At 40.1% G+C, this 71,656-nt stretch overlaps 4 protein-coding genes and 1 pseudogene across 7 annotated transcripts in view; 1 reads left to right on the top strand and 4 right to left on the bottom strand.

Moving 5' to 3' along the window:
* Positions 1–12,271, bottom strand: part of LOC115503290 (zinc finger protein 677-like) — a 14,992-nt gene extending 2,721 nt beyond the window's left edge. The window contains exons 1-5 of one of the 4 annotated variants that reach the window (XM_030299423.1): positions 12,126–12,271; positions 10,754–10,846; positions 9,448–9,513; positions 3,500–3,653; positions 2,459–2,513 (exon numbers count right to left, since the gene is read on the bottom strand). In XM_030299423.1, coding sequence (XP_030155283.1) covers positions 2,485–2,513; positions 3,500–3,653; positions 9,448–9,462 — 198 coding nt within the window. In that variant the 5' untranslated portion in view covers positions 9,463–9,513; positions 10,754–10,846; positions 12,126–12,271 and the 3' untranslated portion in view covers positions 2,459–2,484. Of the gene's footprint in view, positions 1–2,458; positions 2,514–3,499; positions 3,654–9,447; positions 9,514–10,753; positions 10,847–12,125 lie in introns of those variants that run through there. The other 3 variants (XM_032591346.1, XM_032591348.1, XM_032591347.1) reach the window with 3 other exon arrangements.
* Positions 12,272–20,598: 8,327 nt separating this feature from the next.
* LOC115502182 lies at positions 20,599–21,649 on the top strand (annotated as a pseudogene).
* An 18,236-nt stretch (positions 21,650–39,885) lies between these two features.
* Positions 39,886–50,702, bottom strand: LOC115503243 (zinc finger protein 677-like). Its single transcript, XM_030299355.1, has 4 exons — positions 50,630–50,702; positions 48,929–48,990; positions 42,873–43,026; positions 39,886–41,344 (listed from the first exon to the last, which is right to left on the bottom strand). Exons 2-4 carry the CDS (start codon positions 48,941–48,943, stop codon positions 39,948–39,950), a joined length of 1,566 nt encoding a protein of 521 aa, XP_030155215.1. The 5' UTR covers positions 48,944–48,990; positions 50,630–50,702; the 3' UTR covers positions 39,886–39,947.
* Positions 50,703–56,977: 6,275 nt separating this feature from the next.
* LOC115503268 (protein FRG2-like-1) lies at positions 56,978–58,642 on the bottom strand. The gene is made up of 4 exons (XM_030299393.1): positions 58,462–58,642; positions 58,112–58,186; positions 57,809–57,889; positions 56,978–57,543 (listed from the first exon to the last, which is right to left on the bottom strand). Exons 1-4 carry the CDS (start codon positions 58,640–58,642, stop codon positions 56,978–56,980), a joined length of 903 nt encoding a protein of 300 aa, XP_030155253.1.
* A 7,763-nt stretch (positions 58,643–66,405) lies between these two features.
* LOC115503263 (vomeronasal type-1 receptor 4-like) lies at positions 66,406–67,605 on the bottom strand. Its single transcript, XM_030299389.1, has one exon. The coding sequence runs from the start codon at positions 67,450–67,452 to the stop codon at positions 66,511–66,513; it is 942 nt and encodes a 313-aa protein (XP_030155249.1). The 5' UTR covers positions 67,453–67,605; the 3' UTR covers positions 66,406–66,510.
* Between the last annotated feature and the right edge of the window lie 4,051 nt (positions 67,606–71,656).

Genomic DNA, 71,656 nt, shown 5'->3' with positions numbered 1-71,656 from the left:
GACATTTGTGACTAAAGCAGTAACTTAAAAAAAAAAAGTACGTTCTAAAGATATCACAAATACTCCGTTTAAAGACTGCCATAGGGGCACCTGAGTGGCTCAGTTGGTTGAGTGTCCGACTTTGACTCAGGTCATGACCGCATGATTTAGAAGTTCAAACCCCACTTCGGGTTTTATGCTGACACCTTGGAGCCTGGAATCTGCTTCAGATTCTGACTCTGACTCTGACTCTCTGACTCTCTCTCTCTCTCTCTCTCCCCCCCCTCCCTCCCTATCCAACTCATGCGCTCTCTGTTTCTCCCTCTCTCTCAAAAATAAACTTTTAAAGAAAGACATAAATTTAATTGAGGAAAATATATGTTACAACAATAAAATATCCCTACACATTTATGAAAATGGCCAAAATTTAGAACACTAATACCAAATACTAGTGAGAATGTGGACCAATAAGAACTCTCATTCATTACTGGTGGGAATGTTGTACACCACTTTAGTAGACAAGTTGCACTTTCTTACAAAACTAAACATACTCTTAAATATGATTTAGCAGTCTCATTCATTGGTATTTACACAAATAAGTTGAAAATTTATATCTATACAAAAACCTACACATGAAATAGAGAAATCCTAAAATTTGTATGGAACCACAAATGACCCCAAATGCCCAAAGCATCTTGAGAAAGATGAATAAAGATGGAGGCATCACACTTCCTGATTTCAAACTCCTTGACTACAAATCTGTGGTAATTAAAACTGTATGGTATTAGCATAAATCTAATAGACACACAGATCAACAGAACAGAATAGAGCCCAGAAATAAACCCACACACATGGTCAATTAATTTACAACAAAGGAGACATGACTATACAATGGGGAAAGCACAATGTCTTTAATGGATGGTTTGGGAAAACTGGACTCCAACACGCGAAAGAATGAAATTGGACCACTGTCTGAAACCATACACAAAAATTAACACAGAATGGATTACAGACTTAAACCTAAGATGTGAAACCATAACATTCCTATAAGATACGGGGTAATGAGCTCCTTGATTCAGGTCTGGGCAATGATTTTTTTTTTTTACTTCGACACCAAAAGAAAAATCAACAAAAGCAAAGGTAAGTGGGACTACATCAAACTAAAAAGTGTCTGCATGGCAAAGGAAACACTTTTTTAACAACATGAAAAGGCATCCTACTGGACAGGAGAAAGTATTAGCAAAATATGTATCTGATAAGGGGCTAATAATCCAAAACATGGCAAAAAGAAGCTCAAATAATCCAATTTAAGAAATAGGCAGAAGATATGAATAGACATTTTCCAAAGATCTAGAGATGGCAAAAGGACCATGAAAAGATGGCCAAAATCATTCATCATCAGGGAAATGCAAATCAAAATCACAATGAGATATCACTTCACACCTATTAGAATGGCAGTTATCAAAGTATGATTTCTCTTATATGTGGAATCTTAAAAAAACAAAATAACCCCTCTTAGATACAGAGAATATATGTGTGGTTGCTAGAGGCAGGTAGTTGAGGGGACGGTGGCAGAAATGGGTGAAGGTAATCAAAATATTAAAAAAAAAAAAAAAAAAAAAAAAGATGCCTGCCTGGCTCAGTCCACAGAGCATGCAACCCTCGACCTTGGGGTTCTGAGTTCAAGCCCCATGTTAGGTGTAGAGATTACTTAAAAACAAAACAAAAATTGCTGCCAACTCTTGAGTTCTTAAAACCAAAAAATAAAAACAAAACAACCAAAAAAATATCAATATAGTGCTTTCCATATACCAAGAATACAACAAACATCTGTGGAATGATACGTTTTTCCTACAGAAAAGCTAACTAGAGATATCAGTAAGTTGTGCTCTATTTAACCTACATCTAGTTTTGATTTTCACTTTTTAGAACTATCTACATCATGCCTTCTTCCTAATTACTGCACAAGCGCCCAACCTCAAGAAGCCAGGACAGCCCAGGAAAGAAAGAGGCCTTAGCTCTACTCTAATAGACAGTTATTACCTTTTGTTTGTCTCCTGAAAAGTTCTGTCAAGGATACAAAATGGAAATGGAAAGTGAATAGTTCCAGGGGTTTGTACTACAGAGACCTCAGCTCTGACCTGTATGTTATGAGAACCATGAGAGATGGAGGGAAAGACTCTCTTAGAGACAGCCATCTCAGTCCCTCTCAAATCACAGCACCAATATGGTCAGAGGGCCCAAATAACAGTGTTGTAGGTCCTAACAGTGGGAGTTTAAACTTGTACGTAATTTGATTTACTCATATGAATAACAGAATGAGAAGTGTGTGTGGGATGGGGTAAGATTTCCTTTGAAAGCTCCTAAGAAATAAACTTTTATTTTCCCACAGATCCTTCCCAAACGATACTTAATGGACCTGCTTACTCTGTGCCCATTTCAGTTTTGACTTATGCTCACATCCCAACACATTCCCACCTGTCTGGATGTTCTCCTATATTCACTTCACTTTCCACAGTCCAGGGATCTTTCCCCTGGAAAGAGATGATAGAGATGATATTCAGTTCAAGAAAAGATTTCTATTTATGAAGAAAAACAAAACATGTTCTGCTTCTCTTCCAGAACACATTCCCAGCTCATTTTTCAGCAAAGAAGAAAGGACATTCAGTATATGTGGGTGTAGAAACATACTTCAAAAATTAGTCAACTCAATGCCTGAATGCTTAAGGATTATTTTAGGTATGCAGAGATCTGCTTCTTTCCAAGAAATACTGAACCAAAAGCACAAGGGTAAGACCACAGAATCAGATATTTTAAAAAATTCACCATAAGGTTTCCTTTTTTCCCCCCAACTTTAAGTAACTTTATTGTCTCTGAGCCTTATCTTTAATGATGTCAGTGAAACTGGACTTTACTAAGACTTTAAGGATTTTTATATCCTATTCCCCAGACTCGCAGATTGTTATTTAAATTCTAGTTAGTTAACATACAGTGTAGTATGGGTTTCAGAATTTAGGGATTCATCACTTACAAATAACACCCAGTACTCATCCTACCAGTCCCCTCCTTTAAGCTTTTCTGACTACTAATGTTCTGCAACCACCTAAACAAGCAGGAATGCAGAACTTCTGAAGGAAAGGGAAGTTAGAGTCCATTTGCCACATTATGATGCCTTTCGATTCTCAATTAAAACAGCTGCAATCATTCCCTTAGAAACAGGGATTTGAAACTCCTATGATCAAGTCAAAAGAAAATGCAGACAGGGGCGCCTGGGTGGCGCAGTCGGTTAAGCGTCCGACTTCAGCCAGGTCACGATCTCGCGGTCCGTGAGTTCGAGCCCCGCGTCAGGCTCTGGGCTAATGGCTCAGAGCCTGCAGCCTGTTTCCGATTCTGTGTCTCCCTCTCTCTCTGCCCCTTCCCCGTTCATGCTCTGTCTCTCTGTCCCACATAAATAAATAAACGTTGGGAAAAAAAAAAATTAAAAAAAAAAAAAAGAAAATGCAGACATAAAAGTAATTACCGACTTCGGGAGGGAAGTTATCCTCACCCAGGGAGACCAGGTTCCTGTAGTTCTCCAGCATCACGTCCCTGTACAAGGCCCTCTGAGCAGGGTCCAGACACTCCCACTCCTCCTGAGAGAATTCTATGGCCACATCCCTGAATGTCAACCACCCCTGAAAGGAAAACACATTTCACCAAGTGGACAGGGAAAGTGTTCTTATTTGACACAAAACGAGAAGCACAGATGTGTAAAGACTGACTTGGCTGGAGTGAGTGCTCTTTGATCCGTGTAATATAATTTTGAGCAAGTTACACTTTACATAAAAACAAGCCATTTTAAAGTACCATTTGGGGGCATTTAGTGCATTCACAATATTGCACAAACATCACCTCTGTCTAGATCCAAAACATTTTTATCATCCCCAGAGAAAATACTTATTAAATACTATTAAAGCAGGTGCTTCCTATTGCCCAGTCCCTGGCAACCACTAATGCTTTGTCTCTATGGATTTACCAATTTTGGATCTTTTCATGTAAGAAGGGATCAAAAATGTGACCTTTTGCATCTGCCTTCTTTCATGTAGAATGTTTGGGGTTTATCCATGATACAGTATGTATCAGTGGTACATTTCCTTTCTTCTGGAAAGGACTAGACTATAGACCTGTCATTGCAGGACTAGTCTATTGCAGACTGTAGGACTAGACATTGCAGGACTAGACTATATTCATTCAACTACTGATGGGCATTTGGTTGTTATCAACTTTGGTTAATATTAGTAATTTGCTACGAACTTTCGAGTACAAGTGTTTGGATATCTGTTTTCAATTCTTTTGTTATATACCTAGGAGAGGAATTACTGGGGCACATGGTTTAATTTTTTTAAGAATCTGCCATGTGCTTTTGCACAGCAGCTACACTTTAACAGCAATGTGTCATGATTCTAATTTCTTCACCTCTTTACCAACACTTTTTTTGTTGTTGTTCTTTTATAGTAGTCATCCTAGTGGGTGTGAAATGATCACTTGTGGTTTTGAGTTTGGAATTTACTAATGACTACTGTCACTGAATATCTCTTCATGTGCTTGTTTCATTTGTGTATCTTCTATGGAGAAATGTCTATTAAAATCCTTTGACCATTTTTTAAGTTGCGTTCTGTGTATTTTGGTTGTTGAGTTGTAGAAGTTCTTCATATATTCTAGGTTCTAGACCCTTCATAGATATGGACTGGCAAATTATTTCCTCCCATTTAGTAGATTGTTTCACTTGTGTGAGAATGTCCTTCATTGCACAGACATGATTAATTCTGATGATGACCAATTTATCTACTTTGTCTTTTTCTCTTTCGATTTGGGATCATGTATAAAAATCCACTGCCAACCCTCAGGTCATGAAGATTTACCCCTATGTTTTCACCTAAGACTTTTATAGTTTTAGCTCTAACATTCAGTCTTTGATTAATTCTGAATTGATTACCTTATATGGTACAAGGTAGTTTCAATTTCATTCTCCCATAGACTCTAGTTGTGCCAGTACCATTTAAGAGAGTATTGTTTTTCCGCTGTTTTTGGCACACTTGTAAAAAAGGAATGGATTATACATGCATGGTTTTATATGTGGAGGCTCAGTACTATCACTTTGATCTATATATCTAGCCTCTGCTGGAATTATAGTTTTGATTACTCAAAATTTGTAGTAAGGTTTTATGTCAGGAATTCTAGGTCCTCCAATTTTGTTCTTTCTCACATTTATTTTGGTTATCTGGCGTCCTTACCAATTCAATAGGAGTTTTAGAATCAGGATTCCCATTTGGGCAAAGATATAGGGATTTTGCTGAGGACTGCATTACTCTTTATATAGCTCTGGAAAGGATTCCCATTTTACAGTCTTGCAATCCACAAACACAGGACATTTTCACATTTATTTAGGTTTTCTTTAATTTTCCTCAGCAGCTTTCTGGTTTTCACTGTGTATAAATCTTCCATTTCCTTCGTTAAATTTATTCCCATTTGTTTTCTTGCTCTTATAAATTGTTTACTTACTTTCCATTTGTTGACTGCTGCTGTACAGAAATGCAACCTGAATTTTGAGTGTTAATACTGTATGCTGTAACTTCAATGAATTCATTCTAAGTCTGAGCTTTCTTTACTTCTAAATAGGAGATCATGTATACTATGAATAGAGAGATAGTTTGATTTCTTTTCCCATTTTGACACATTTTATTTATTTTTCCTCTGTGTTTTCTCTGTCTAGAACTTCCAGTACAGTGTTGATATGTGGTGTCAAAATGGGTCACACTTGTTTTGTTCTTGGTATTAGGAGGACGTTTTCAGTTGTTTACCATTGATGTTAGCCATGGGATTTTAATAATACCCTTTTTCAAACAGCAAGTTCCTGTCTACTCCTAATTTTTGAGTGTTTGTTGCATAAAGTGTCCTGTATATGTCTGCTGAATCTAGCTGGTTTACAGTGTTGCTCACTTCTTTATTATTGATATCTGGTTGTTCTACCCATTATTAAAAAGGGAGTATGAGGTCTCCAACTAGTAGAGAACTGTCTCCTCAATTTTTGCTTCAAAAAATTGGGGGCTTTGTTGTTATGTATTTATTATTTATACTTGGTTTATCTTCCTGATGAATTGGCCCTTTTTTCAATATATAATGTCATTCAACATCTTTGATAATTTTACTTAAAGTCTATTTTGTCTGATATTTGTATACCTACCCAGATAAGTTTCATTATTATCTGCGTGGAATATCTTTTTCCATCCTTCCACTTTCACCATATTTGTGTATCTAAAGTGAGCCTTGGGGCACCTGGGTAGGTCAGTCAGTTAAGCGCCTAACTGGATTTCAGCTCAGGTCATGATTTCACATTTCGTATGTTCGAGCCCTGCACGGGCTCCGTACTATCAGTGTGAAGCCTGCTTGAGATTCTCTCCCTCTCCCTCTCTCTTTCTGCCCCTCCCCCATGCACACTCTCTCAAAATAAATAAATAAAAATTTTAAAAAAATAAAGTAAGCCTTTTGTAGACAGAGTGGAATCATTTTTAAACATTAATTCCTTTGTCTTTTATTGGAGAGTTTATGTACATTTCAAGTTATTACTGGTAAGAATTACTTTTGACATCTGCTGTATGTCTGATATTTTGTTTCATAATTCCTCCCTTCTTTGGGTGTCTGTGCCTCTGTGTACATGCCATTTTGATTGCCTCTGTATTTATTTTTCCATTTTCAAGTTATTTTCTGAGTGGTTATCCTGGGGTTTGCAGTTTACACATTAAACTAATAATATTTGAATTTCAGTTGATACTAACTTAGCTTTAATAGCATACAAACAACTGTTGTTATACAGTCACCCTTCATGTTCTTATTGTCAAAAGTTATTCCTTTGTAAAAGATATGAACAGATGTTTTATACACTCAAGAACAGATTTTTATTATTGTTTCACACATTTGTCTTTTAAGACACATAGGAAAAACTAAGTTAGAAAACAAAAATATAATAATACTGGCTTTTATATTCACTTACGTAGTTTTACTAGTGTTCTTTATTTGTTCCTATGGCTTTCATGCACCGCTAGTTTCCATCCTTTTCAGCCTGAAGAACTCCATTTGATATTTCATGTAAGCTAAGTCTGTAAGTGTGAACTCCCTCAGCTTTTGTTCATCTAGGAGTCTCTTAATTTTACTATCAATTTTGAAGTATAGTTGCCTCGTAAAAAATTCCTGACAGGTTTTTTTTTTTTTTTTTTTTTAGTATTTCAAGCTTTTAATACCACAGGAGACTGCTTCCTGGCCTCCACAGTTTCTGAGGGGAAATAGGCTGTTAAACTTATTGAGAAGCCCTTTACATGATAAGTTGTTTGTCTTGCTACGTTCCGCATTCACTCCTTTGTCTTATAAAAGTTGACTGATTATGTGCTTGCCAGGGATCTCCATGCATCTGTCATACCTGAAGTTCATTGAGTTTTTGGATGTGTAGGTTGTTTTTGATAAATTTGGCAAGTTTTCAGCTCTTATTTCTTCAAATATTCTTTCTCCCCTTTCTTCTTTATCCTTTCCTTCTGGGACTCCTATTACGTGTATATCAGTATTCTTCATAGTGTCCCAAAGGTTTCTTTGTCTCTGTTCATTTTTTTTTTCCCTTTTATTCTGCTTTTGTCCCCTTTCTTCAGCTCACACTTGATAATTTCAGTTAACCGATATTTAGGTTCACTGATTCTTTCTTATTGCCCACCTGCTGATGAACTCTCTAGTGAATTTTGAGTTTTGGTGTCTATACTTGCCTAACTCCAGAATTTCTATTCCATCCCTTTACTATAATTTCTATCTCCTTAGTGACATTTTTTATGTGTTGAAACACTGTTCTCCTACTTCTTAGTTCTCTTCCATGTTTTCCTTTAGCTGAAGATTTTCAAGACAGTTGATTTAAAATCTTTATTTAGTGAGCGCCTGGGTGGCTCGGTCGGTTAAGCGTCTGACTTCGGGTTGGGTCATGATCTTGCAGTTCGTGGCTTCGAGCCCAGGTCGAGCTCTGTGCTGATGGCTCAGAGCCTGGAGCCTGCTTCGGATTCTGTGTCCCTCTCTCGCTCTGCCCCTCCCCTCTCATGCTCTGTCTCTCTCTCTCAGAAATAAATATAAAAAAAAAAAATTTAAATCTTTATTAAGTGGAATGTCTCTGCCTCCTCAGAAAGACCATCATTAACGTGCTTAAGATGTACAATCATAAGATATCCTTAGATATCTGTAGTGAAGTCAGCCTTCTCAGAAGCAGCCACGATGACATTCTTTGTAACAGTAAGAAATTGTAAAAGACCCATGTTTCTTCATTTAGAGAATGTTCCAATAAGGATCTAAAAAAGCAGTTATCTCTACGTTTACTAACATGAGAACAACTTCAAGACATATGGTATGTAAATATTTCAATCTGCAGAGTAAAATATGATGAGAAAATATTTACTGAAGAATATATTCTAAAATCACATTACAATATGTAAATGCATTTTTAGAAGATTTGCACTAAAGAGAATGTAGCTTCTGGGTGAAGACAATCTGTGATGGTGGGAGATGTGACAGGGAAGGGGATATTTTACTTCTTAGTTTCTAAAATGCATCCCTGTGTGAATCTGAACCACAAAAATATACACTAGGGGGGTTTAATACAAAAGAAAAATAATAACATTTAAGAATAATTCGTAAAATGAAAACTGAGCACCAGCCTTTCTGATGACAGAAAGTTCTGCTCCTATGTCTGATTAAACTAGAAACATTTTTATCTAAAAGATGCACAGTGTAAGAGTTCCTAAAAGAACACCATGGTCTTTATGAGATGAATGCACTGTAAATAATTCAAGAACATGTAGTGTTAGAGAAGTAGGTTGATTCTATACTTTAAAACCAATGTTAATAAAACAAAACACTCACTCTATTCTTTATTCCTACTTTGAACTTCCTATCCTATTCCAAAGTATTAATATTGTGGAGTCAGAAGCACAAGGACTCCCTCATTTAACATCAAAAGGCATTTGTAAAATCAGACAAAGCAAATTTCCTCCATCAGTCTTATTTTCCAGGGTTCCTCAGGTACTTGTGCACATTAATACGTTACTTACATATGTAATCTCTTTAATCCTCATTTATTTATATGAGCTGAAAGGGCATCCAGAAGGGGTCTCTGAAGAATCCTTACTGCCTAACCTCAGGGACACCACAATGCCCACTCCCCATCTCCAGTCTTTGCCTACGTAGAAAATCCTTCACAGGATGACTATCGAAAAGGAGCCTCTTCCCAAGTTCCATGTCACTGGGTCAGAGTGAGTTGGACTCTGTATGGAGATGAGAGGAGACTGGAAGAAGGCCCTGGGTGTGAGTAAACATTTAGGCAGGACATCTCGGAGACAGAGAAGATTAACAAGTCCAAAATATGACATTTTAAGAAGAACAATTAATGAAAAATATGACTTTTACCTGGAGAAGAGCCATTCCTCCTTTTTCTCTCTCTTCTTCTAGCCTTCTTTCTCAGGTAAGGTTATACTGTGTGACAAAAGGAATGTTGTTTAATGTTTAGAATCAACATAACCCCTTCCTCTGCCACAATATACATACGGGGAGAAACTTACTATGGGAAAAAGTCCTTTGCTGCCCACTGCAACAGGAGGGATGCGGGGACAATAAAGTCTAAAAGGGAGCCAACAAGTGCATTTTTTCACCCACTTTTCCAGAAAGCCCTCCACTCCTGCTGAAACATACACACTCTATGCAACTGCATTGTCCGCTGTCTCCTTGCACTCAGCAAAAGGGAACTGGCTCTTTCAAGTCCTTGGCTCCTCCCTAGGCAGCCAGCATGCAATGAATGGTTGATGCAGGCCACAGAAGCCCGTCCATGCCATCAATTTGGAACAACTCTTTTTTTTTTTTTTTTTTTTTTTTTTTTTTTGGGACAGAGAGAGACAGAGCATGAACGGGGGAGGGGCAGAGAGAGAGGGAGACACAGAATCGGAAACAGGCTCCAGGCTCCGAGCCATCAGCCCAGAGCCCGACGCGGGGCTCGAACTCACGGACCACGAGATCGTGACCTGGCTGAAGTCGGACGCTTAACCGACTGCGCCACCCAGGCGCCCCTGGAACAACTCTTAAGGGGCACCCGAGCTCCAGAACTCCCTGGTAACTATACTGAGAGTTTACATCTTTGTGCTGATAGTGATGGGAAGCCGTAAGTGGGTTTAATGTCAAAAGATGACACAATCAAGTTTTGAAAATTTAGTTATGATACAGAGAGATGGTGGAGCTGACAGAGGCATATCCCTGTCTCTAAGACTATACAACTGCCTCTTTCTTACTGGTTTTCATTATTTTTGGAACTGGGTCACATTTTAAACTCCAACTGCATACCCTCTCCCAGAAAACTGCCAAAGACAAACACAAACCCAACTTTGAAAATCCTTTCAGGGATCTTATTACCTCAGGTTCAGAATTCTTGGTCTATCAACTCATGTTACAGGTGAGTGCACTGGGGCTCAGAGGGGGAGTTACTTTACCAAGTTACCCTGAAGAAGTCTGAGTAGAATGAACAGAACTGGGTGGAAGTAAATTCTGAAATGGTGGCCTGGACAGGTTTAATGAGAAAGGGTTTTCCAGATTACCTTTCATATTCCTGAACAAGAGAAGCTTCTCTTTCACGGGTTTAATCAAACCCATTTAATTCCTCTTTTCCAGAAAAACTATATGAAATTACAAATAGTTATAGATAGTGGAAAACACAAACAAGGGTCACCTGGGGAGATGAGCTCTGGGCAATCTCTGCACCATAAACGGATGGGCTCTGCTGGAACAAAGTTCCACATCAATCCAGACCATTCTTCAACATCTGTACAGAAAAGACAAAGGGAACTTGAGGGGAACATCTACTTAGTTGCAGACTTCAGCTCAGAACACAGTAATGTAAAAGATCACTTAAGGGAAAGAAGAGAACTGTTGAATATTAAATTAACTGCCTGAACTAGGTTTTGAGTGTTAAAAGATTACCGACATCCTTTATGGATATGTAACGAAATACCATGAAGTTATTTACCAGACATTAAAGAATAATTCCAACTTGTGAAAGAGTAGACAGCATGTAAAACTCATAATCTGAACAATAAAAATTAAGAGGGAAAATAATTTGGAAATTAAAAAGATATCCAATGGATTATATTAAGATAAAGAGGATACATCAAATTTAGAAAAGAATGCGACGAGCCATAAAAAAAGGAGAGAGAAATAGTACTGTTAATAATGGCTATTGTAAAAAGCACCATGTGGTTACAGAAAGTCTTCCCCCATTAAGTGACTGAGCTAAGCCTCTGCCCTCTAGATGAGTAAGGGTTCCAAATGGAATTATCTTCTGATGCAATACTTAGAAAGTGCAGATGCCTCCAACACCTGGTTTCACACCTCTCGTTCTCTTCTGCGTAACTGAAACAATTCCCAAATTTTAATTAACGAGGTCACAGGGCCACAAATCAGCACTTCACAACTTAATATCCCATACCCAATCAATTCAGTACTCACCAGGGTTTGGGTCCTGTGCTTTGTCCCAGACCACTCACTACGTGTTTTGTTCTCTGTGTTAAGTCTCTCTGTGTCCTTATTTCTCTTCAGTCCTTTTGTCCATTTCTGTTTCCCTCCCTCGCTATGACTCCTCCAACAGTCTGACACCACTCTATTACGGCCTCTGTTTCAATCCCCGCCGTTCTTTCTCCCCACACTTTCCGATGACCCTCTAACTCCGCAGATTTCTGCGTCTTTCCCCGCCATCTCTGCCCCCACTCTGCCCTCCCTGCGGCGGGGCGAAGGGCGTGCATCCACCTCCCTAGTGACGACTGTGCTCGACGCGGTTGGGGGTGGGGGGTGGCGACCGGGGGGAGACTCGGGAGTCAGAGAAAGGTTCTGAGCAGGAAAACGACAGGCAAGGCGACTGGGGTCTGTAAGGGCCAAAGCAGAAAGGCTGGGCCCGAACCTGCCTCACAGAGATTTTAACCGGAAACGAACGCTGACGCCCGTGACCCGCACCGACTGACTGGGCTCGAAACGTCTTATGGCCACGCCGCGAGAGGCGACAGGGACGAACTCCCAGCGAGAGGGATGAGTGGTTTCAAAGATTTTACCTTACCAGGCGCCCCCGAAACCTGGGTGGGGAGGCGGGGCCCGAGGAGCCGCTCCAGGGCAAGAACCAGAAAAATGGAGACTCACTCATCCGAGCGCAACCGTTGCTCCGGGAAATCGGCTTCCGGGTCTGCAGGAAAGCGCGCATGCGCATGGGTCTCGTGGATCAGCCGGGGCGCTCTCAGGGCGGAGCCGGGGCGGTTGCGGAAGCGGCGGATGTGGGCGGGACCCCGGCGCGCTGGGTCTCCTGCCTTGCACCACCACACGGGGGCCTGCCGTTTGGTCTTCTGTTTGTCCTTCCTGCCCCGCGGTTTCGGGTTCTGCTTTTGGATTCCTTCCAGTCCCGCTGGTGTCGTTTGGAGCCAGGCTGGGCACAAGGTTAGGGAAGGGTGGGCCGCTTCTGTTGGGAATGGTGGTATTTGACAAGTTGATCACGGTGCCCATGGAAACATTTTTAGCCCATGGAGCGGTGGAGATTGGCCTCCAGCGGGAGAGGCGGAGCAGCGATGCTACCTGGGGCCGGGGGTCCTCCTGGGGCGACTGAGACCCGGACAGTGACAGCTCCTTGTTTAATGAAGTTAAAGCCGGGTGGTCAGTATCGGTGATGGACGCTAGAATGCGACATGCAAAACTCTTCTGTGGGGAATGTGCAGTTTGGTACTAGTTGTAATTTTCACTGAACTGTCACTTCTTCTCCCCATTGGCCCTTCTGCTCTCCTGGGGGTTCCAGGCCAGGCTCTGGGCTGTGGGGGGTGAGGGTTGGCACATTGCTTTAAAGAAGCAAACATTTCTGCCTCTATGGGTTATCAATTTTTCTCTCTTTATTTGATATTGGAATCCACACCTTCGAGATGAATTATAAATCCAAACGCCTTTGAGACCTACCAGATGGCACCTGTATTTTGCTTAACCTTTAATTACTAAATATCATTGCAATTTTAGTTTAAAATTTTTTTCACTTCTTTTGGAAGACTAGTTTTTACTTGAAAATTAGATTTTTAAATATGTATTTATTTTTGTGGGAGAGTACAGGGGCAAGTGTAAGCAAGGGAGGGGCAGAGAGCTAGATCTAGAAACCCAAGCAGGCTCTGAGCAGAGCCCTCTGCCCACCCCCCACTCCCCCCACTTTGGGCTGGATCTCACAAATCCTGAGATCATGACCTGAACCAAAACCAAGAGTCTGAGGCTTAATTAACCAACTGAGCCAGCCAGGTGCCTAGAAAATTAGATTATTTTAACTGATCTCTTCGTTTTCTGTTTCTGAATGCTTCGTGTGAAGTGCAGTTAACGTAGCTTCTAAAATGTGTACTCTTTCAGAGATACTTAACTTTTCCTAGTACTGATGAAATACTGGTTTTGAAATATTTCCAGAGACATGTGGTAAGGATGTCTGTTCTTTACGTGAATAATACAAGCAAATAGTAAAGCTAGTTTTTCACATCTTCAGTAGCATCATATACACTCTTAATAATTTTTAATACGAAATATGCAAGTTAATAGCTCGTCTTCTGTTTCCTGTGGAAGTTCTGAAGGTGGTGCTGGCTGCATTTGCTTTTCACACCCTCTCTGTTATGTGACTGCCCCCTCCAGTGCTTAAATCTCTGCAAGGAGTGAATGAACAAATGACTATACATTGTTTAACAGTTTACAATAATTTATAGGTATCTTGTCATTTTAGAGGGCTGTGTATTCTTTCTGCAGCATGCAGAGATGACCCGGGACACAATGAGGTCAGGACTCCAGAGAACAGAAGGGCAGATTGTTAAAACAAAACAAAACAAAAAACAAACATGGAGTGATTAGATCAGAGGGGTTCATGACCCACCAACTGGGGTTTTCAGAGAGAGCCAAATAAAAAGGTTGAAGAGAGAGCATAAAACGATACAAAGGTGCTTATCAAGACAAGGATGCCTTGGGTAGCCCTCACTTCTGGGGAAATTCTGGAGATGTTGTCCTGTGAATGTGCTGGACCCACTGCTTGTATCTTAAGAGCTTGAAAACTATGGAGTTGCTGGCCCAGATCGTGAATCCCAAATGTCTGACAGTAGAGAACGTTAAAAGTAGGGCAAGTGCTGATTGTGTGATCTTGTTATTCAGCACCCCCAGTCATATTTCTATATAATGTTTCCACTGTTCATTGTCAGTCACAAGAAGATAGTGGTATTTGCCAGCACAGTTAGGATCCAGCCACTGATTGTTAGGCACACAGTGCTTTTATTTTAAGTTCTATCATCTTGGAGTTCCTGGGGCCATCGTGATGTCCTGGAAGACACTCAAGAAGCAGGTGCTGCCAATGGATACACCACTGGCCACTCTGAACATACAAAACAAGTTGCATCAAAACTCAACAAAGATATTTTTCAAGCCAAAAGTGTTGCTGAGCAAGGTCTTTAATGATGATGAGCCAGAGGTTGGCTACAGTCAGGTGCTTGAGAAGCAGGTCTTAGGAAGGTATTTAATAATTTTTAATTATTTTTTACTGTATAGACTTCTCTTTTGTTTGACCTTTATCCCGCTGTAGGATGTGAAGAATAAGAACACTTATTGTCATTTTGGTAGGAATCCCCATTTACCAAATGCCAAGCATTAATAATGTTATACCTACTGTAGTTTTTGCTGGGTATTAACTTTTCTTATGCACTTTGGCATACTTCTGAATTTTTAACTTCACTGATCTAATAGTCTGTTCATAAATAAACATCTCATAAGGATAACCATACTCATTTTGGGTTTTTAAAAGAGTTTTTGTGTGTATTGTTTTTTGTTCAATATTCTATAAGATTTTTGCAGTAACATTGTTAGTTCAAAAACTGGCTGATGGTATGTATGTCAGGATCCAATTAAACTTATAAGTTACTTTAAGAAGAATTGACCTTTTTATAATATTGAGTTTTTGTACCCAGGAACATGATGTAAATTTACTTTCATTTATTTCTACTTTCATGTATTTCAGGAATGTTTTATTTTTTCGCCATATAGGCTTTACATATTTTGTTAGATTCATTCCTAGTTAGTATATTTCATTTTTTAAAGTTACTTGTTTTTTATTTAGAGTGCAAGAGAAAGACAGAGGGTAGGAAGAGGGAAGTGGGGGGGGGGAATTCCAAGCAGTCTCCATGCTCAGCATGGAGGTGGATGTATCACTCCCTGGGATGAAACCAGGAGTTGGCCACTCAACTGACTGAGACACCCATGTGCCCGTATTTCATTTTAGGATACACTATTTTTTGTTTTCTTTTGTTATTTATTTATTTGTTTATTTTTATTTTTTTCATTTACATCTAAATTAGTTAGCATATAGTGCAACAGTGATTTCAGGAATAGATTCCTTTATGCCCCTTACCCATTTAGCCCATCCCCCCTCCCACAACCCCTCCAGTAACGCTCTGTTTCTTCTCCATATTTAAGAGTCTCTTATGTTTTCTCCCCCTGTTTTATATTATTTTTGCTTCCCTTCCCTGTGTTCATCTGTTCTGTGTCCTAAAATCCTCGTATGAGTGAAGTCATGATATTTGTCTTTCTAATTTCACTTAGCATAATACCATCTAGTTCCATCCACGAAGTTGCAAATGGCAAGATTTCATTCTTTTTGATTGCCAGTAATACTCCATTGTGTGTGTGTGTGTGTGTGTGTGTGTGTGTGTGTGTGTATGGCACATCTTCTTTATCCATTCATCTGTTGATGGACATTTGGGCTCTTTCCATACTTTGACTATTGTTGATAGTGCTGCTATAAACATTGGGGTGCATGTGCCCCTTCGAAACAGCATACCTGTATCCCTTGGATAAATACCTAGTAGTACAATTGCTGGGTTGTAGGGTAGTTCTGTTTTTAGTTTTTTGAGGAACCTCCATACTATTTTCCAGAGTGGCTGCACCAGCTTGCATTCCCACCAGTAGTGCACAAGAGATCCTCTTTCTCCACATCCTCGCCAGCATCCATTGTTGTCTGAGTTGTTAATGTTAGCCATTCTGACAGGTGTGAGGTGGTATCTCATTGTGGTTTTGATTTATATTTCCCTGATGGTGAGTGATGTTGAGCATTTTTTCATGTATCAGTTGGCCATCTGGATGTCTTCTTTGGAAAAGTGTCTATTCATGTCTCTATTTCTTCACTGGATTATTTGTTTTTTGGGTGTTGAGTTCGATAAGTTCTTTATAAATTTTGGATATTAACCCTCTATCTGATATGTCATTTGCAAATATCTTCTCCCGTTCCATCAGTTGCCTTTTAGTTTTGCTGATTGTTTCCTTCTCTGTGCAGAAGGTTGTTATTTTGGTGAGGTCCCAGTAGTTCATTTTTGCTTTTGTTTCCCTTGCCTCCAGAGACGTGTTGAGTAAGAAGTTGCTGTGGCCAAGATCAAAGTGGTTTTTGCCTGCTCTCTCATCGAGGATTTTGATGGCTTCTTGTCTTACATTGAGGTCTTTCATCCATTTTGAGTTTATTTTTGTGTACAGTATAGGAAAGTGGTCCAGGTTAATTCTTCTGCATGTTGCTATCCAGTTTTCCCAGCACCACTTGCTGAAGAGACTGTCTTTATTCCATTGGATATTCTTTCCTGTTTTGTCAAAGATTAGTTGGCCATACGTTTGTGGGTCCATTTCTGTGTTCTCTATTCTGTTCCATTGATCTGAGTGTCTGTTTTTATGCCAGTAACATACTGTCTTGATGATTACAGCTTTGTAATACAGCTTGAAGTCTGTAGGTTACACTATTTTTTAAAAAATGTTTATTATTTTTGAGAGAGAGAGCACAAGTCCAAGAGGGGCAGATGGAGAGAGGGAGACACAGAATCTGAAGCAGGCTCCAGGTTCTGAGCTGTCAGCACAGAACCTGACTCATGGCTCAAACCAAGGAACCAAGAGATTGTGACCTGAGCCCAAGTCGGACACTGAATTCACTGAGCTACCCAGGCACCCCTATTTTATGTTATACCCTTGTAATTGCTGGCCCTGCTACTATAACTTGTAAATGATTGTTGTACACCAGCTATTGTACAAAAATATTCTAGTCTATGTATAGGGGTGCCTGTGGGGCTCAGTTGGTGGAATGTGCAACTCTTGAACTTGGGATCATGAGTTTGAGCCCCATGTTGGGTATAGAGATTACTTAAAAACAAAATCTTTAAAACAAATAGTCTATGTGCAAAAAGGCTATTGTTTTTCTGTATCAGTACTATAGCCTATTAGCTTACTGAATTATTTTTCAAAGTGGATTTTTCTAGGAGTTCCTTTGTGTTTCCAGAGGCATACTTGTATCATTTGCAAACATAGTTCTACATCCTTCTTTCTCATTCCTATGCCATTTTAAATTGCCCTGGCTAAACCTCCAAAAAAATGACAAATGGATACAACCGGTGACCATGTACTTTTTTAGTGTGGTTTTCTGGCCTTAGTGGATATATCTAGCACTTCCCTATGAGCAAGACGAAGACTTTGTTTTGTCAAGTTGGGAAAGATCCTAAAGAATTTCCTAATTTCAAGTGTTTTGATTTAACATTCTTACATGATGAATTCCTCCAAATAATGTTTTTGTAACTATGAGTAAGATTTCTTGATTTCTCTTCATAAATCTGATATAGTATATTAATGAGTTTCCTAATAGTGAATCATCCTTGAATTTTCAGCACAAATTCTTTGCTGATCATATTTTTATATGATTTTTCAGGGGTTTTGGCTATATTTATTTTACATGGTACCATCTGTCAGAAGAGGTAACATCTTTCTGTGGTATTCTTTTTGGTACAAACTTTAGGATGTTTCAGTATCAGAATTTTATGTGATGTATAAAGATAATTTGGAAATTTTACTTCCTCTCTGATGCTCTTGAGTAAGTAGCATTAGCTTATCTGCTATATAAAAGAGTGGAAGAATCTGGCTGCTAATGTGATCCGGGTGCTTTCATTTATGAGGGACTCTGATAAATGTCTTCCTCTTCTCTATGGATATTGGTGTGTTTGTACTCCTTATCTTACTGAAGTCAATTTTGATAAAATGTATTTTCTTAGAAAATGTCCATTTTATATAGGCTAGTTAATTTGTTTTGAGTTGGGGAAGCAGGACAAATATTTAATTTCATTTCTTGGCATCATGTTCTTTATTTGCATTTATTGAAAATTTTGAATGTATTGCACTTATTGAAAATTTTAAAAATAGAAAATCCTTCTTGGGTCATTTGGAGAATTCTTTCTTTCTGCCCATAAGTTAAATGGTGGTGGTAGTTGGGTCTGAGGATTAACAAAGAATTAGACTGGAGTAAGAGAAATTCTCAGGGAAGCACAGAATCCAGTGAGGCACATGTGCTTCTCCACCGGTCTCTCATGACTCAGACCTCAGCATTTCCTCTTTCCATGGGACACCCTGTCTGCTTCCAAGAATAATGGAAAAGGAAGAGTCGCTCTCATACACTCCAACTGTCTCTTTGGATACGCTCACTAGAAACTTCTAATAGATCCTGGTAATTAAAGAATTTTTCAGAACCATTCTCAGCTCCCCAAGTGTTGAACCAACATTGTCACTACAGCTGACATGTTGATGGCAATTCTTTGGGGAGGTGAGGTCACAGAATCACTAACCTCTATCTCAGGGTTTGGCTTCCTCCCTCCCACACATGCTTTGCCTGCTACTTTACACCCAGCTCCCAGTTCTGGTGGCATGAAGGAGTCTATGAGTATCTTCTAGTTTAGTCTCTAAGGTTAGGAGATGCAGTAGGAGTCTCGGTAGGCGAGCATGTCTGGGAAAAGAATCTTCCGGCACAGGCTGAGCTTGTGAGAGAGACTGCTCAATCAGTGCATGACTGCTGCTAACGTAATTTAACAAAATCCTCATTGACGGGGTTCTTCGTGTTTGATCCAAGTGTGCTCAGAGTCTGAATTTTAAGATACTTCAAGATTATAATTTCAGGGGCCACCTGGGTGGCTCAGTCATTGAAGCATCCAACTGTTGATCTCAGCTCAGGTCTTGATCTTGGGGTCATAAGTTCAAGCCAGTGCTGGGAATTGACAGCCTACTTAAAAAAAAAAAAAAAAAGATTATACTTTCAGAATTGATCTGCCATACAGTGTGCAAGGGTCACAGAGACATTTTCAGGAGCAATAATGTGATTTCTCTAAAGGCATGTGTGTGTGATAATGAGTATGATGGAACTAATTGAAACACAGCAGAAACAGTAGAAACAGTTGTCTGAATGGGAATTGCTGAAATTTATTTTTCTGTAACTTGAGTATGATGCGCTTAATAGAGAGGGTAAATATGTCTCTACTGAAAATCTCTGTGGTCTCTTGATCAGTGAGACAACCTTGTTTCCTAAAATAAGGAAAGGTCCTTTAAGAAAAAGCTAACATCACTATAGAGGGTTTTAAAGAGCAAAAGATTAAGGACTTTATTTTTATATATTAATTTAATTTTAATATGATGGATTAATTAAAAAATATAATCTCATCAAGGAAAAAAGCAATATTAAGCTATATTTCTTCTGGTTTAAAATCGTTTCAAGACTATTCCCAACTCACTATTCACTTCTCTTGATTTTCAATTTATTAAATGCCCAAGATTCCAAGTCTTCAAATTCCATTTTGCATGTTTGTATTATACTTTAATTGCATTTTCAAATCAAATATTAGTTCAAGTTTCAGTTTGTTTATTCTAAAATAACAAACATACACTGATTAATATGTATTTAAATAGGATTAATATTTTCTGCCCTAATATGCTTTATCACTATGTGAGTTTTATGTCCCATATATTAGCACACAGTGCAGTTCTGCACAATAATTTCTCTTACGGATATCATTGTACCTTTGGTCCAGGCAAAAAATGAAATGAGTTTTCTGCTGCCATCCTGACATTTGTCTACATTACATAAATCAGATTGGCTCATATAAAATTGTTCAGTGCATCTATAATTTATTAAGGCCTTTGAAACTTTCTTCCTTAGTTATATTGGTCAAAAAGAACACTTTAAAAAAGTGGGAAATGATCAAACCAGGTTTATTAAGGAAAATAAATTTAAAATGTGAGAAGGTGTCTGTGTGTATGTGTATACCCATGACGAGTTTCCTGGCATAGTATAGTACAGTAGGAAACATTCATGTCATTGAAACTAGGCTACCCAGGTTCAAATCCTGATTCTACTTCTATTTAGATGAGTCATTTAACTTCCTGTGGTTCAATTCTCCTCATCCACAGAATGAGAGTAATGTTAGTTCCTAACTCATAGGGTTGTGAATATTATATAAGTTACAATAGGGAAAGCAGTAATAACAGTGACCCACACATTATAAGTGCTATTAAAAGACACACATGTAACTTGGGAAATCTCTTAACGAAAGACAATATAGTTTAGATGTTCATTCTCAGGGAACAGGAGAGATAAGGTGAGATTTTATTTTCCATGAAAGTGTAGCCTGAAATTCATACTTTAATGCATAACTCTCTGCCTGTGAATTTGAATATTGAGTTCTGGACAACGACAGAATGGTTTCAGTGCATTTGAATATAGCAGTGATCTTCCTATCCCAGATAGTCATTGGAATCCTGATCAATTTCTCACTCTTCTATCATTAGATGTCCCTTTGCTGCAGAGGATGCGAGCCGAGATCCACAAAGTTGGTTCTCAGGCACCTGAGTGTAGCCAACTCCTTGCCCATTCTCTCTAGAGGAATCCCAGAGACCATGGCAGCGCTAGGGCTGAAACATTTCACCATTTGTTATGGATGCTACGTTCTTTTATATGTTCACAGAGTGCCCAGAGGTATGTCCCTTTGTTCCACCTGCCCCTTGAGTGTCTTCCAGGCCATCACGATCAACCCTGGGAACTCCAGGTGGGCAGAGCTTAAAGTGAAAGCTCCAAAGTACATTGGCCCCTCCAGTATCCTATGCGGGGGTGTTCTGCATGTTGGTAAACATGTTTTTTCCTATTTATATGGCTGGTAAATGGAACAACAAAACTATTATCCAAAAAAAGTGATTTGGGATATTGTTGTGCTTCACGGTGTAGAGACAAGATCACAGGCTCATTAGATGCAGCAGTGATATTTTCCATACATTTTGTTTTTGGGACACATGACCCTGCCCAGCAACTCCTTGGTTTTTCTTATTCACTGGCACAGAGGGTCCAATGCATCCATAAGAGCAATCTGTCCCCCACCAAGCCCTCCAGTGAGACCGTGAGACCAGAGTCACCCAAAGCATCCTTGTTTTGGTGACCACCTTTGTATCATTTTATGCCATTTTGTCCATCATTTGTGTTTACTTGGCTCTCTTGAATAATTCTAGTTGGTGGCTGGTGAATATCACTGTACTAATCACTGAATGTTTTTCAACTATTAGTCCTTTTGTTCTCATGAACCATGACCCCAGCATATTCAGGCTGTGTGTACTGTGTCTGCTGTGGAAGAAATACATAATTCCCTCATCTCATCATGGAAATATAATAGTCTTCCACCAGTTCAGCCATGGATGCCCTGAGACCTCAAATAATGTTAAGAACAAATATGTTCCAGTTTCCATGCAGAGAGAGGGGTGAATGAGACCCACTGACACCAGCCTGATATGAAATAATAAATATCATGGTACAAGAAATCCTCTATAATTAATATGTGTGTGCTTATATAGTTGTATTTTTATTAATGGTAACAGTGGAGAAGTTAAGATTCCATAAAACAGTCCTGAAATAATGTGAACATACTAGAAATATCTTTGAATGTGTAACTTTCATATTGAGATATTAAATTTTCCCAAGATGTACCTGGGAGTGGAATTGTAAATCCTGATTTCTGATGCAAATGGCCTGGGGTGAAGGTGGAGGGAAAACTAGGTTTTACTTATTGTTGGCTTTGGAGGCTATGTTGTGAATATTATGCCTCATATCTAAGAGATATTGGGAATATTTTAAATATGATAACATTTATGGAGCAAGATGAGTGCTTTAATTAAAATATTTTCTGGTCAACATTTGAAGAGTAAACTGCGGGACACAAAGAGGAACATAGGAAGAGGTGTCAGCTGAATTTTAGAAAGGGTGCAGGTGCAGCCAGTAAACAGATTGCGTATGTGGGAAAAGACTGAATGACTTTTGAGATGTTTACAAGGAAGACTGTTCTGTGTTAAATCTTGATGGCAGTTGGCTGTGTTGGTGAGAAAGAGATTTCAAGATGGACTTCTGCTTTTCCAGCTTGAGGTTATGGAGGACCATTTCATCAAGCTTGGTGGCTTGGTGCAGGAGACGAGTAGCAATTTGAAGGTGGAGTATATGAACATATTTTGTTTAACAAGGGATAGTATCACTTTTGAAATCACCACTAGGGCAATATAGACAGCACTGAAAGGAAAAAACATATTAACTAAAACATAGAACTATTTTAGGGGGGCCTGGCTGGCTTAGCCAGTACAGTATGCGTCTTTTAATCTCCAGATGGTGACTTTGAGCCCGTTATTGGGTGTAGAGATTAATTAAAAATAAAAAATTTAAAGAATAAAGATTTCAGGGGCGCCTGGGTGGCTCAGTCAGTTGGGCATCTGACTTTGGCTCAGGTCACGACCTCGCAGTTTGTGAGTTTGAGCCCCGCATCTGGCTCTGTGCTGACAGCTCTGTCTCTGTTCCGCCCCTGCGCTCTCGCTCTCTCTCTCTCTCTCTCTCTCTAAACTAACGAAACTCTAAAAAATGTTTTTAAAGAAATATTTTAATCCAATTGTTAATAAATCATAAGCACTTGCAAGGTTTTTTTAGATAAATATTTTAGTTTGGAATAACTTTAGGTTTTCAGAAAATTTGTAAAGATAACATTGAGAGTTCCAAAATGTCGCTCACCCAGTACCCCAAATGCTACCATCTTAACTTTATCATTGTTCACTTGTCAAAACTAAGGAACCAACATCGGTATGTCACAGTTAACTAAACTTCAGACTTTATTTACATTTCAACTGTTTTAACACGTTCATTTTTCCCTACCAACATCCAATCCAGGATATCACATACATGGAATTGTCCTGTCTCCCGCAGTCTCCTCTGCTCAGTGACATGTTCTCACACTTTCCTTGTTTTTCATCACACGTTTGAGGTATACTGGTCCCTCACATTTTAGAATGCCTCTAAAGTTGAATTTCTCAGAAGTTTTCTTTTTCTTTTCCTTAAGTTTATTTATTTGATAGGGAGGACAGGGGGGCAGAAAGAGGGAAAGAAAGAATCCCGAGCAGGCTCCATGCGGTCAGCGCAGGGCCCGACCTGGGGCTTGATCCCACTAACTGTGAGATCATGACCTGAGCTGAAATCAAGAGTCAGTCGCTCGACCAGCTGAGCCACCCAAGCGCCCCTGAAGTTGTTCTCCTGGATAGACTGCGTTTATGGATTCTTGAGAAGAATATCACATCTCATCACGGCATACAGTCTGAGAGGTTTCTTGCAATTAACACGAGTTACCTTGGATGATGTTAATCGTGATCAGTTAGTTAAGGTCATGTTCACCAGACTTCTCCACTGTAAAATTACCATGCATGCCTTTCCATACTCTATTCTTTGGGAAACTCTAAATACAGCCCACAGTCAAGTGAGGGGGCGGTGGGGGACGATGGTACTTGAGGGTAGGGGTGTGCTGTTGAACTAAGCTCCACATCCTGGAGGGCTAAGTAGCCACATTTATTATCTGCCATTCTTCTGTGTGGAAGCTGTGTCACTTCTCCTTCATTTATGTGTTTATTCAATTGGTTACTCATATCAGCATGAACTCATTTATACTTATTTTATACCTTGTGTTATACTTCAATGCTCTGCAAATTATTTAGTTGCTTAGATTGTTCAAGCTTTGGTCATTGGAAGCTGTGGTATAAAGTACACTCAGGGGGTGCCTGGGTGGCTCCATCAGGGAAACAGTCAATTTCAGCTCAGGTCATGGTCTCACAGCTTGTGGGTCCAAGCCCCACATTGGGCTCTGTTTTGATAGATCAGAGCCTGGAGACTCCTTCGGATTCTGTGTCTCCCTCTGTCTCTGCCCCTCCCACTCTTGTGTGCGTGCGTGCACTCTTTCTCCCAAAAATAAACATGAACACACACACACACACACTCACCTGGTCTTTGTCTCAGGTTCCTGGCTCAGAGCTTCAGAAACCTTTAAGAATTCCTAAGTGGTAGGAGTGTCCTTATTACACCAAGGAGGCAACTCTGGGCAAGGGTTCCCCACAGAACTTCAAAATGGGGGACTGGACACCTCTGAAAGACCAACTATGTGATTGTATGGAAATGCTCAGCAGCCCAACCCCTAGGGAGAGGAAGGAGGCTGACTGGGGATTGAGTTCAGTCATGTGGCCAATGATTTAATCAACCAAGTCTAGGTAGTGAAGCCCTGATTAAACACCTGGAGGAGCTCCTGGGAGCTTCTTTGTGGGGGACAAAAGCTACTGTATGGGCAGTCCTCCCAAACTTTGCCCTGTGGATGCCTTCATGTGGCTCTTTACTGCTATCCTTCACAATAACATGTGAAATGACAAAACTAAAACAATTTAGTAACGAGTTTGCTGTTGTTTATTCCAGGGAAGACAACCCTTGATTTGGGGAGGACAGAGCCTCCCATGCAGGGAATGGAGTGCTCTTTCTGATGGATTTGGGGCAAGATTGACTTTTAGAAGAGGCAGTGCAGAAACAGAGCATGTTTGGCTAGGAGGTCGGGGATTTCCTTAGAAGAACAGAACTGCTATTTTCCAGTATAAGGTCGGCCAGCTGAAACTGAGTTAGAGGTCTGTGATTGGTATATATTAGGTTTCTTTGCTGATGTTTCACATAAGAGCAGGCTGGTTTAGATTTGTGATGTGGGTCGGGCACCTGGGGTGGCCTCCATTTTTTGTGTCCCAATATACCAAATAACTTTATCAAGGATTCATACATATAGCACTTTCCGAGTTCTGTGAGTCTTCCCTGCAAATATTGAACAAGAGGGGATCAGGGGAAGCCTTAAATTTGTAGTTGGCTGGAGATGCGTGGGAGGTTTGGGAATGCCTGACTTGTGATTGGTGTCTGAAGTGGGGGAAGTCCCAGGCAGGACTTTGTCCTTAACTTGTGGGGTCTCTACTAACACCAGATAAAGTCAGAATTATATTGAATTGAAGGACACCCGGTTGGTATCAGAGATTTGGCGACAGGTGGCAGGATTTCTTTCAGGTTTGGCTATTATGGCCCTTTGATATGTCCCCATTTTTTTTTTTATTACTTCCTTACTCTTAACATTCTGCCACTACAAGATCCCCCAGGCTCATCTTGTATTTTCCCTGCTCCTGGCACAGAATCAGCCATAACTCCAAGGAGCCTTTTTTTTTTTTTTTTTTTTTTTTTTTTTTTTTTTTTTTTTAGAGAATAGTGTTAGAAACCAAGATGTGGATGCTGAGTGTTCTCCTTGCTACTGGAATGTCATAGCTCTTAGACTCTCTGAGTAGAACAACCTGGGAATTACCTGTCCTCACACAGATCTAGTTTTCTCTTTCCCATTTTATTTACTTACCTACAGCTAACTGCTCTCATACTGATGTCCCTGACTCTGTTACCGTACTTCAGTGTTCATTTTAGCCTTTCCCCTTGCTTTTCTGTATCTGTCTATATTTACCAAGTACTATGGCATCATATGCCTTTGAAGAGTTTTGCATCTGTTTCTCCATGCTCCCATGCTCTCTGCACACTACCTATAACCTCCTCCCTCTGGCCTCATTTGGACCCTACTCTATCACACGCCTGTAACCTTCCAAATATGCCCTATTCACCTGCCCCTGCAGTGGCAATGCTCACAGCAGTTTAAGATACTGCATGTGGTAAATGTCATCTTTCGGGGTTGTTGCAGGGATGGAAGAAGTAAAAAAAAAGGTGGAAAGTGCCCCCATTTTCAGGCATCCAAGGTCAGGAGATGCCTGTATTCTTCCAACATGTGAGGACATTGTCGAGACCCACATGTGCATGCAGACTCTTTGAATGTAATTACATACACAGAACTGGCAATGCGGGAGTACAGGCGAGTGTGTGTAAATGTGAGTGTGTGCTTGTATTTGATGAGTGCATGCACAAATGTGAGTTTGCTATGGAGTCTATGAGTATGAGTGTGTAAACGTAAATGGCTGTGGATTTGAATGTAGCGCATATGCAAGTGTTTGGATCTGTGTGTAATGTTTCTGTATGTGTGTGTGTGTTCATGAACTACGGGATGTCCATCATGATTCTAGTGTCTGACATGAATATGGGGAGTATTTGTGTATTTGTGTGTAGTGAAAACAAGGGATTAATTAGGATTCTGATATCATTCTGGTAAATGTACCCCTTTGTGATTATGAAATAGATTTCATTCTCCTTGGTCATGTTATTTGGTCTTTAATTAACTTTGATCTTAATATAGCTACTCTATTTTTAATAGCATTTATGTTTATCTTTTGTCCAGGATTTTACTTTGTGTCCTTAATTTTTGAAGGGAATTTCCCCTAGGAACTATATTTTTGTCTGTCTTTAAAAAATCCAATTGTCAGGGGCGCCTGGTTGGCTCACATGGTTATAGGTTTAAGACTCTTGATTTCAGCTCAGGTCATGATCTCATGGCTCTTGAAATTGAGCCCAATGTTGGGGTCTAAACTGACAGCACAGAGCCTACTTGAGATTCTCTTTCAACCTCTCTCTCTCAAATAAATAAAACTAAAAAAAAAAAAAAAAAAAAAAAAACAACCAGTGACAATGTTTGCTTTTCAATGGGGCCTTTAGACTATGTCCTTTTACAGATATCGTTATATAGATTTACATTATCTTGCTATTGCTTTCATGTTGTCTCCTTTGCTGTATTCCCTCTCTTTCTGTTTTCTTTGAAATAAGTCAATTTTTACAGATGATTTTGTTTTAAATCCTTTTCTTTGGTTCAATGGTGTTGCCTGTAATTATTTTTTGTGTGTTTGCTTTAGGGGTTATTCAGTACAGCTGACCACAGTATACCTTCACGTGAGTTTATATTTCTTCATATAGAGCATCCGACCCTTCCTTTCCACATGGACTTCCAGTTCTCCACTCCTTCCCTGTGCTACCATTAGTATAGGTTTCTTTTACATATGTTATAAACATATATGCTAGACTGTTAGTTTCTTAAACAGTCCACTAGTTACTAATTCTAGTGCTCTTAATTCCTTTGTGTAGATCAGGAGTCTGCCACCTACAGAACATGAGCCAAAAACAGCCTAACGTCTGTTTTTTACGTGAAGTGTAACTGGAATGCAGCCACACTCATATTTAGGAACTTTGGACCCAATAAGGGCATACTGGAAGAGTAGTAACAGAAACAGTATGGCCTACAAAGAATAAAATATTTACTATATGTTCCTTACATAAAAGTTTGCCAACCTCACACATAGTCACATTATCTTGACATCTAAGTTAGTATAAAATTGGGATATGAAACATACTGAAAAGTCAATTTTGTAGTCAAATATTAGGCAATGGTGACACAATATTGGTCTCAACTGGAGGAGTAAGACTCGGAATAAATGGGAGTTAGTAGGTCTTGTACTCATGAGGAAAACATGAAATATGCAATTTTGTTAGTATTCAATTTGCAAGTACAGTATCTCATTTGATGTTAAAAATTTGTTTGATGATATTGGCATTGAAGATACAACTAAGGCGTAAAATACCCACCAAATGTTACTTGATACACGTTCTTAAGTGAAGTAGCAATAAACCCCTGGCTGGCTTCAGGGATAGACAACAGGAAAAGTATGTATCTTAATAAGTACTGGGATCAAATCCCTCAGACAGTTTGACAAATGGCATTTACTATCTTTCCATTAATTCATTACCCCACCCCACTGCTGTATTCTCTCATTAGTGGTAAAGGCTGCCATAAAGAAATAGGTCTGTGCATTCTCCAAACAGGTCATGGTTTTGGATCTATCACATACAATCTTAAGCCCTTTGGGGAGTTTTGTTATTAAATTTGTTTTGTTTTGTTTTAATTTTAGTTTTAATTTTTTTAAATTTACATCCAAATTGTTAGCATATAGTGCAACAATGATTTCAGGAATAGATTCCTTAATGCCCCTTACCCATTTAGCCCATCCCCCCTCCTACAACCCCTCCAGCAACCCTCAGTTTGATCTCCACATATGAGTCTCTTCTCTTTTGTCCCACTCCCTGTTTTTATATTATTCCTGTCTCCCTTCCCTATGTTCATCCATTTTTGTCTCTTAATGTCCTCACATGAGTGAAGTCATATGATTTTTGTCTTTCTCTGACTAATTTCACTTAGCATAATACCCTCCAGTTCCATCCACATAGTTGCAAATGGCAAGATTTCATTCTTTTTGATTGCTGAGTAATACTCCATTGTGTATATATACCACATCTTCTTTATCCATTCATCCATCGATGGACATTTGGGTTCTTTCCATACTTTGACTATTGTTGATAGTGCTGCTATAAACATGGGGGTGCATGTGTCCCTTCGAAACAGCACAACTGTATCCCGTGCATAAATGCCTCATCGTGCAATTGCTGGGTCATAGGGTAGTTCTATTTTTAGTTTTTTGAGGAACCTCCATACTATTTTCCAGAGTGGCTGCACAGCTTGCATTCCCACCAACAATGCAAAAGAGATCCTCTTTCTCTGCATCCTTGCCAATATCTGTTGTTGCCTGAGTTGTTCATGTTAGGCATTCTGACAGGTGTGAGGTGGTATCTCATTGCGGTTTTGATTTGTATTTCCCTGATGATGAGTTATGTTGAGCATTTTTTCATGTGTCGGTTGGCCATCTGGATGTTTTCCTTGGAGAAGTGTCTATTCATGTCTTTTGCCCATTTCTTCACTGGATTATTTGTTTTTTGGGTGTTGAGTTTGATAAGTTCTTTTTAGATTTTGGATACTAACCCTTTATCTGATATGTCGTTTGCAAATATCATCTCCCATTCCATCAGTTGCCTTTTAGTTTTGCTGATTGTTACCTTCTTTGTGCAGAAGGTTTTTATTTTGATGAGGTCCCAGTAGTTCATTTTTGCTTTTGTTTCCCTTGCTTCTGAAGACGTGTTGAGTAAGAAGTTGCTGTAGCCAAGATCAAAGTGGTTTTTGCCTGCTTTCTCCTCGAGGATTTTGATGGCTTCCTGTCTTACATTGAGGTCTTTCATCCATTTTGAGTTTATTTTTGTGTATGGTGTAGGAAAGTGGTCCAGGTTAATTCTTCTGCATGTTGCTGTCCAGTTTTTCCAGCACCATTTGCTGAAGAGATTGTCTTTATTCCATTGGATATTCTTTCCTGCTTTGTCAAAGATTAGTTGGCCATACGTTTGTGGGTCCATTTCTGTGTTCTCTATTCTGTTCCATTGATCTGAGTGTCTGTTTTTATGCCAGTACCATACTGTCTTGATGATTACAGCTTTGTAGTATAGTTTGAAGTCCAGGATTGTGATGCCTCCTGCTTTGGTTTTCTTTTCAAGATTGCTTTGGCTATTTGGGGTCTTTTCTGGTTCCATACAAATTTTAGGATTATTTGTTCTAGCTCTGTGAAGAATACTGGTGTTATTTTGATACAGATTGCATTGAGTATGTAGATTGCTTTGGGTAGTATCAACATTTTAACAATATTTGTTCTTCCTATCCAGGAGCATGGAATCTTTTTCCTTTTTGTGTGTGTGTGTGTGTGTGTGTGTGTGTGTCTTCTTCAATTTCTTTCATAAGCTTTCTATAGCTTTCAGAGTATAGAGTTTTCACCTCTTTGGTTACCTGTATTCCTACGTATTTTATGTTTTTTGGTGCATTTGCAAAGGGGATCAATTGTTGATTTCTCTTTCTCTTCATTGTTGGTGAATAGGAATGCAACCATTTCTGTGCATTGATTTTATATCCTGCAAGTTTCCTGAATTCATGAATAAGTTCTAGCAGTTTTTTGGTGGAATCTTTTGGGTTTTCCATATAGAGTATCATGTCATCTGTGAAGAGTGAAAGTTTGGCCTCCTCCTGGCTGATTTGGATGCCTTTTATTTCTTTGTGTTGTCTGATTGCAGAGGCTAAGACTTCCAATACTGTGTTGAATGAGAGTGGCAAGAGTGGACATCCCTGTCTTATTCCTGACCTTAGGGGGAAAGCTCTCAGTTTTTCCCCATTGATATTAGCATTGGGTCATTCATATATGGCTTTTATGATCTCGAGGTATGATCCTTCTATCCCTACTTTCTTGAGAGTTTTTATCAATAAAGGATGCTGTATTTTGTCGAATGGTTTCTCTGCATCTTTTGAGAGACTCATATGGTTCTTGTCCTTTCTTTTATTGATGTGATGAATCACGTTAATTGTTTTGCAGATATTGAACCAGCCCTCCCTCCCAGGTATAAATCCCACTTGGTTGTGGTGAATACTTTTTTAATGTATTGTTGGAGCTGGTTGGGTAATATCTTGTTGAGGATTTTTGCATCCATGTTAATCAGGGAAATTGGTCTGTAGTTCTCCTTTTTAGTGGGGTCTCTGTCTGGTTTTGGAATCAAGGTAATACTGGCCTCATAGAAAGAGTTTGGAAGTTTTCCTTCCATTTCTATTTTTGGAACAGCTTCAAGAGAATAGGTGTTAACTCTACCTTAAATGTTTGGTAGAATTCCCCTGGAAAGCCATCTGGCCCTGGACCCTTGTTTTTTACGAGATTTTCCATTACTAAATCGATTTCTTTACTGGTTATGGGTCTGTTCAAATTTCCTATTTCTTCCTGTTTCAGTTTGGTATATGTTTCTAGCAATTTGTCCGTTTCTTTCAGATTGTCTATTTTATTGGCATATAACTGCTCATAATATTCTCTTATTATTGTTTTTATTTCTGCTGTGTTGGTTGTGATCTCTTCTCTTTCATTCTGGATTTTATTTATTTGGGTCCTTTCCTTTTTCTTTGTGATCAAACTGGCTTAGGGTTTATCAATTTTGTTAATTCTTTCAAAGAACCAGCTCCTGGTTTCACTGATCTGTTCTACTGTTTTTTTGTTGTTGTTTTTTCGATAGCATTAATTTCTGCTCTGCTCTTTATTATTTCCTGTCGTCTGCTGGTTTTGGGTTTTATTTGCTGTTTTTTTCCAACTCTTTAAGGCATAAGGCTAGATTGTGTATTTGAGATCTTTCTTCCTTCTTTAGGAGGGCCTGGATTGCTATATAGTTTCCTCTTATGACTGCTTTTGCTGTATCCCAGAGGTTTGGGGTTGTGGTGTTATCATTTTCATTGGCTTCTATATACTTTTTAATTTCCTCCTTAGCTTCTTGGTTGGCCCATTCATTCTTCAGTAGGATGTTCTTTTGTCTCCAAGTATTTGTTACCTTTCCAAATTTTTTCTTGTGCTTGATTTTGAGTTTCATCATGTTGTGGTCTGAAAATATGCACAGTATGATATCGATCTTTTTGTACTTGCTGAAGGCTGATTTGTGTCCCATTATGTGGTCTATTCTGGAGAACGTTCCATGTGCACTGGAGAAGAATGTATGTTCTGCTGCTTTAGGATGAAATGTTCTGAATATAACTGTTAAGTCCATCTGGTCCAGTGTGTCATTCATAGCCATTGTTTCCTTGTTGATTTTACGATTAGATCATCTGTCCATTGCTGTGAGTGGGGTGTTGAAGTCTCCTACTATTATGGTATTACTGTCAATGAGTTTCTTTATGTTTGTGTTAACATTGTGTTATGTTCTTTATGTATGTTATGTTTATGTTTGTGATTAATTGATTTACATATTTGGGTGCGCTCACATTTGGTGCATAAATGTTTACAATTGTTAGGTCTTCTTGGTGGATAGACCCCTTAATTATGATATAATGCCCTTCTTCATCTCTTTTTTATTTTTTATTTTTAAAAAAATTTTTTTTCAATGTTTATTTATTTTTGGGACAGAGAGGAGACAGAGCATGAACGGGCGAGGGCAGAGAGAGAGGGAGACACAGAATCGGAAACAGGCTCCAGGCTCGAGCCATCAGCCCAGAGCCTGACACGGGGCTCGAACTCACGGACCGCGAGATCGTGACCTGGCTGAAGTCGGACGCTTAACCGACTGCGCCACCCAGGCGCCCCCCCTTCTTCATCTCTTGATACAGTCTCCATTTTAAAGTCTAGATTGTTTGATATAAGAATGGCTCTACTCCGCTTTTCTTGTGTTGACTATTAGCATGATAGACGGTTCTCCATCCCCTTACTTTTCAATCTGAAGGTGTCTTTAGATCTAAAGTGGGTCTCTTGTAAACAGCATATAGATTGGATCTTGTTTTCTTATCCATTCTGTTACCCTATGTCTTTTGATTGGAACATTGAAGTCCATTGATGTTTAGAGTGAGTACTGAAAGATATGAATTTATTGCCACTATGTTGCTTGTAGAGTTGGAGTTTCTGGTGGTGTTCTCTGGTCCTTTCTAGTCTTTGTATGTATGTTATGTATGTATGTATGTATGTATGTATGTATGTATCATCTTTTCTCCCCTTAAAATTCTTGCAGGGCTGGTTTAGTGTCACTAACTCCTTTCATTTTTGTTTGTCTGGGAAACTTATCTCTCCTGTCATTTTGAATGACAGCCTTTGCTGGGTAGAGAGTTCTTGGCTGCATATTTTTCTGAATCAGCACATTGTATATATTCTATCCCACTCCTTTCTGGCCTGCCACGTTTCTATGATAGGTCTTCTGCAAACCTGATCTGTCTTCCCTTGTAGGTTTAAGGGCTTTTTCCCTTGCTGTTTTCATGATTCTCCCTTGCCTGAGTATCTTTTGAATTGGACTATGATATGCCCTGTTGATGGTTGGTTGTTGTTCAATAATGGGAGTCTTCTGTGCTTCCTGGATTTTGATGTCTGTGTCTTTCCTCAGGTTAAGAAAGTTTTCTGCTATGATTTGCTCACATAACTCTTCTACCCCAATTTCCTCTCTCTTCTCTTCTGGGACCCCTATGATTCTGATGTTGTTCCTTTTAATGAGTCACTGATTTCTCTAATTCTTAAATCCTGCTCTTTTTCCTTAATCTCTTTTTTTTTCTGCTTCATTATTCTCCATCAGTTTTGTCCTCTATATCATTGATTCTCTGTTCTGCCTCATCCATCCTTGCCGCCACGGCATCCATTCGAGATTGCAGCTCGGTTATAGCATTTATTATTTCATCCTGACTAGCTTTTACTTCTTTTATCTCCACTGAAAGGGATTCTAGTCTATTTTTGACTCCAACTAGTATTCTTATTATCGTGATTCTAAATTCTGGTTCAGACATCTTTATTGCGTCTGTGTTGGTTAAGTCCCTGGCTGGCGTTTCTTCCTGCTCTTTCTTTTGGGGTGAATTTCCTTCATTTCCACATTTTGAAGGGAGAAAAGGAATTAATGAGGTAGAAAAAATTAAAATTAAAAAAAATAAATTTTCAAATATTAAAATTTAAAAATTAAAAACAAACACACAGAAAAAAAATCAAATAAATGATGCTACATCCTAGCTGTGTTTTGGTCTGGGTGTTGAAAGTGGCTTGATAGATTAGAGTAAAAAGGGGAAAAAGAGAAACAAAAAAAAAAGAAATCGTTTGAAAATTTGAAAAAAATGAATACACCGAAGTAGACTAAATGAAATGATGGAAGTCAAATAGAACTTTTAAAAATTTACAGAAAAGTAAAAAACATAGAAAAAATTAAGGAAAAATATTTTTAATAAAAATGCAAAATAAAAATGAATTTTTTCTCTTTCTGTATTCAAGAAAAAGAAAAGAAACGAAAAAGAGAAAAAAAAAGAGAGAAAATTAATAGTTGGACCAGCTACAGACTGGAATATGACTGAAATTACTTTGTTTTCCCCTAGAAGTCAAACTATGAAGCGCTTTATAGTCCATAAACTAAGCAGGTGGTGAGACTTGTGTTCTTGAAGTGAGGTTGGCCCAGTTTGGCGGGGCTTAGAGTAACAGCTACCTTCTCCTCTAGATGGCGCTGCTAGCCTACTGAGGTGGATGGTTGTGGTGCTTGTAGGTGCATATGCTCATGCGCAGGAGCGGTGAAAATGGCATCACACAGCTATCCAGTCTCTAGTATCGGAACTCTGTTCTCCCCAGTCAGCAATCACGCACCTGTCCTTTGTCTTTGGCTTCTGTCCACTGCCTGCTTCCACACTGTCCATGACCAAGCCCCAGGCAGCACCTCCCTCCTGAGTTTTGTCTCAGATGTGGCTGCCTTCCCCAGCCTCCCACTTCTGAGGGACTGTGGCTTTGACCTGTTCCGCCCCTTTGTGGAGGGTCTCACTGAGCAATGGCCAGGTGCTGGCCACACCCAGAAACATTCACAGGACCATGCTGCTGCCGATGCCAAGAGACTGCAGCCAGGTGCCAGCCCGCCCCAGAAAAAGGTCGCGAGACTGTAGCAGCAGCATTTCAGGGATAATGGAAAATCACAGCACACATCTGGCACCAGGCTTCACCCTTAATGACCTTGCCCAGCATCAGTGAATGCGGCCATTGTCTGGGGTCTGGTGGGCCCAGGTGGCCTCACAGCCTCTACCAAATGTCCTCCCATCAGTGGAACCACTTCTCTTCATGTGGCCCGAACTCCTCCCAGACCCCACTCTGCTCCTGGAGATTCACCCTTCCCACCAGGGCACCACTAGGTATCGTGCTGCGGAGTTGCAGACTCTGCGCTCTGCCTGTTTACAGTCTTAATGGAATTTAAACCCTCTCCCTTCTCCTTTCTCCCTTTTTACTTCAGTTCCTGTGGCTGTTTCCAATTGTCCACTTTCTCTCACTCTGCTTTTGGGGAGTGGTGCTTTTCCAGTATTCTCCCCTCCTGTCTCCATCCTCTCCACATGCAAAAGCGGCCCCCTGCCCTCCGCAGCTTCTCTCTCCCCAAGTTCACCTCTCCACACTGCATACCTGCTGAATTCTGAGGTTCAGGTTGTACACTGTTGTGTTAATCGTCAGATCAGTTTTCTAGGTGTGCAGGATGGTTTAGTGTTGGTCTGGCTGTATTTCATGGAAGTGAGACACACAAAAAACTTCCATGCTGTTCTGCCATCTTGGCTCCTCCCCCTCAGCCTTTTGGTAGCAGCTACAAAATGTTAAATTCAAGATTCCCTCTCAAATGCTCCATTCTACTCTCAATACAAATATTAATCTCATTGGTCAGGTAGGACAGTTCTTATTTGTGACAGTCCTCCTGGAAATCAGTGGCTGAAACAACTAGGTGGTTTATCATTCTCACGTAACAGGAAGCCCAGAGATGCAGGTTGGGATGGGACGGGTCTCCTGGGCAGTTCTCTGCCTGTTCCACCTCCCTTAGCACTCAGCACTCTCTCTCCCTACAGCAGGATGGCCGCTGTATGACCAAGAAGGATGAATGGTGAGGGGCAAAGGCCTTTTTTTTTATTAGGTTTTGTCTCATTTACATGGAAATAATCCCAGGAGGTTTTTCCCAATTAGCTACACATTTTAATAATGTAATTTTGATAAGGATATTAGAGGGGCAGTGAGGTGGTTCAGTCAATCGTCAGACTCTTGATTTTGATTCAGGGCAACATCCCAGGGTTGTGGGATTGAGACCTGTGTCAGCTCTGCAGTGAGCATGGAGCCTGCTTAAGATCCCTCTGCCCCAGTCCCCCACTTGCATGTACTCTCTCTCAAATAAATTAATTAAATAATTAATTAAAGATACTGGGGACTTTTCAAACTACATAGTCACACCTAAATAACAGAAGGTAAAAGCAAAAGATGGTAAACATTTCACAGACCAAATTTAAATATACCTGTTATTAATATTAAATAACAAGGTAGTCAAGGATAACTGTGGGATGAGAGAGATTTTATCAGCAGACTTTGTTCTTTATCCGGAGAGTATAATATTGCATGCAACCCATGACCAGTATGATATTGTGTTCCAAATAAGTCAAAAGTTATTAGTCCTCAGTGTTTTCTTATAGATTTCCTTTGAATTTAAGTTGATTTTATTTACCTGAATGTAAAACTAATTTGCCAAGTTTCATTACAGATATTCTGATTCTAGTACCTTTTTAAAAAGTTGTTTAGGGGCGCCTGGGTGGCGCAGTCGGTTAAGCGTCCGACTTCAGCCAGGTCACGATCTCGCGGTCCGGGAGTTCGAGCCCCGCGTCAGGCTCTGGGCTGATGGCTCAGAGCCTGGAGCCTGTTTCCGATTCTGTGTCTCCCTCTCTCTCTGCCCCTCCCCCGTTCATGCTCTGTCTCTCTCTGTCCCAAAAATAAATAAACGTTGAAAAAAAAATTAAAAAAAAAAAGTTGTTTAAAGTTTGTTCATTTTTCCATGCTCAGTGTGGAGTAAGACCTGGGACTCCATCCCACAAACCATGAGATCATGTCCTGAGACAAAAATCAGGAGTTGGATGCTTAGCCAACTGAGCCACCCAGGCACTCCCTGTCTAGTATCTCGGTAGAAAAATGGAAGGACTGATTTTGAGATTCCATTCATTCCATTCTCCCTTAAAGTGAGAGATCTATAAAAGGCTTGTAGTTGGGAAATATTCTCTCACTTCTGAGTCTGTATTAATATTAGACTGTAACTTAATAGAAAAAGAATCATGACATCACAAGCCTAAAAATATCTTTGGTAATTTGTCTAAACAGTATTTCACAACCATTTTCCACAATCATATTGTGCAGTAGACGGTATGTGTGCATCAGGAAAAAGAAGTTGGTAGTTAGCATGAGGAAGATTGTGGTCTTTCCCAACCAAGACAGTCAGAAGTAAACATTCAGTTTTATACTGAAGAGTCTGACTCTACTCTTGATGCCCGACTAATGGTACCTGTGAAGCGTCATTACCTCTTACTATTCTGCTCATCTGGGCAGGGCAAGCTAATAATAAAGCCCGAGAGGCCCATCCCTTGGCAGTAGTTCTAAGTTCACAGTGTCAATGAGTACCATCACCCTGGCCCCACACAGTATGCATCATAACAAAGTAGCCACCATTCCCTGCTTTCACTAGCCATTTTCAGAACTTGAAAAGTCTACCCTCCTCTCCCGAGAAAGCATCATTATGTAATAAATATTCTGTGAACACTTAATTGTAGGGAGTCATCAATTCTTTACATCCAAACATCCTGTTCCAGTGGAGTAAGCACAAGTGCAAATGAGCAAAAAATGTTTCAGAGGGTAAATATGTGAGATTTCTAGTTATCAAAAGATTCCCATTGTGTATGTTCATTCTTGAGAGTAAATTCGTGAAGATTTACCTTTTCAAATTATGTCCCTGAGTACTCCAGCACAAAATATAGATTGTGCCTTTATCCTTACTTCTTACAGTATCTTCTTACTTCTTCTGACTTCCTACAGTATCTTTACCCTTACTTCTTAATTTTTCTATTTCCCAATACTTTTCATATGCCTGCTACTTTTCTACTTTCATTTAATGTTAATGGTACAACACATGGGCCTCATTTCAGCACAAAAGCGTGCAGAAATATAATCATATGGAGTATATTCATGAATAGGAGGCAGACTTTAGAGGGTGAGAGTTTGAGATTGCATTGCTATGGTATTTTCACTACAGCCACAAAAATAATATGAGATATACTATGGAGTATGTAACTCAAATTCAACTTATGAATATGTATTTCCAAAACTGTAGGTTTGAATCTAACATGAAAAAAAAATTGTTGTGGATGACATTCAACCTAGAGAGCACAAGGATGTATTATTAGTGTTCATTATGAAATGCCCCAGTGAAGTGTGATGCACCTGGGCTAATAAAAGGCACATGATTTACTTACGGTTACACAAAAGCTCATACTCATATTTTAGTTACTTAGATATGAGAAATAGAATATCCTAAATCAAATGGTATCAAAATGCAATTTCAGTGGCCAAATTTGAGACCTTCACAAGCATACTACTTTTGCGTTTATCTTTCTTTCTTTCTTTCTTTCTTTTTTTTTTAGAGAGAGCATGAGTAGGCAAGAGGGGCTGAGAGAGAGAATCTTAAGCAGGATCTACACTCAGCAGAGAGTCCAATGTAGAGGTTGATCCCAAAACCTTGAGCTGAAATTGAGTCAGACACAACATACTGAGCCACCTATGCATGCCTACTTTGGTTCTTTTGATTAAAATGTTCTCTACAACTTTCTCTTCAGTTTCCAAAAATAAGAGTAATTTTTATTCATCCATGAAATACAACTATTACCTTTCAAAAGAGGGAGAGACCATCATTCCCCCTCCATTTTCTCTATCCAAATGCCATCCCTAGTAACCTATCATTGCCACATGAAACTGTAATTCTTTCAATTTCCCAACCTACTGTTTCATGATGATCTGACAGAGTAATCCTTTCCTATAATAATCAACAAAGGCTCTCAATCATATCAACAAATCTAGAGAAATACTCGTGACCATAGAAAACATGGAAAATTAGATAATAGTTTTAGATCTATTCCCTGCCACTTCCCATTGTCTCAGATTTATACTATAATGTATCTTAAAATTAGCATCCTATTTTTCCAGGGCATATAGCTATGACTAAGCCCCACCTAATGAAATAGGTTCCTTTAACCTTACCGATGCTTTCTCTGAGACCACCATGGTTGACAAGTGAAATGTATTTAGTAAGAGTATAACATCAGTGGATTCCAAACTTGAGGTTATGAGTCATCAATAATAACGTAGCCTCAAGAAACCTCAAATAATTGAGTAAAAAACAGCTATAGGGATGTCTTTCTGGCTCAGTCGGAACAACATGGGACTTCATCTTGGGGTTGTGAGTTTGAGCTCCATGTTGGGTGTAGACAGGAAAATAAAATCTTAAAAAAATTTAAACAGAAGATGATTAGGTCTTTCTATAGATATACTTATTCCATTGAAACACATTAAATAATTTTAATTTTCTGTGGAATTTAACACCTAAGATTGGCTAATCCTCCAAATAGACCTAGTTCCCCCTAGTGTGAATTTTTGTATTGTAGTCCACTGAGAATTGGCTAAACAATCATCACCTTCATTACACATGTAATGTTTCTGTCCAGTATAAATTCTGTGTTTCCTGAGGTAAACGTCTTGACACATTTGTATGATTTTCATGTGAATTCTTTCAAGACCACACTTTTTTAATTACTGGAAGTCTGTACCTCTTAATCCCATTTGCCTATTTTAACCGCCTCCCCAAAGTTGTACACTTTTAAAAGTCTGGTCACACGCATTACATTTGTAAGGTTTCTCTCCAGAAAGAATTATGTTCCACAAGGTATAAGCTTTGGATAAGCCTTGCCATACATTCCATTTGTGTGCTTTCAGAGATTTATATTCTGATATCAGGTGAGATGTGAGCCCTGGTTACAAGCATTGCCACATACATTAGTTTCATATGGTTCCTCTCCAGGATGGAATCTCTGATGTTGAGAAAGTCTTGATCACTTGCTTATTTTATTTGCAAGGTTTCTTTCCACTTTGAGTTCTTTCATGACACCCAAAGCTTAAACTTTGAATAAAAGCACCACCACACATGATATAGTTTATACTCTTTCTTTTCACATGTATTTTCTGATGCCTTGTAAAAGCTTTGCCACACTCATTACATTCATAAGGTTTCTCTCCAGTATGGATTTTCTTTTTTTTTTTTTTTTTTTTTAATTTTTTTTTCAACATTTATTTATTTTTGGGACAGAGAGAGGCAGAGCATGAACGGGGGAGGGGCAGAGAGAGAGGGAGACACAGAATCGGAAACAGGCTCCAGGCTCTGAGCCATCAGCCCAGAGCCCGACGCGGGGCTCGAACTCACGGACCGCGAGATCGTGACCTGGCTGAAGTCGGACGCTTAACCGACTGCGCCACCCAGGCGCCCCTCCAGTATGGATTTTCTTATGCTGAGCAAGATGCTCATACAGGCTTTGCCACACTCGTTACATTTGTTTCTCTCCACTATGAGTCCTCTCATGACCCCAAAGGTCTGAACGTTTACTAAAAGTCTTATCACATTTATTACATTTATAAGGTTTTTCTCCTGTATGAATTCTCTGATGTCTCATAAGGCTTGTACTTCCGGTAAAAGCCTTGTCACACACATTACATTTGTATGGTTTCTCCCCAGTGTGTATTTTCTGATGCCTAGTAAGATTTGCAAATTGGGTAAATGCTTTGCCACACTCCTTACATTTGTAAGGTTTCTCTCCAGTATGGATTTTTTTATGTTGAGTAAGATGTGAACGCTCAGCAAAGGCTTTGCCACACTCACTACATTTGTAAGGTTTCTCCCCAGTATGAGTTCTCTCATGACCCCAAAGGTGTGAATGTTTGATAAAAGCCTTATCACATTTATTACATTTATAAGGTTTTTCTCCTGTATGAATTCTCTGATGTGCCATAAGGCTTGAACTTCGAGTAAAAGCTTTGTCACACACATTACATTTGTGTGGTTTCTCTCCAGTGTGTGTTTTCTGATGCCTAGCAAGGTTTCCAAATTGGGTAAATGCTTTGCCACACTCGTTACATTTGTGAGGTTTCTCTCCAGTATGGATTTTTCTATGATGAATAAGATTTGAACGGTCCGTAAAAGCTTTGCCACAGTCATTACATTTGTAAGGTCTCTGTCCAGAATGAATTCTCTCATGACTCATGAGGTTTGCACTTTTGCTAAAAGCCTTCCCACAGTCATTACATTTGTAAGAAATTCCTCTAGTGTATGCTCTCCTGTATTGTGCAGGTAACAAAGGATACTTAAAAACCTTCCTGTATTTGTTCCAAATGTTTTTGGTACTGGGAGGAATTCTTTGAAGTGGTGAGACTGAGGAACCACTGTTGACAGACTTCTCAGTCGGATTACAGTCACACATTTTCTCCTCATTGTGAAATCTCTGCAGTTCAGCCCGATGTGCCTGCAAACTTAATCCAATTCTATTTTCCGTGCAGTTTATGTACTGGTTTCCAGCACCACTTCTGTTATTGTCCATTTTTAGCAAATTCCTCATAAATGGCTCATCATCCATGAAATACTGGTACGTATTATTTCTGACAGAAACAGTCTGCTTTTCAGGAAGAGTAACTGAGGTCTGATTAAGTTGCTGGTCTTTTCTATAAGTGAGATTTTTGTTATGGGACAAAGGCACTTCTTTGTAATTTCTTGCATCATATCCCCACTGACTCTCAAACTCATGCATATTTTCACAGGATTCCTGGAGATCAAAATCCTTGATTCCATAACTTTCATTTCTCTCCAATATCACTAAGTGGTAAAATTCGCCTTTATTAATGTCCTCTGTTGGTGATAATTCCTTGATTGCAAATCCATCAGAAGGGATTCCTATCAAATAGAGATGGAAGATAAATCTTTTATACTAAATTACATAATTACACACCAAAATAATACTTTATACTGAACACAGGAAGTTTCTCAAGTATGGTATTCAAACAATATTGTAATACACAATGTTTGTAAGTTTTCTTTTTATAAATGTTTCCATATCAATAATTTCTCTAATTTTAAGGTAATTTTTCCAAACACACATTATACACTATACATATTTTTTGCCCATGTAACTGGATAATGAAATGAAACTTCATAATTAGCTCATCCATACACTGGCTATTACATAAGTGTGCATGAAATCATACAGATGTCTATCTTCCTTAATTCTTAATCTTTATAAAAATGTGTTTACCTGAACACGGTATTTCATAATTCAGTGATTTTCAACATATCTTTCATTTTTCCTACTGTGTGTTCCTTATGGAATGTAAATTCTGTCTTTAGTTCTCAAGGAAGAATTGTTTAGAATTCCAGAGAATATTATTTTCTGTAAATGTGGTTACTTATTAACTTAACCTGCTAGATCAATTTTTAGATTGTAATATACGGATTTGTTAAAAGACCTTGTTTCCTTCATCATATCCTCATACATTATTAAACACACATTATTATTAAACACCAAATCAAGCTGCTCTCCTGAGCAATCTGTACTGTTTATGAATAGGGGTCTTTCTACAGTGTGGGGAGGGGCAGGGCATGTGGACACTGAGGTGCTTTGGTGCTCAAAATTAATATACCAGGAGATACCAGTATAGTTTGTTTAGCTCAATGAAAAATCTGAGGAAAGGCCAGGACCTGGATTCAGAAAAGCAAGAGTGAAACACAAGGAGTAACGGGCAATGTGGGAATGCTGCTTGTGCTTGCACATCTAAGGGAATATGATTGTGCTGTAAGTTAAACGCCTGACCTTGGAAAAGGTCAAAACAAGTTAACTGACTGCCTGAATGCTTAAGGATTATTTTAGGTATGCAGAATACTGGTTCTCTTCCAAGAACTACTGAACCAAAAGCACAAGTGCAAAACCACAGAATCAGTTATTTATGAAAATTCACCATAAGCTTTCCTTCTTTTCCCCAACTTTAAATAACCTTATTGTCTCTGAGCCTTATCTTTAAAGATGTCAGTGAAATTTGACTTTGCTAAGAATTTAAGGGTTTTAAATCCTATTCTCCCAACTCCCAGATTTTTTTATTTAAATTCTACTTAGTTAATATATAGTGTAATATTGGTTTCAGGAGCAGAATTTAGTAATTCGTCACTTACATATAACACCCAGTGCTCCTCATCACCAGTTCCCTACCTTAAGCTTTTCTGACTACTAATGTTCTGCAAATACCTAAACAAGCAGGAATGCAGAATTTCTGAAGAAAAGGGAAGTTAGAGTCCATTTGCCACATTATGATGCCTTTCCATTCTCAATCAAAACAGCTGCAATCATTCTCTTAAGAATAGGGATTTGAAACTCTTATGATCACGTCAGGGGCTCTCAATAGAAAATGCAAAGACATAAAAAGTTAATTACCAACTTCTGGAGAGAAATTATCTTCACCCAGGGAGACCAGGTTCCTGTAGTTCTCCAACATCACCTCCCTGTACAAGGCCCTCTGAGCAGGGTCCAGGCACTCCCACTCCTCCTGAGAGAATTCTATGGCCACATCCCTGAATGTCAACCGCCCCTGAAAGGAAAACACATTTCACCAAGTGGACAGGGAAAGTGTTCTTATTTGACACAAAACAAGAGAAGCACAGATGTGTAAAGACTGACTTGGCTGGAGTGAGTGCTCTTTGATCCATGCAATATAATTTTGAGCAAGTTACACTTAACATAAAATTAGCATTTAAAAGTACCATTCGGGGGCATTTAGTGCACTCACAAACATCACCTCTGTCTAGATCCAAAACATTTTTATCAGCCCCAAATCCTTTACCCATTAAGCAGGTGCTTCCTATTCCCCAGTCCATGGCAACCACTAATGAATGGTTTGTCTCTATGGATTTACCGATTTTGGATCTTTTCATGTAAATGGAATGGCATCAAAAATGTGACCTTTTGCATCTGCCTTCTTTCACTTAGAATAATGTTTGAGGTTCATCCATGATATAGTATGTATCAGTGGTACATTTCCTTTCTTCTGGATACAGAGTATTCCACTGCAGGACTAGACCATATTCACTCAACTACTGATGGGCATTTGGTTGTTATCACCTTTGGCTAATATTAGTAACTTGCCATGAGCTTTGTAGTACAAGTAAGTGTTTGCATACCTGTTTTCAATTCTTTTGGTTATTTCCTAGGAGTGGAATTACTGGGTCACATGGTTAATTTTTTAAGAATCTGCCACAGTCTTTTCCACAACACCTACACCCTTTTCACAGTAATGTGTCATGAGTCTACATTCTCCACATCTTTACCAACATTTTGTTGTTGTTGTTCTTTTACAATAGTCATCCTAGTGGGTGTGAAATGGTCTCACTGTGGTTTTGATTTTGCATTTTATTAATGACTACTTTCATCAAACATCTCTTCATGTGCTTGTTTCATTTGTGTATCTTGTATGGAGAAATGTCTATTAAAATGCTTCGACCACTTATAAGTTGGGTTTTTGTGTTTTGGTTGTTGATTTCTATAAGTTCTTCATACATTCTAAGTTCTAGACCCTTAGTAGATATGTGATTAGCAAATTATTTCTTCCCATTTCCTCACCTATGTGATAATGTCCTTCAGTGCACAGACATGATTAATTCTGATGATGACCAATTTATCTACTTTGTCTTTTTCTCTTTTGCTTTGGGATCATGTATAAAAATCCACTGCCAACGCTCAGGTCATGAAAATTTACCCCTATGTTTTCACCTAAGACTTTTATACTTGTAGCTCTTACACACAGTCTTTTGATTAACTCTGAATTGATTTCTTCACATAAGGCAGTTTCAATTTCATTCTCACACGGATATCTAGTTGTGCCAGCACCATTTAAGAGACTGTCCTTGTCCACTGTTTTTGGCACTACTGTAAAAAAGGAATGGGTTACAGATGTATGGGTTTATTTTGTGGAAGTTCAGTTCTATCACTGTGATCTGTATTTCTAGCCTCTGCTGGAATTACTTTTGATTACTCAACGTTTGTAGTTAAGGTTTGATGTCAAGAATTCTAGGTCCTCCAATATTTTCTTTCTCACATTTATTTTGGTTATTTGGCATCCTTACCAATTCAGTATTAGTTTTAGAATCAGGAATCCCATTTAGGCCAAAAAGGCTGTTGGGATTTTGCTGAGGACTGCATTACTCTTTGTATTACTCTGGAGAGGACTCCCATTTTACAGTCTTCCAATCCACAAACACAGGATATCTTGACATTTATTTAGGTTTTCTTTAATATTCCCCAGCAACTTTGTAGTTTTCAGTGTGTATAAATCTTCCATTTACTTTCTTAAATTTATTCCCATTTGTTTCCTTGCTCATGTAAATGGAACTGTTTACTTAATTTCCAGTTGTTGATTGCTACTGTACAGAAATGCAACTGAATTTTGAGTGTTGATATTGTATTCTGTATTTCAATGAATTTATTATCACCGGTAGTTTGAGGATTCTTTATTTCTAAATATGAAATCATGTCTTCTACAAATATAGTGTGATTTCTTTTCCAATTTTGACACATTTATTTTTCCTCTGTATTTTCTCTGATTAGAAGTTCCAGTACAGTGTTGATATGCGGTGGCAAAATGGGCACACTTGTTTTGTTCTTGGTATTAGGGGGAAGTTTTCAGTTGTTCACCAGTATGATGTTAGCTAGGGAATTTTAATAATACCCTTTTTTAGATTGAGGAAGTTCCCTTCTACTTCTAATTTTTGAGTTTTTGTTGGATGCAGTATTCTGTATATGTCTGCTGAATCTAGCTGGTTTACACACAGTCCTCTATCATTGATGTCTGGTTGTTCTATCCATTATTAACAGGGAGCACTGAGGTCTCCAGCTAGTATACTAGAACTATGTCCTCCATTTTGCTTCAAAAAACTGGGGGCTTTGTTGTTATGTACATATTGTTTATAGTTGTTTTATCTTCTTGATGGATTGGCTCTTTTTTCAATACATAATGTTCTTCAATATCTTTGGTAACAGTTTTACAACTTAAAAGCTATTTCGTCTGATATTTGTATAGGTACCCAACTAAGTTTCATTACTATCTGCATGGAAAATCTTTTTCCACCTTCACTTTGAACCTATTTGTGTATCTCAATTGAGGCTTGGGGCACCTGGGTTGCTCAGTCAGTTAAACACATGATCTGGATTTTGGTCAGGTCATGATCTCACAGTTCATGAGTTCAAGCCCCGCATTGGACTCTGGCTGACAGTGGGAAGCCTGCTTGAGATTCTGTCTCCCTCCCTCTCCCCCACTCAAGCTCTCTAAATAAAGAGTTTTAAAAAACAGAGTGAGCCTTTTATAGACATAGAGTGGAATCATTTTTAAAAACTAATTCCTTGGGGCGCCTGGGTAACTCAGTCGGTTAAACATCTAACTTCGGTTCAGATCATGATCTCAGTTTGTGAGTTTGAGCCCTGCATCAGGTTCTGTGCTGACAGCTCAGAACCTGGAGCCTGCTTCGGATTTTGTGTCTCCCTCTCTCTCTGCCCCTCCCCCATTCATGCTATGTCTGTGTCTCAAAAATAAACAAACATTTTAAAACATTAAAAAAAATAATTCCTTTATCTTTTATTGAAGAGTTTAATCTGTATACATTTCAAGTTACTACTGATAAGAATTACTAACATCTGTTGTTTGTATATCTAATATTTTCTTTCATAATTCCTCCTCTTGTAGGTGTCTATGTGGGTGCATACTATTTTGATTGCCTTTATGTTCATTTTTCTATTTTCAAGTTATTTGCAGCGTGGTTATCCTGGGGATTACAGTTTACATGTTAAACTAATAATATTTGAATTTCAGTTGATACTAATTTAGCTTTAATAGCATACAAACAACTGTTGTTATACAGTCACCCTTCATGTTCTTACTGTCAAAAATTATTTGTAAGAGATGTGAACAGATGTTTTATACACTCAAGAACAGATTTTTATTATTGTTTTACACATTTGTCTTTTAAGACACATAGGAAAAACTGAGATAGAAAACAAAAATATAATAATACTGGCTTTTATATTTACTTATGTAGCTACCTTTACTAGGTTTCATCCATTTCAGCCTGAGGAACTCCATTTGGTATTTCATGTAGGCTAAGTCTGTAAGTGTGAACTCCCTCAGCTTTTGTTCCTCTAGGAGTCTCTTAATATCACTATCAATTTTGAAGTATAGTTAGCCTCGTAAGGAATTCCTGACAGGTTTTTTTTTTTTTCAATCTTTCAAACTTTTAATACCACAGGAGACTGCTTCTTGGCCTCCACAGTTTCTGAAGAGAAATAGGCTGTTAAACTTATTGAGAAGCCCAGTACATGAGAAGTTGTTTCTGTCTTGCTATGTTCCGCATTCACTCCTTTGTCTTATAAAAGTTGACTGATTATGTGCTTGCCAGGGATCTCCATGCATCTGTCATAGCTGAAGTTCATTGAGTTTTTGGATGTGTAGGTTGTTTTTGATAAATTTGGCAAGTTTTCAACTCATTTCTTCAAATATTCTTTCTGTCCTTTCTTCTTTCTGTCCTTTCTTCTTTATCCTTTTCTTCTGGGATTCCTATTACGTGTATATCAGTATTCTTAATAGTGGTTTCTTAGTCTCTGTTCATTTTTCTTCTTTTTTTCCCCCTTTTATTCTGCTTTTGTCCCCTTTCTTCTGTTCACACTTGATAATTTCAGTTAACCTATGTTTAGGTTCACGGATTCTTTATTCTTATTGTCTATCTGTTGATGAACTCTCTAGTGGATTCTCAATTTTGGTGTTTATACTTTTTTAACTCCAGAATTTCTATTCCATCCCTTTACTATAATTTCTATCTCTTTATTGACATTTTCTATTTGTTGAAACACTGTTCTACTTCTTCTATGTTTTCATTTACCTGAAGATGTTCAAGACAGTTGGTTTAAAATCTTTATTTACTAAGTGGAATGTCTGTGGCTCCTCAGAAAGACCATCATTAATCTGGTTAATCATGGTAAACATGTACAATCTTAAGATATCCTTAGATATCTGTAGTGAAGTCAGCCTGGTAGAAGCAGCCACCATGGCATTCTTTGAAACAGTAAGAAATTGTAAAGGACTCATGTATCTTCATTTAGAGAATGTTCCAATGAGGATCTAAAAAAGCAGTTATCTCTATGTTTCCTAACATGAAAACAACTTCAAGACATATGGTATGTAAATATTTCAATCTGTAGAATAAAATATGATGATTAAACATTTACTGGAGAATATATTCTAAAATCTCATTACAACATATAAATGCATTTTTAGAAGATTTGCACTAAAGAGGACATCAGTTCCCAATGAAGACAATCCGTGATGATGGAAGATATGACAGGCAAGGGGATATTTACTTCTTAGTTTCTAAACTGCATCACTCTGTGGAACTGAACCACAAAAATACATACTAGAAGGATTTAATACAAAAAAATAAAAAATAAAAATAATATTTAACAATTAGTAAAATGAAAATTTAGCACCAGCCTCCCTGATGACAGAAGGTTCTGCAGCTATGTCTGGCTAAATTAAACATTTCTATCTAAAAAATGTGCAGTGTAACATTTCCTAAATGAACACCATGGTCTGTATGAGATGGATGTGCTATAAATAATATGTGGCGCCTGGGTGGCTCAGTTGGTTGAGCAGCTGACTTGGGCTCAGGTCATGATCTCACAGTTCATGAGTTCAAGCCCAACATCAGGGTTGCTGCTGTCAGCACAGAGCCCACTTCAGATCCCCCGTCCTCCTCTCTCTCTCTCTGCTCACCCCTGCTCTCTCGCCCTCAAAAATAAACATTAGAAAAATAAAAAATAAAAAAATACTAATTTAAAGAACACTTACTGTTACACAAGTAGGTTGATTTTACACTTGAAAACCAATTATGTTAATAAAATAAAACACTCTCTGTATTCCTTATTCCTACATTGAACTTCCCACTCTATTCCAAAGAATTAATACTTTGGAGTCAGAAGCACAAGGACTCCCTTCTTTAATGTCAAAAGGCATTTGTAAAATAAGACAAAGCAAATCTACCCTGTCAGTCTTACTTTCCAGGGTTTCTCAGGTACTTGTGCACATTAATACATTACTAACATATGTAATCTCTTTAATCCTGGTTTATATGAGCTGAAAACGATCCAGAAGGGGTCTCTGAAGAATCCTTACTGCCCAACTCCAAGGACACCACAAAGCCTACTCCCATTTTCCAGTCCTTGCCTATGTAGAAAATCCTTCACAGGATTACCACCTAAAATGAGCCTTTTCATTAAGTTCTATGTCACTGGGTCACAGTGAGATGGAATCTGCATGGAGATGACAGGAGAGTGGGAGAAGGCCCTGGGTGTGAGTAAACATTGTAGGCAGGATACCTTGGAGACAAAGAAGTTTAACAAGTCCAAAATGTGACATTTTAGGAAGAACAATCAATGAAAAATATGACTTTTACCTGGAAAAGAGCCATTCCTCCTTTTTTCCCTCTTCTGGTCTTCTTTCTCAGGTAAGGTTATACTGTGTGACAAAAAGTTATGTTGCTTAATGTTTAGAATCATCATAACCCCTTCTTCTGCCATAATATACATATAGGGAGAACCTCACTATGGGAGAAAGATCGTCCTTTGCTGCCAACTGCAACAGGAGGGATACTGGGATAATAAACTCCTATATGGAGTTCTCCAAGTGCATTTTCACCCATTTCTTCAGAAAGCCCTCCCCTCCTGCTGAAACCTACATACTCTACTGCAACTGAATTGTCCTCTGTCTACCTGACACTGAGCCAAAGGGAGGTGCCTCATTCAAGTTCTTGGCTCCTCCTTAGGCAACCAACATGCAATGAATGGTTGATGCAGGACACAGAATCCTGTCCATTCCATCAATTTAGAACAATTCTTAAAGGCCACCCCAGGTCCAGAGCTCCCTGGTAGCCATACGGAGAGTTTAGATCTTTGTCCTGCTGGTGATGGCAAGCTGTAAGAAGGTTTAATGTCAAAAGATGAGATGATCAAATTTTTAAGATTTAGCTAGGATACACAGAAAGAGGGTGAAGCTGACAGAGGCGTGCCTCTGTCTCTAAGACTATGCTCCTGCCTCTTTCTTAGTGGTTTTCATTATTTTTGGAAGTGGGTCACATTGTAAAGTCTAATGATAACTGCACACCCTCTCCCAGAAAACTGCCAAAGACAAACACACACCCAATCATTTCAGGGATCATTTCAGGGATCTTATTAGCTCATGTTCAGAATTCTTGGTCTATCGACTCATGTTAAAGGTGGGTGCCCTGGGGATCACAGGAAGAGTTACTTTACCAAGTTATCCTTAAGTCTGAGTGGAGTGAGCAGAACTGGGTATAAGTAAATTCTGAAATAGTGGCCTTGACATGTTTAAGTGGAAAGGGCTTGTCCTAATTCCAGATCATAACCTTTCATATTCCTGAAACAAGAGAAGCTTCTCTTTCATGGGTGTAATCAAACCCAAGCATTTAATTCCTTTTCTCAGAACAACTATATTAAATTACAAATAGCAACTAGTCCTGGAAAACATGAAAAAGGGTCACCTGTGGAGATGAGGTCTGAGCAGTCTCTGCATCATGAACGGATGGGCTCTGCTGGAACAAAGTTCCACATCAATCCAGCCCATCCATCAACATCTGTACTGAAAAGACAAAGGGGACTTGAGGAGAACATCTACTTAGTTGGAGACTTCAGCTCAGAACTAGGTAATGTAAAAGATAACAAGAGAAGAAGAGAACTGTTGAGTATTAAATTAACTGACTAAACTAGATTTTGAATGTTAAAAGATCATCAACATGCTTAACGCCTGTGTAATGAAATACTATAAAGTTATTTACCAGACATCAAAGAATAGTTCCAACATACGATAGACGGCCAAAGGCAGTGGGCCTGGGGCCCGTACTTGCCTCTGAGCGATTTTAACCGGAAAGGAACGCAGACACTCGGTACCCGAACCAAGCGACAGGGCTCGGAAAGTCTTATAGACACAACGCGAGAAGCAAAAGGGACGAACTTCCGGCGAGAGGGACGAGTGGGTTCCAGGATTTTACCTTACCAGGTGACCCCGAAACCTGGGTGTGGAGGAGGGATTTGATGAGCGCGACCGCTGGTAAGAACCAGAAAAACGGAGACTCACTCACCCGAGCGTGCCCGTTGCTCCGCGCGATCCGCTTCCGGGTCTCTAGAAAAGCGCGCGTGCGCGTGCGTCGTGGGGCGGGGCGGAGGCGGGTCGAGGACGCGACGGTTGGGAGCCGGGGCTTGAGTCACTGGATCCTGGCTTGCGCACCGTCCCTTTCCCTGCATCTGCCAGTCTGTTTGTCCTTTCTCCCCGGCGGTTTCGAGCTCTGCTTTTGGATTCCTTCCAATCCCGCTGGTGTCGTTTGGAGCCAGGCTGGGTACAACGTTAGGGAAGGGTGGGCCGCTTCTGTTGGGAGCAGTGGTATTTGACAGGTTGAGCACGGTGCCCAGGGAAACATTTGTAGCGACAAGTGGAGACGTGCGGCCAGCGAGGGAGGCGTAGCAGCACGGGGACCTGGGGCCGGAGGTCCTCGTGGGTCGACTGAGACCTGGACATGACAGCTCCTTGTTTAATGAGGCAAAAAGCCGGGGTGGTCAGTGTCGGTGATGGACGCTAGAATGCGAAATGCAAAACTCTTCTGTGGCGAATGTGCAATTTGGTACTAACCCCCCATCAGAGCTTTTCACTGAATTGTCACTTCTCCCCATTCGCTGGACTGCGTTCCCTGGCGTTCCCCTCCAGGCCCTGGGCTGTGGGGGCGGAGGGCTGGCACGTTGCTTTAAAGGAACAAACATTTCTGCCTCTATGAGTGTTCATCAATTTTTCTCTCTTTAAATTTGATATTCGAATCCACACCTCTCGAGATGAACTATAAATCCAAACGCCTTTGAGACCTACCAGATGGTACCTGCATTTTGCTTAAGTCCTTAATTGCCAAATATCATTGCAATTTCAATTTTTAAAAATCTTTGTTCTCAGTTATTTTGGAAGACTACTTTATACTTGAAAATTAGATTTTTAAAAACAGTTTGTTGAGAGAGAGAGAAGCAAGTCTTATGAGGAATTTAACCATGTTTTAATTATTTTTTACCCTATAGACTCCTCCTTTGTTTGAGCTTTATTTTTCTGTAGGATGTAAAGAAAAGACCATTTATGGACATTTTGATAGGAATTCCCATTTCCCAAATACCAAGCATTAATGATGTCATCCCCACTTTAGTTTTTACTGGTTATTAACTTTTCTTGTGCACTTTGACATACTTCTGAATTTTTAACTTCACTGATACAATACCCTGCTCATAAATAAACATCTCAGGAGGATAACCATACGCATTTTGTTGTGTTTTTTTTTTTTTGTCTTGTTTTGTTTAGAGTTTTTGTGGCTATTCTTATTTGTTCATTATTCTGTAAGGTTTTTGCAATAACACTGCTGGTTTGAAAAACTAACTGATGGTATCTATATCAGGATCCAATTAAATTTATAAATTGGCTTAAGGAGAATTGACCTTTTTATAATGAGTTTTTCTACCCAAGAACATTATATAAATTTACATTCATTTACTTCTACTTTCATATATTTCAGGAATGTTTTATTTTTTTCCTACATATTGGCTTTACACATTGTTGTTGGGTTCATTCCTGGTCAGTTTATTTCATTTTATTTTTTTAAAGCTATTTATTTCATGAGCCCTTTTTCTTTTTTCTTTTTTTTTTTTGTATATCAATATTATATCCTATTAGCTTACTGAATTATTTTTCATAGTGATTTTACTTGCATATCTACAGCCAACTCTGTGCTCATACTGATGTCCCTGACTTTGACCCCACACTTCAGGGTGCATTTTAGCCTTTCCCCCTTGCTTTTCTGTCCCTGTCTGTATTTACCAAGTACTACGGCATCATATGCCTTTGAAGAGTTTTCCATCTATTCCTCCGCGCTCCCATGCTCTCTGCACACTGCTTATAACCCCCTCCCTCTGGCCTCACTTGGACCCTGCTCTAACACACCTGCAACCTTCCAACTCGGCCCCATTCTCCTGGACCTGCAGTGGCAATGCTCACAGCAGTTTAAGACATTTCACGTGGTAAATATCATCTTTGGGGTTGTTGTAGGGATGGAAGAAGTAAAAGAGGTGGAAAGTGCCTCTATTGTCTGGCATCCAAGGTCAGGAGATGCCTGTATTCTTCCAACATATGAGCACATTGTCGAGATACACATGTGCATGCAGACCCTTTGAATGTAATCACAAGGGACTGGGAATGTGGGAGTACAGGCGAGTGTGTAAATGTGTGTGCTTGTGTTTGATGAGCATGTGCATGAGTGTGAGTTTGCTATGGAATGTATGAGGGTGTGATTGAGGGTATATGGCTGTGCATCTGAGTATTATGTTGTGCATATGCACATGTGTTTGCATCTATGTGTAATGTGTATGTATTTGTATTTGTGAACTAAGGATTGTCCACCATTATTGTTCTAATGTCTGACTTAGACGTGGGGAGTATTTGATTGTGTATTTATGGTAGGGAAAACAAAGGATTAGTTTGAACTCATGTTTCTTAATAATAAAGTCAATTAGGGGCGCCTGGGTGGTTCAGTCGGCTAAGCGTCCGACTTGGGCTCAGGTCCTGATCTCACGGTTTGTGAGTTCAAGCCCCGCATCGGGCTCTGTGCTGATGATTCAGAGCGTGGAGCCTGCTTGGGATTTTGTGTCTCCTTCTCTCTCTGCACCTCCCCCAACTTGTGCTCTGTCTCTCAAAAATAAATAAATGTAAAAAAAATTTATTTTAATAATAAAGGCAATTAGAGCTGATGACTGAAAACTCAGCAAAAATATAGGTGTGGAAAGATATAACCATCAAATGCTATTTAAATGAGTATTGGGGCCCCTGGGTGGCTCAGTTGGTTAAACCTCCGACTCTGGATTTTGGCTCAGGACCTGATCTCACATTTGGTGATACTCAGCACTGTGTCAGGCTCTGCACTGACAGTCCGGACCTGCTTGGGATTCTCTCTCTCCCTCTCTCTCTGCCCCCCTCCCCCATTATACTCTCTCTCTCTCTCTTTTTCTCTCAAAATAAATTTAAACATCTTAAAAATTAATTTAAATAAGTATTGTCTTATCTGAGCATTAAAGGAATTAGTGAATCTGCCCATTTAATCATCTGATCCTGGTGCTTTTATTTGTGAGGGTCTCAGAAACTTCTCCCTTTTTGTAGATACTGTTCTGTTTAGACTTCCTGTTAACACTAGGGAGATCAAAATTGGTAAAGCATATCTTCCTAACAAATTTCCATGTCATGTACACTTCCAAATATATTGGCACTGAGTTGTGCAAATAATCCAGTGATCCCTGATGTAAATCATTGTTGGCATGTTCTTTGATTGTAACTCTGAAAATCCTTTGCATATACTTTGATTTCATTTCTATGCTTGTAACTTATATGATAGGTCACCTTAGTGGCCTGAATGTTAGAAACAACTCTATTTGGGGTAGAATTTCTCAAGAGAGCAGAGAATCCATTGAAATTCAAGTGTTTCCTCAACAGTCCCTCATCTATCAGACCTCAGCATTTCCTGCCCTCCTCTTGAACACTTGTCTACCTCCAGGGCTTGTGGAAAAGAGAGAGCTTCTCCCAAACACCTGAGGGATGCTAATTTGGAACTTATAATTGGTTTTTGGCAAGTAGCAACTGGGAGGAAGAAAAGCTTTTCAATATTCTCAGTTCCCCAAACCTGTGCTCTCACTGGAGTTCTAGATGAAATGATTATTTCTTCAGGAAGGGGAGGTTGCGGAATCATAAACCCAGACCTTAAGATCTGGCTGCCTCCCTCCTGCATGTACTGACTGCCATGACCTTCACACTGAGCCAACTGTTCTAACAGGAAGGAGTGAGTGTATTTTTGATTTCCATTTAATAGGCAGAGTCTGCAATGAAAATAAGCTTTTTGTTTTTTAACATGCAGTTGTACATTTCATTGGACCTTTACCTTATTATAGGATGTGAAAAGTAAATCAATTTCTTACCTTTGTGATAGTAATATCAAGTAATATCAACTACCAAACCCCACATATTAATGATGTCATCCTCAATTTCTTATTGCTTATTAATCTCATATACTTTGGTCTATTTTTGAATTTACTCATCTATCAGTCTTATTTAAGAAACATGTTTCATAGAGCTGCCTATCCATTTTTTCTTTTTTCTTTGTTTTTCAGAATACTTAAAAATGAGATCTACCCTATAATGGATTTTTAAAAATGTTTGTTTTTGAGAGAGAGGGACAGAGCATGAGCTGCGGAGGGGCAGAGAGAGAGAGGGGGGGACAGAAGATCTAAAGTGGGATCCTTGCTGACAGCAAAGAGCCCAATGCAGACTCAAATTCATGAACTATGAGATCATGACCTGAGCCAAAGTCAGACGCTTAACTAAGTCACCAGACGCACCCCTCTTTATTTTTTTAATTTAAATTTTAGTTAACATAAGTGTAGTCTTGGCTTCAAGAGTAGAACCCAGTGACTCATCTCTTACACATAACACCCAGTGCTCATCCCAAAAAGTGCCCTCCTTCATGCCCATCACCCAAAACCCATTCCCCCCACACACTCCTTCTCCAGCAACCCTCAGTTTGTTCTCTGTACTTAAGAGTCCCTTATGGTTTGCCTCCCTCTTGGTTTTTATCTTAATTTCCCTTCCTTTCCCCTACGTTCATCTGTTGAGTTTCTCAAATTCCACATGAGTGAAATCATGTTTGTTTTTCTCTCATTTATGTTGCTTGGCATAATACACTCTAGTTCCATCCACATTGTTTCAAACGGCAAGATTTCATTCTTCTTGATTGCCGAGTAGTACTCCATTGCATATATATACCACTTCTTTATCCTTCATCAGTCAATGGACATTTGGGCTCTTTCCATAATTTGGCTATTGTCCATAGCGCTGCTCTAAACATTGGGGTGCATGTCCACTTGCCCCACTTTTAATGGATTTTTAAGTGTACAAATACATTGATGACTATATGTGCGATGTTGTACAGATCTCTGGAGCTCTTGCTTAACTACAAGTTTACCCTCATCTTTTTTTCTTTTTCAGAGTTTTCTTGCATATTTTTATTTGTATTTTCAGCTGTAGGGATTTTTTTTTTGTAATAACATGCTTGGATTCAATAAGGAACTGGTGGTATCTGTTTCAGAAACAAATTAAATTTATAAATTAGCTTAGGGACAATTGATGTTTGATAATATGGAGTTTTTCTACCTAAGAACAATGATGTGAGTTTATATTTGCTTATGTCTACTTTCATATATTTCTGAAATCTTATATGGTTTCTCATATACACTTGATACATTTTTATTGGATTTATTCCCAGGTGTTCTGTTTTTTATTTTATTTTGTTGTATTATTTTATTATTTTAAAATTTTATTTTTCATCCTTTGGTAATAGCACCTCCAATCCCCAAATGTAACTTGCCAATTGTAATTTTTTGTACACATGCAGGCACTTGTTTTGTATAATTTGAAGCCAGGGCATGGGTTCAAACTGATTTATATTATAATTGAATTGCCCCATTCAGTGGGATAATTAACTGCTATCCCCGTCCTACAATAAGAGCTGCTAGGTGTAGGAAAGTCAAGGTGGAAATGCAGTAGAGGTGAAAAGAAAACAGCCTCCTTCCTAACCCTCCCTTGCCATAAAACAAACTCCATCTAGATAAATATGAAATTATCTAAGACCTACAATCCATGAGCAGCATTTTTATTTTATCCCTGTTATGTAGAAATTAGGAACCAAAGGACAAGACAATACGGAAAAAGGTTTATTTTGCTTACATAAAATTCTGCACATTTATAGATGAAAGACTACATGATCCCAGTGTAAAATACAAATTGGAAAGTACATAAAATATATATAATATGACAGCATCTATCTTAAATATCCTCTCATAAATAGGATAACTTGAAATCTGCAAAATAGAAGAAAACTTAAAATTTGGCATATGAGCCAGCTGTGAGAATAAGCACATACGGTCAATAACACTAATGTATCTTGAACCAGGTTTCATATAAAGTAACTGAAAAGCGAAGGACAAACCGACATGGTGACTTCACCAAACTGAACCGTACAACCATCCCTCCACACAGATGCTCCCCCAGGCCTGTGGCTTCAGTCCTCCAAGACTGGAGGCAGGGGACCCAAGACTTAGCGCCTTTTCGGATCAAAGGGGAGGAGAGAAGTATGTTTACTTGGCGAGACGTTGGCAACAACAGAGGAATTACACCCCGATACCTGTTCTCATCATGAAATAATGCTCGGCCGTCCTAAGACCCTCAAAACACACTACAGTGCCTAACACGAAATCGGACACGAGCTCGTCAGCTCCGCACTCGGTGTTTGCAGTGCCTTTGCTCCGAGCGCCCCAAGTCTGACACGCGCGGTACCCGCAGTGTGGGCGGTAGCAGGGCCTTGGTCTCACCCCGGGGGCTGCGCGCGCAGCTCTGCGGCAGCGCGGGTGCCTGACGCAGCGCGGGCGGCCTCGCTCCCGACCCGCGGAGGGGAGGCCCCGTGTCCGTCGCGGGGGGAGCCCCGGGCTTCTCCTGTATCCCCAGCTGGAGCCCGGGGGCCCGGCGGCGGGGCTGGGACGAGCCAGCTCTCTGCAGGGAACACGTAGGCCGCCTGGTTGGCCATGGTGTAGACGGTCTGCAAGGCCGCGCACAGAGGCGCCCAGAGCCGCCCGAGCCCCGTGCGCTGCTCCCACGTCAGCGGGGAACGCTCCCGCTGCTCCCACGCCCCGGCCACGTCCTGACGGACGGCCTCAGACAGGGCGCGCACGGCGGTCACCAGCCTCTTCCGAAGTGGGGGCGGCCGGTCTCCCGGGGACCTGCACCTGCTCCGCCGGCCGCGCCCGGCGCCCCGCGCCCCGCGTCTCCTGCGCTGGGCACCCGCGGTCTCCTCGCTCTCGCTGTCCTGGCCCGAGTCCGGCGTCGTCCGTTTCCTCTTTCCCGGAGTCACACTGCGCTCACCTGCTGGAGAGGCCCCTGCGGAGGCAGCACGTGGCCGAGCGCCCCGCCAGCTGGATTCCCGGGGACCCCACCCCCTCGGGTGAACCCCGCCGGCCTCCTAAGCCTTCCTGCCCCGGCTCTGGGACGAGGCGAGGCCAGGCCCGGCACGGGTCCCCCGGAGCTCCCTGGATTCCAGGGCCTCCTCACCCGATTCAGCCCCTCAACAACCCTCTGTGCCCACGCCCCGCGTGCTTGACCTGCCTTCCTCTCCGCGCTCCTCCGCCCCAAAGCAAGATCCTACCTGCTGCTGGGGGGCAGGTGCTGTCGCTGGAAGTGACTTTCCTCTTGCCGGAGCCCTCCCAACTGGAGCAGCCTTCCGATTCTGTGGACAAGGCCAGAGGTTTTGTGACCGCCTCGGGCCGACACCCTCGCGGCCCTAATCCGTCCTGCACACGCGAGGACCGGGGCTGGCAGCCAAGGCCAGGTTCCCAGCTCTTCCTAGAGCCCAGGATGTGCGAGGGTGCCACCGAGCTCCAGTTCCCTGACCGGGGAGACTGAGCCGCCCCACGTCCTGTGCCCCCTCCGCAGCAAAACCAGCTCTCACCTGATCCGGAAATGCAGCTGTCCCTTTTGGGCTCACTTTCCCTGGGATCCTCCTCCTCTGTCTTGGGCTCTGACCCTGGGGGAAAAGAGGCCGTTTGCGCGAGTGGCCTCTCTCGAGGCCCGCAGAACCCTCTAGTCCATCCCAGACCCCGATTTGTGGACGGTTCTCTCAGCAGAGGGTGTTCAGCCAGGGTCCGAGGTGAACCCGAGCAAGTTGGTCCCTGGGGATCAATGCCCCGTTTCTCAAAGCCTCCCTGGAGCTGGGTGATGTTCCCTACCACCGATTTCCGAATACAACCCTGACCCCTACCCCCCCTTCCAGCCCCCACACACAAACCACCCGACTCCTACCTCGCCTTTGGGTGCGGCTCTCTCTCAACGGCGACAGTAACGTCTCCTCTTTCCCTTCCAGTGCTTTCTCCTCCACATCTGAGCCGCTTTCTGGGAACGAGTTCTGGTGGCAGGGCGGCCGGTCAGCGGGGTGTCGCACGGATGAGCTGCGGGGCTCTGAGCCTTCAGTTCCAGAGTCCATCTGGAAGCCCCCGGGGACGGCCTTCACCCTGCACTGCCAGGTCTCCCAAGTGCAGACCGCCCGCTGGCACCTGCCTTTTATAGGCGCCCTCGCAGGGCGTGGCTCGCTCCTATTGGCTGGAAAAATTCCACCTTCCTGCCGCTCGGGAACCTGGGCTCTCGCGAGAGATGGAACGTGGCCGCTTGTGCTTCCTGTGGGGGGCCCCGCTCAACCAAGGGGAGCCTTTTGCAGGGGCCTGTGGTGGTGACAAAAAGCGGGACAACAAAGCCAGGGGACAGAGGGACTGGAAGGCTGGGGACCCCTCCCTGTCTTACCTCTGGTCCAACTCCCACCCACGACTAGTTAAGACCCTGCTGGATTCGTGTTCCTTCTTCCCAGGAGTACAGGGATTAGGTAGGTTTATCAGAAAGATTTCTTCCCTATCGTTGGAAACATGTATTGTCAGTATTCTTCTCACTGATAATTTCGTTCTGAGTAAGTCACAAGAAAATCGGACTTAAAAAAAATGTCCACCAGACCCCTCTGATGCAAAGGGCATATTTCTCTCCCGTGTTTCCATTCTTGGCCAAAGAGAGCGGAAACTCTGCCCTGGACCTTTAAGGACTGGATGTCACTGTAGGAACATCAACAAGTCAATCTTACCTATAAGTACATCTGACAAATACCACATGTTTATATAAAAGTGAAACCAGCAATGAACTAAAAATAATTCACGGTGAAGACAGTTCGCCAATATTGATTTATTTCCATTAAAGGTGTTTAAGCCTTTTTAATAGTTTATTTATTGAGAGAGAGAGAATGCACGTGCAAGTGGGGGGAGGGGCAGAGCGAATCCGAAGCAGGCTCCTCACTCACAGTAGTGCTCAGCACCATGTGGGTCTTCAACCCACCAACCCTGAGATCAAGACCTGAGCTTCACTGACTGAGCCACTCAAGTGCCCTCATTAAAGGTTTTAATATGGAAATGTCAAGCATTCACACAATTAAAGAAAATAAAGTGAATCTGTTTTTTAAGGCCACCTCAAAATGTGTCCGTGTTTTGCCATTCTTGTATCATCCACTGAAAACTTCGCGTTTGGAATGGGGGTTCGGTGGGAAATGGAGCTGGAATCTTGAGTGCAAATCGTGGAATTCAGGATTTCTGTAATCAACCAGTGGCGAGCCATAAAATTCATCTCTAATAAATAACTACTCAAGGATATAAAGATGAAAAGACTCCCAGTCTATTACAACACAAATTTATTTTTTACTTAATTTTTTTTATTTTGAAGATTTTATTTTTAAGTAATCTCTGCACCCAAGCTGGGGCTTGAACTCGCAATTCTGAGTACAAGAGTCACATGGTTTACTGATTGAGCCAACCAGGCTCCCCTATTTTTTAATTTCTTAACGTCGTCTAATATCCAGTTCATATTCACATTCTCTGAAATTACTCAAACAAATCTTTTAATTGTTTTTTTTTGAACCAGGATCTAAATAAAGTTCCTACATTACTAATACTTATTATATCACTAAAACTAGTACATTTTGTCTGAAAATATAATTTAAGACCAGTTACAAAATGGAAGCACATACTTCCAAGTCCCATCATTCAGAGAGAAATATATCCAGGAACTATAAAAAGTAATGTCTACCCATTAAAAGGAAAGAAAGACAATCCACAGTGAATTGAAAAAGGAATTAAAAAAAAACCAAACAGCTCATGCGTTAGTAAGCCTGTGATGAACATGATATTATGTTACATACAGCATTGCTGACAATAAAACAAATGGAAATATACAACATCACCAGCTCACATGCATAAAATTCAGGTATTACCCTGTGTACCAAGGATGTGAGGAATTGAAGACTCTCCTCCAGGGTTAGCGTGGGTTGTGATTGGCTTAACCCCTTCAGGGGACAATATGGCCACTAAATATGAAGATGCCTGAAAACCATGATGCAGAAATTTGGTTCCTCACTTTCTGTTCATAACAACAGGGAATTCATAGCAAACAAGAACATGGGCCAAGTATGTTCGTGGCAGCATTGCCAGTGGAAGGAAAATATTAGAAACAACATAAATCCCCTTGAATAGGATCAGAGATTAAAACCAAAAAGTCCAGTCTGTCGACCCAAGTAAATGGCAAACAGTGGTGAAACAGGATGAACTACAGGTATAGGTGGGAAAGGGAGATTCTTCAGAAACAATTGAGAGAAAAGTCACGATACAGAATTGAACAGTCTATGGATGTATATACATATCTTGCACTTTCAGAAAGCAATATATAATTTAAAAAGTATGTACATGTATGTTAAAATATCTTAAATGCTTGGAAATGACACTCATCAAATTATAGTTGATGGTATCAGATGTGTGGCAAAATAAAAAACAAATAAAAATTAAATAAAAATGCAGAGGAAAATTAACAGGAAATAATCCCTTTATATCTTCAGAGGGGGCTGGTGATTAATCAAAGTGGATTGTCTCCAGCTGGTGCGGTGAGCTCCAAAGCTTGAGCAGGGCCTCCTCGGGCAGTAAAAAGGCCAGCTGGAGGGGGAGGCTTCTGGTCCGCCTCATCCTTTCTCAATCATCCTGGACATATTCACTATGTCCCATGGAGTTTGCTCAGCATCCAAAATTTGAGCTGCAAGGACAGCTGAGTCTTTATCATCCTCCTCAGACCTTTTGATCTTTTGTCCTTGGTTCCTGATTTAAAATGGGTTGTGAATTGGAATTTAAATAAAAACTTAAATTAAAAAAATGTTTTTAAATAAAATAAAATGAGTTGCGGTTATGACTATCGATTGTATCATGAAGTTCCAGACACTTAAGAGGTTACATGTCTGTGTGCCCTCCAGAAAAAACAATTCCCAAATCAAAACGCTTGTCATGATAGTAACCTTTGAAAACTGCCTCTGATTGATGCTGTCTCACTGACCACTGTCCTCTTCGACCCACAGATAATGTGCAAGAACTGTTATCAAGCCTGTGGACACATGGCGAGGACCAGGAGGTGTCCCCTGAAGGGCTGGGCTGGGGCCCTTGTCTCCCAGCCCTCGGCCTCCAGGGAGGAGAAGAACCTGGAACCAAGGAAGCCTCAGCAACTCCAGACCCCGGGCCTCTTGGCAAGACTGACAGAAGCAAAAAAGGCAAAGGTGAGGAATCTGGGTGGTTGAAGCCATTCTTAGAACTGGAATCTGAGGACACTGGAATCCGATGTCTTTTTCTTTGCACAGCCATCTCCAAGCTCAGACAGAGATTCAATAGAAATAGACAAAGAGCTCAATAGTTTTCAGGGTTCCTCACTCAGGAACGCAAAATGATAAATAATAATAATATATGTATAGAATACAATCATACATAAAAATTTACCCATTGTATACATAAATATATATTTTATGTTATATAAGTATATGAAATATATATATATAACATATTTTTAAGGATTTTACTTTCACGTAATCTCTGCACCCAATGTGGGGCTCAAACTCATAACCCTGAGATCAAGAGTTTTATGCTCCACTGACTAAGGCAGCCAGGTCCCCCTATAACACATATATTTTAAATTGTCTAATATATGTAAATATATATGATATATATAACTCATATGTTATATATAACAGATATGTGTTTAATATATAATGTTTAAATTTTTATATATTATTATATTGCATATTATATTTTAAATGTTGTATATAAAATATATAAAAATATAAAATAAAATTATAAAATTTAAGGAATATGTATGCTGAAATTTCTAGTTTTGTAGTTTATTTTTATTTATTTTGAGAGAGAGAGAGAGAGAGAGAGAGAGAGAGAGACTAAGTGGGGGAGGGGCAGAGAGAGAGGGAGACAGAATCCCAAGCAGGACCTGTGCTGCCAGCGCAGAGCCTGATTTGGGGCTGGAACTCACCAACTGTGAGATCACGACCTGAGTCTAAATCAAGAGTCGGATGCTCAACCACGTGAGCGACCCAGGCGCCCCTTGAGGTTGGATACCTCTGTATATGTGAAATGACCATTTGCATTTCTTTTACTGTGAAATGTTTCCATAGGTCCTAGGTCTCTTTTTCCTTTTTTGAGATGTCTTTTTACTCTTCATTGAGGGTAAAACATATTTTATTTGACTGTTTTTCTACAACATCCTACCAGGCTGATGCCTACCCACATATCCAGGAATAGATCTGACCTGTCAGGAAACCTGAGATGACATCCACCCATGTGGATCCATCCAGCCTTCCATCTAAAGACCTGATTTGAAGGGGCACCTGGGTGGCTCAGTCGGTTGAGCATCTGACTCTTGATTTCAGCTCAGGTCATGATCTCGTCGTTTTGTGAGTTCAAGCCCCGTGTCGGGCTCTGTGCTGACAGTACAGAGCCTGCCTGGGATTCTCCCTGTCTTTCTCCCCTCCCCCACTTGCATTCTCTCTGTCTCTCTCAAACTTAAAAAAATAAAAAAAAGACTTGAACTGAATTCTCTCTTAGCTCATGAACCAGCCTTAGGATGGGAGGTGGACTTATTGATGCACCCCATGCTGCACCCAAGCACTTTGACCAGGACCCCAATTTCACTGCCATGCTCCAGTCACAGTGTGCACAAGGTTTGCAGTGCCCAGCAGGAATGGTCCAAGTAAGAAAAATAGAGGGGCTCCTGGGTGGCTCAATCAGCTAAGCATTGGACTCTTGATTTCAGCTCAGGTCATTATCCCGGGGTGATGAGATCAAGCCCCACACTGAGCTCCATGCTGAGCATGGAGCCTGCTTAAGATCCTCTTCTCCCTATCTCTCCTTCTGCCCCTACCCCATTTGCATGTGCTCTCTCTCTCTCAAAAAAAAAAAAATGAAAAAGAAAAGAAAAATAGAAGCAAAACTATTGGCATCCTCCCACAATATGGAAGGGATTCTAATATGTTAAGCAAGCACCATGAAGACAATCAGTGTTTTTCCCTCCCAGTTTTATTGAGATACAGTTGACATGTAACATTGTGCAAGTTTAAGATATACAACGTGACAATTTGATACACATATATATTGCAAAATGAATACCACAACAGGGGTAGTTAAGACCTTTATCTCGTTACGTCATTCTTTTTTTGGTGTATTGGGAATGTTTAAAATCTATTCTCTTAGCAACTTCCAAGTATATAACACAGTATTGTTAGCTATAGTCACCACGCTGTACATTAGAACCCCAGAAACTTATCATCTTATAACTGGAAGCTTGTACCCTTTGACTACCATCTCCCCATCTCCCCTGGCGCCCATCCCTGTCAATGACCATTCTAGTGTCTAGGAGTTTGGTTTTATTTATATTCCACATACAAACAATATCATATATGTCATATATGCATCTTTGTCTATCTGACTTATCTTGCTTAGCAGAATGCCCTCGAGAGCCATCTGTGTTGTTGCGAATGGTAGGATTTCCTTCTTTTGTGTTGCTGGATAATGTTCCATTGTATATGGATACACCACATTTTCTTTATCCATTGAAGTGAATTTCAGTAAAGTGGAAGCCTCCCCCTTACTTCCTCACCTTAGACATTCAGGGTGCTCCTCCCAAATCTCCCTCATTCCAACATGGCCAACTGGCATCCTCACACTTTAAAGAAAAACCTACTTTCTACAAATTCATGCCAGTTTATCCCAGATGGCATGTATTTGGGTTTTTTTCCTTTTTTTAAATTTTTAATTGAAGTAGAGTTGACACATAATATCATATTAGTTTCAGGTGTACAACGCAGTGATTTGGCAACTATGTACATTCTGATATGCTCACCTTGATAAGTCTGTCGCCTCACACAGTTGTTACTGTATTATTGACTATATTCCCTATGCTGTAACTCTCCATCCTCATGGATTATTTATTTTATCACTGAAAGTGTGTGCCTCTTAGTCCCCTTCATTTCTTTCATCTATCCCTCTACACCCTCCCCACTGGCAACCACCAGTTCATTCTCTGTGTTTGTGAGTATGTGTCTCTTTTGTTGTTGTTGTTCATTCATCCATTTCTTTTGATTTTTAGATTCCACAAATGAGTGAAATCATATGGTATTTGTCCTTCTCTCTCTGACTTATTTCATGGAACATAATAAACTCTAGGTCTATTCATGGTGTCACAAATGACATGATTTCATTCTTGTTCGTGGTTGAGTAATATTCCATCATGTATATATATCCCATTTTTATCTATTGATGGACACCCAGAATGCTTCCGTACCTTAGCTATTGTAAATAATGCTGTAAACAGCGGCATTGTGTGTATCTTTTCAAATTAGTGTTTTAATTTTCCTCGGGCATATACTCAAAAGTAGAATGACTGGGTTGTATTATATTTCTGATTTTAATACTTTGTGGAAATCTCCATACTGTTTACTAGTGGCCACTAAAGTGGCTGCACTAACTGACATTTCTACCAATAATGCACAAGGGCTCCCTTTTCTCTATATCCTTGCCAACACTTGTTATTTCTTATATCTTTGATACTAGCCACTCTAACTGGTGTGAGATGATATCTCATTGTGGTTTTGATTTGCATTTCCCTGACGATTAGTGACATGAAACATCTTTTCATGTGTCTGTTGGCCATGTGAGTGTCTTTTTTGGAAACATGTCGATTCAGGTCCTATGTCCTTTTTTTTTTAACCTTTATTTTTTTGAGACAGAGAGAGACAGAGCATGAACAGGGGAAGGAGACACAGAATCTGAAACAGGCTCCAGGCTCTGAGCTGTCGGCACAGAGCCCGACGCGGGGCTCGAACTCACAGTCTGTGAGTTTGTTGACCTGAGCCAAAGTCGGACACTCAACCGACTGAGCCACCCAGGCGCCCCCCATGTCCATTTTTAAAAAAAGTTTTCTTATGTTTATTTATTTTTGAGAGAGAGAGAGACAGAGTGAGAGTAGGGGAGGGGGAGAGAGAGGGAGACACAGAATCTGAAGTAGGCTCCAGGCTCTGAGCTGTCAGCACAGAGCCTGATGTGGGGCTTGAATTCACACACTCTGAGATCATGACCTGAGCTAAAGTCAAACAATTAACCAACTGAGCCACCCAGATGCCACTCCTCTGTTCATTTTTAAATCAGATTATTATTATTTTTTGGTTGAGCTGTGTGAGCTCCTTTTATATTTTGAACATTACCCCCTTACCCCTTATTAGATATATCATTTGCAAATAGCTTCTCCCATTCAGTAGGTTGCCTGATGTGTTTTTTAAAATGGCCACCCACTCACTTTTTTCATCAGTGACAACAGGTTTTTGTGCTCTCCTTTGTCCCAACCCAGGTCCCTTTGTCCATTTCTATGTTAAATGCCTTAAATGTGCTAATATCCCTCCATGTCATCATATTTTAAAGATTACTGTCTCCCTAAGGTTTAAACTACAAATTTTATAACTTAGTCCCAAATGTTCCTAACTGAACCTGAATTTGCACTCCACCATCACCCCATCCTACTTCATTATTACTTGAGAACATTCTTTTCTTCACTTTCTTGAATGGCCGTCTCACATGTTAACTTCTCTTGCAACGTTTCCAACAATTCCAAGCGTAGTTAATTTCTGGATATATTTAGTATGTCAAATTAAAAATTACAACACTCAAATACTCCCTCACAATCTCTAGATTGTTTCAGGAACATTTTTTAATTGCACAGATTCCAAACTATTTCACTGGAAGTGTGAACAAAATTTCAGTTACATAAGTATTTTCATAATAATTGCATTAATATTTCATTTACATTTGCTATTGCCACTGATTGTTTTTTATCGGGACAGATGCTCATTCTGGCTTGCTGACCACTCTCCTGGGGTGTGATTGTTGCGTCATTATGCTGGCAGCTCGGGGAATGAATGAAGTAACAACTGTACACTGTGCAAAAACGTACAATTTACGCGTTTGTTATCACTTTCGTGGATGTTGTGTTCCTCAGCCAGGGAAGGTAGAACCTGGACACACAGGAGTTACCGTTCATGAGAACAAAGGGGCAGGCAGTTGGGAAACATCCACTGATCAAGGCAGAGACGTTCACCAGCAACCAGCTGGGATTATCGAAAACAGCCATAAAGACTTGGCAGATGGAGGAGAGGGAGCAGAAACACACAAAGGTGCTCACCAGGACGAGGATGCTCTGGGTGGCTCTGGACTCAGGAGAGGATCTGGGGGCGACATGAGTGCTGTGAATGTGCTGGACCCTCTGCCTGTGCCTGTGCAGGATGAAGACCATGTGGCCACTGGCCCAGACCATGATCCCCAAACATAACACATCAGGGAATGATAACAACGCTGCATGTAGCAATTGTGTGAGTTTGTTGTTAGTTGTCCCCGAACAGTATTGCAAATCCTTTCTCATTGAGATGCTCACGTTGTTCCGTTTGCCAGTCACATGGATAGGGCAAATGATATTTACCAGCATGTAGACGGTCCAGCACAGGAATAGAGAGAAGTCAATGTACTTGAGAGCTTTCCTTTTAAGTTTTGTCCCCCTGGCGTTCTGGGGGCTGATTGTGATGGCCTGGAAGGCACTCAAGAGGCAGGTGCTGCCTATGGACACACCCCTGCCTATTCTGTGAAGATAGAAAAGAAGTTTGCATCCAAAATCACCTGGAAAATTGTTCCGCCCGAAAGCTGCCATCATCTGGGGGACTCCTTTACAGAGGAGGGATAAGGAGTTGGCTGCAACCAGGTGTTTGACAATGAAATCTGTGGGCCTCAACCTGCACCCAGTGAAAGAGAGGAAGATATAATAGTAAAGAAGAGAGAAATTCCCCAAGATTCCGACCACAGTTTGGGTTAAGAAGATCACGCCTATGACCAAATCCCTGGAGGCCATTCTGCCGGTTTCCAGTCACTGAGATTTATCTTCAGAACCAGAGGATCCTGCATGGGAATATGAGGTGCGGGCATCATGCGTCTTGTCAACTAAAATCCGATATTCTCCACTTATCATTAGTTTCTCCTTCGAAATGGTGTTGAGAAAACCAGATATCCATATGTCAAAGGGTGAAATTGGACCCCTATCTTTGACCATACACAACAAATCAACTCAAACTGGATGAAAGACTTAAACATAAGATGTGAAACTGTAAAACCCCTTCAGGAAAACATAGGGGAAAATCTTCTTGGCATTGGTCTTGGCAATGATTTCCTGGATCTGATAGCAACAGCAGAGGCAGCAAAACCAAAAAAACACAAACACAGGTGGGATTATATAAAACTAAAAAGCTTCTGCGGAGCAAAGGAAATAATCACTAAAGTGAAAAGGCAGTCTATGGAATGGGACAAAATACTTGCAAAGCATTCATCTGACAAGGGTTTAATATACAAAACATAAGAATCTCCAACAACTCAATAGAAGAAACCACCAAATAACCCAATTAAGAAATGGGCAACTTTAGGAATAGACATTTCTCCAAAGAACATATGAATGATCAAGGATATGAAAAGGTGGTCGACTCTACTAATGATCAGGGAAATGCAGATCAAATCCACAACGAGATGTTATCTCACATCTGTTAGAATGACTAGTATCTTCCAAGCCCCAAAGATAACAAGTGTTGGTAAGGATGTGGAAAAATTGGAGTCCTTATACACTACTGGTAGAAATGTAGAATATTGCAGCCACCATGGAAAAGTATAGAAGTTCCTCAAAAAAAAATGTGATAGAACTATCTCATCATCCAGAAATCCCACTTCTTGGTATATATCCAAAAGAATTGAAACCAAGGTCTCAAAGAGGTGTCTGCATGCCCACATTCATTACAGCATCATTCACAATAGCCAAGTTATGGAAGCAATTGAAATGCCCATTGACTATGAATGGATGAGGAAAGTGGAGTATATACATACAATGAGATATTATCTAAGCTTCGAAAAGAAGGAACTCCTACTTGGATGAACATAGAAGACGTTATGCTAAGTGAAATAAGCGAATCACAGAAGGAAAAATACGGTATGGTTTCACCTACATGCGGAATCTAAAATAGTCAAACCCATAGAAGCAGAGCATAGAACAGTGGTTGCCAGGGGCTGGAGGGAGGGGGAATGGGGAATTGTTGTTCAATGTGTGTCAAGTTTCAGTTATACAAGATGAGTGAGTTGTGGAGATCTGTTGTACAATATGGTGACTATAGTTAGTAGTACAGTATTGTGCACTTTCAATTATGAAAAGAGCCTATACTTTAAGTGAAGTGCTCTGACCAAACACACATACACACACATACAGGAACACAAGGAATGTTTTGGAAGTGCTGGATATTTTAGTACCTTGATTGTGGTGATGGTATCACATAGGTAAGCAGATTTCCAAACTCATCAAAATATATACATTAAGGGGCGCCTGGGTGGCGCAGTCGGTTAAGCGTCCGACTTCAGCCAGGTCACGATCTCGCGGTCCGGGAGTTCGAGCCCCGCGTCAGGCTCTGGGCTGATGGCTCGGAGCCTGGAGCCTGTTTCCGATTCTGTGTCTCCCTCTCTCTCTGCCCCTCCCCCGTTCATGCTCTGTCTCTCTCTGTCCCAAAAATAAATAAACGTTGAAAAAAAAATAAAAAAAAAATACATTAAATATGTGCGATTTTTGGCATGTCAATTGTATATCAATAAAGGTTAACAAGAGAAATATTAATTTTTAAAGAGATTTTCAAGAGTTGAGTATATAACCTTTTTTTAAAAATTGTTTAATCAGTTTTGAGAGAGAGTGAGCATTGGGATATCCAAAGCAGGCTCCGTGCTGACAGCAGCAAACCCGTTGTAGGGCTTACATTCAAGAACCATGAGATCACAACCTGAGCTGAAGTCAGATGTGCAACTGACTCAGCCACCCAGGCGCCCCAAGAGTTTAAAGCAAATAACAATGTATGAGCCATTGCTATGAGGTTCATACATGTTGTAACTTACTTTTTAAACAGAACTCTGAGTCATCACTACTATCCCTTTCATTTTAAAGACAAGGAGAATACAGACAGGATAGGTGATTTGCCTAAATTCATACCGTACTTGGGGCAAAGCGTGGACTTGAATCTGGCTGAGGTGTTTGCAGAGACAGTGCATCTAACGGCTATACTATGCTAAGTAAGCTAGACAGCTGTGTTCTTTGTAAAATCTATATATAGAGTTTTGGTTTCAGCTTTGCCTTTTTATTTTAGCTTCATAGTATGTTACTTTATAATTTTTGTTATAATAACTTTCACGATGTGTAAAGATTTGTTCTGTAGACCAATGTCAAAATGAATAAAGCTTTAGAGATTTAATAAAATGTAGATGCACTGATTGCAGATTCGTGTTATGGGAACCTGTCCCATGACAAATTGAATTGAATGAATGCAAGCAAGAATGACTCAAGAGTAGGATGGAAACAGAAAGAAAAAAACTTTGGGGCATTTTCCTTTATGTCAAGAACAAAAATATAAGGAAACCTATCGTAATCTCATGTCTTGCCCTGAAGTATGGGATGTTGAATTCTAATATGGGATAAAATAGAGTAAGGTAAAAACTGAAGTATTAGTAATTTTAGATCATATGCTTAGTTATTAATACCAGGTTAGGAACTATTAACCATGTGGTAAGTTCTCTGAAATATATTAAAATATGACATATGCAAATTGTAAACTCTAATACAGGACCGTTGTGTGCTTTACAAATTGATGTTATAGAATTTACAACTGATACCAGAGAAAACACCATAGGATACACGTGAGCCTAACAGCTACTCTTTGAAACACATTATTACAGAACTGTCTTTTCCTTAAATGCTATTTTCAATAGCTTCCAGAAGAAAACAGTCTCACCGTAATCCACAGACCATGATATTTTCAGCAGAGATGCTACTGTCTCCATTAAGCACATCATACTCAGAGTTAGAGAAAACATTTCTATTCTGGCAGTTGTCACTGGGATATCCTGTTTGTTCACAAGATTGCATGATTCGTACAGATTTATTTATCCTAGTCCTTATTATAAACATGGATTACAGGCACACCTCTAGTAATGCTACAAAGTTGGTGTTTGATTCCTGTAAGGTAGGCTGAAAGCAATTGCTTTCAGTACTACAGGCCAGGGGAAAAAATGGGGCACCTGGGTGGCTCAGTTGGTTAAGGGTCCAACTTCTGTGCTCAGGTCATGATCTCACAGTTTGTGGGTTCGAGCCCCACGTCGAGCTCTGTGCTGACAGCTAAGGGTCTGGAGCCTGTTTCCGATTCTGTTTCTGCCCCTCCCGTGCTCACCCTCTGTCTCTGTCTCTTTCTCTCAAAAATAAATAAACGTTAAAAAAAAAAAAAAAGAACTCCGGCCCAAATTACCTGAAAAATCAGGATTCCTTTTCACTGGACAAAATACCTACAATCATTGTCATTGTGGATTACACTAAATCACACCAGGAACCAGCAGGCATTAGGTAAAGTCTAGGACCCCATCTCTCTTTACTAACCCAGCTCATGTTTCTGTGGCTATGACACTGGATCCGTCTCAAACCCAGAATAATCCCCGTTTCATATACGATCACTTACCCACATTTACTTCCCATAGACGTCTATACCTTATAGACTTGCTTCTCAGACTGAAATGGAAAATATTTTCCCAGAAACATCCCTCTGTGTGGATGGTGAGCGCAGTGCAAGGTCATGAGGCCTCGTGCATGTGGGAGGGAGGCAGCCACGAGACCCTGTGATATGGGGCAGTGATCGTGAGCTCCCCTCCCTTCAGAATTGCAATTATCATTTCACCTTTAGTGGCCATGACAGCGCCGGCTGGGGATCTGAGAGCATTTATAAAGAACTTGTTTTCTGAAGTTGGTAATTACCGCAACCAATTACCAATTTCCACTTAATAACTACAAAGGGACCATTGAAATGACTGGTAGAGGCTGTTTTCCATTCCTGAAGGCAGACAGGTCTCACGTGGAGGGGAGCAAAATGCAGAGGCCTGACAGGTGAGGGACTGGGAACGAGTAGGTGTCTCTCCCTAGATCTGCTTTGCTGACAAGTTCTTCCACCCAAGAGTGATTTCTTCCGAATCTTCAGACCACAGAGGTGAACTACCAT

This window comes from Lynx canadensis, chromosome E2 (genome assembly GCF_007474595.2).
Source record: "Lynx canadensis isolate LIC74 chromosome E2, mLynCan4.pri.v2, whole genome shotgun sequence".
Classification (NCBI taxonomy): domain Eukaryota; kingdom Metazoa; phylum Chordata; class Mammalia; order Carnivora; family Felidae; genus Lynx; species Lynx canadensis.
This window is presented reverse-complemented; position numbering and strand designations above follow the sequence as displayed.

What these genes read in the sequence shown, in the direction of transcription:
- LOC115503243 (XM_030299355.1), bottom strand. An exon ending in TAATTTCTCTCCAGAAGTTG is followed by an intron (nt 41,345 to 42,872) that starts GTAATTAACTTT and finishes TCTATTTGATAG; the next exon opens with GAATCCCTTCTGATGGATTT.
- LOC115503268 (XM_030299393.1), bottom strand. Translation starts at nt 58,642, where the DNA reads ATGGACTCTGGAACTGAAGGCTCAGAGCCCCGCAGCTCATCCGTGCGA. An exon ending in GAGCCGCACCCAAAGGCGAG is followed by an intron (nt 58,187 to 58,461) that starts GTAGGAGTCGGG and finishes CTTTTCCCCCAG; the next exon opens with GGTCAGAGCCCAAGACAGAG. An exon ending in CAGCTGCATTTCCGGATCAG is followed by an intron (nt 57,890 to 58,111) that starts GTGAGAGCTGGT and finishes CCTTGTCCACAG; the next exon opens with AATCGGAAGGCTGCTCCAGT.
- LOC115503263 (XM_030299389.1), bottom strand. Translation starts at nt 67,452, where the DNA reads ATGGCCTCCAGGGATTTGGTCATAGGCGTGATCTTCTTAACCCAAACT.